This window comes from Melanostigma gelatinosum, assembly GCF_949748355.1.
Source record: "Melanostigma gelatinosum genome assembly, chromosome: 19".
In the NCBI taxonomy this organism is placed as follows: domain Eukaryota; kingdom Metazoa; phylum Chordata; class Actinopteri; order Perciformes; family Zoarcidae; genus Melanostigma; species Melanostigma gelatinosum.
In genome coordinates, this window is record NC_136652.1 from 9,229,083 (window position 1) to 9,301,171 (window position 72,089).

The window sequence follows — 72,089 nt, forward strand, 5'->3', positions numbered from 1 at the left end:
AAAAGCTCTGCACCTTAACTGTTACCTGCACTACACAGATAGACCTATTAGCCTAAAGTCAACATTAAATACATAAGATATATAATAGATATTTACAATGTGTTTTGTTTAAAACAATTTTTTTTAATTTATTTGTCTGCATATACCAAGCCGTACTTGCAATATTTTTGACTTTTTGAAAATAAATTGGTAAACTTCTCATTATCCTTCCAATTAAAGTAAATTGTTGATAGCCTGTATATAATAACATTACTCTAATTTATGATATTTACATGTTCTTGGAAGACTCATTTGTCAACAACATGTCGTTGTTTGGATGGAGTCTTGACTTCACGATGAAGCATTTTCAAAAGTCCTGAGGCTCAATACATAACTTTATTGGCAAAGGGAACAAGACCTGCACAACTGATTTTAGTTATTTGTTTGGGTTATAAGTTTGAGGAGAGAAAAAATTGTTCACAAACAAGTGAACAGTCCGGAGAGACACCTTTTCGGCCTATTAATTCAGTTCAGTTCACATAAGATCATTATTGTCCAACAAGAGGAAATTGTTTTTACAGCAAGGCAACCAAAACATCCACCGCTAGGTTCATTACATTAGTTGGGAAGCGGGGGATTTTTTCCCATTGATTCATTTACTTTTTAAATCTAATACTAAAATATAGATTATTATCATTTTATTGAGCTTTACTGTGATTTCATGATTAGCTATTTAGTTCTGACCTGTTTTAGATGGCAATACTAGTGTCTTCCACACCCCGTCCATCATTTTTCTTATCACCCAGCATGGATCAATGCACCACTAACAATTGTTAAATTGTTCGCCCTCCGGTGATTTTGTCCTCATGAGTTTATTTATTCATATATATAAATATTTTCACTGCAGCTCAATGACACTGAGACCTACAGGCTACACATTGTTGGGTGTGTATTAGCTAAATATTTTGTTTGGGATTCCTAAACAAGAAGAGCTTTTTATATATTCGTGTCTTTAACATATTTTTGAAGAAGTCATTGACACAGTTCACATTGAGTGCCTTTGTAAAGTTTAAAATCGACACTCGTCCTCTTGATGAAGGGAGGCTGCCTCAGTTCATTCGTTAAAACGTCGTGCTTCTCTTCCGTGTTTGCTGTTTTGTTTTCTTTGGCTTGTTTGTTTATAGTTCCAGCCAACCTGTCGTTGTTGTAACCACTGATGCTCAGCAGCTTCCTGTCTTTGTTGAGCGAGAATCGCTCGCGGACATGCGGGTGCTGAACTCTGCACCTGCGTCACGCGGCGTTCCACTCCACGGGTCACACTGAGCCCGCGGGACACTCTTCCCCTCTCTCTCTCTCCTCCTCTCAAGCTCGCTATTTTCTTTCTCTCCGTCTCTCTTTTTCTCATTAGCTTTCTTTCTCCGTCTCTCTCTACTTTTTATCTGTGTCTCTCTCGCGCTCTCCCGTCATTAGCACACCGGCGGTAGCTCCCCACCGCAGAAGCGGGCCCGCGAGGCACGATTCTATTCCCCCTGCGCGCACGCGGAAGCCTCTCTGAAACGAGGGCCTCGCTGGCCAGAAAATACAGCCAATTATCTCCCTGGAATAAGGCAGAATCCATCATGGTGTGTGTGTGTGTGTGTGTGTGTGTGTGTGTGTGTGTGTGTGTGTGTGTGTGTGTGTGTGTGTGTGTGTGTGTGTGTGTGTGTGTGTGTGTGTGTGTGTGTGTGTGTGCGTGTGTGTGTGTGTGTGTGTGAGAGTGTTTGCGTGCGTGCGTTCATTTCAGAGGCTTTGCAATATATAGACTCCAGACTACTGATATTTAAACCGCACAAAGCAAAATATGAAAACATTATTCTTGCTTTTATTCGTATTACTTTGAATTTTAATCTTGGACTATGCCATAAATTCGTTAACAATTGTGTTAGGCTATATCGTAAATATCCATGTCATCAATAACAAAACATAGGCCAATTTAAAGGACCATTTAGCCATTTTTTACCTTTATTGTGCATGCAGTCTTATAACTAAAGCATTTTGCTTTAAACATGGAAAATACTCCATGAACATCATGAGGGCTGTTTTACTCTTGTTCTTGCAAACATTATTAAGGCAAACAAGCCTTTTCAAATAACGTTAATGACTCTGAATTAGTTCTATTCAGTGTATCAATGTGACTCCAATTCTGTGTTTGCTGGTGGGGTTACATTCTCGAATCAAAGAATTTTGCAGCTTCCAGATAATTCCCTCCATTCTGGAAGATTGAGGGCTTATTATTAAGGGATTGTTATCTATTTAAGGCGTATGGTTATGCTGAGTTGCTTTTAATAATGAATATAGGAAATACTAATTCTTAATTTTGATTTTGTTATGGAATGGAATTTACTGTCTCCTGCAGTGAATAATTTGTCAAAATGAAAAGTGAAATTAAATTTGATGGTTTTCTTCAATGCTGCTGTTGGCCCATTTATTAGATCTTAATGTTTTTTTTATGGGTTTTTTTACACTGGTACCTAAACCAGTAAGACATTAATGTTGTGATGAACAGACAGCAGTTGTTAAAACTCTAACTCACATTTCATTTAAATTAGAATGGCAATGCCCGGCCTGTGAATTTGAACCGCTACATTGGATATCACAATCAATAAAACCATCAGTGTTCAGGTTTAACTCCAATTTCAGTCATTCAGACAGTTGCATTTCCCTTTTAATCCCCCAGATCAGCCAATGAATACCATGTTTTAGCCTGACCCCCGAACCGTAGTGGGACTCTGGTGGAGAAAAGGCGCAGGCTGCACACCTCACATAATAAAACACATGGTTTATTATCAATGTGATAGAAATGAAATCACTGGACAATTAGAAGCATGTCTACCCATCAGCACCATGACAACAGCTCTAGAAGAACAGAAACAAAACACTGGATGAGTCCTGCACCCCCGCCGGCTCACAAAAGGTCAAATCACAGATAAATAGGGCTGCTCCAAAATAGCTGGTGCACCTATTTACACAACCATCCATTTAAATTAATATAAATAAATATTTACACACATAAATTAACACCCTGCCTCCTTGTTAAGTCACCAGACAAACCTGTTTCACAGATAGAATGCTCATCACCAAATCTTCATACCCACAATGCTTTTTCTGCGTGAGGACAAACACAAGCACATACACACACATACACACACACACACACTCAGGCACACACACACACAATGTTGTTTGTTGGCTGCTCACAGCATCTCAGTCTCACAGGATGCAGGCAGGGGGAGCGTAATGGATGTAACACAGTAACCATCATGTCCTCAGGGGAATGAAAAGAACGTAACACAGATGAAACATCCCTCTGTGTTCTCTGACACTGGCCCACAGGTGTCTTCCTCTTCCTTTTTCTCCTCTCCACCAAGCATTCCTCCTCCTCCACCTCAGCCCTGTGTGTGGCAGGTCAGTGGCAGTGGTGTAAAGCTAGAAGTTAACGGTGTTGACGCCTCTGTCTGTGTGTCTGCCTCCCGTTTTGGCTCTCCGTCGTCGACGTCGACACCCCCCCCCAGCTTCATTTCCGCTGCTTCTCCTCTTTGTCGGCCTTGTTGCCGCCGTCCCCGTGCCGGTTGTTGGGAGGGTTGTTGAGAAACATCTTGTCGAGTCCTTTGAGCGCCTCGGTGAGGTAGTTCTGGAGGGTGGTGAGCGCGGCGCAGATGGCGGGCGAGCCGAAGCCGTGCGTGATGAAGGAGAAGTGGGAGAGGCAGCTCTGGATGCCGGGCTCCAGGATGGGGCTGGGCCTGGAGTTGCCCAGGGGAGTCCTATCCTGGGCCAGCATGTCTGTGAACTCCTTACACAGCTGTCTGCAGGGGGGGGAAGACACAAGACGTCAGGAGGGAACTCTGCCTCGTCTTAGGGTTTCCCCAAAATAGTAGTGGCAGTGTTCAGTATCTGTCATTTCAGTGTTTTCCAAACATGACAAACAAGCCGATACTGAATTTTGACTACAAGATAGCAAATTCCCTTAAAAACTAATAACGGCATACTTGTGATTGCAGAGTATCAGAGTACAATAAGTAACCAATATTCACTTAGTACTAAAATCACTATCAATACGAACCCAGTCAGCAAAACAGTATACAGCATAGCTCTGCCCAACTTAAACACTCAGGAAATGCACCCAAATCAACCACCGGCAGGCAACGCCTTTGAGATACCTCTGTGGTAAAACAAAGTAAGACAGTGAGTAATAGTTTTAGTTGCATTCGTAGCAGATGTTCCTGCAATAATACCTGAAACTGAATATAATCTATCCAAGAAAATCTGACAGCAGAGCAGGTACAGATCACACACTTCTTTCATGCTTTAACTGCACTGAGGAAAAAGAAGGACATTCACTTAACGCTGCATTTGGTATATCTCTCATATTTTGTTTTTTTTAGGACTTCATGTCCTGTGGAAAAACAAGTCGAAGAGCAGATTCAAAAAAACCAATTGTGGTGTCAATAGTGTTACAGTGTGTTAGGATTGGAAATTGTGTCGTGTTGGCGATACCAATTGTGCAAACCAAAAAGTGCTTCATGCGCACAGAGGTTGCAGTTTAGTGGGGGGGGGGGGGGGGGGACAAAACAACGACAGAAGGGATTCACCCAGAACTGTATTCTTGTATGCTGTGTAACTATGAAGATTTAAGAAACACAGTGTAGCAAACTTTCTTTCCCCCTTTCGTTGAATTCATGTGATTTCCAAAAATGTGTCAGAGGAAAAAACATGAACTTGATACAACGCCCAGGACTCCTGCTGACTGGGACACTTCACAATCAAGGACATTTACATATCCCTGCACAAGTCTTCACTTTAAATATACACTTGACACTTCAATAACAGACTTGCTTTGACGTGCTCTCAGTTTGTTTGTTTGTTGACTCTATTATAAAGTTTCATGTTTTTATTCGTTAATCATGTCTTATACTATTGCGCTGTGTTTATCGTTACGGGCCAATCACCAAGCCAAATTCCTGGTGTGTGCAAACTTGGCAATTAAACGATTGGGGAAATAGTAAATAATTGTGAAATCAGCTGCTATGCTGTTACCTGGACAGTGGCAGCACCGAGAGAGCAGAAGTTCCCTCATTAAAAGCACAGAGTTTTACTTCCCTATAAAACATGTCTTCTGCAGGAAGTTTATACCTTTCTTTTTGTGAAAATCTAATACAAAGCTTTTTCTTTTATTCTGAAGGCCTGACATTACACATGTTTTATTGTTGACACTTTGGACAAGTGTTTCTCTTCCTGACTCCACTGGACACCCTCTCAACCTGAAACACTGACTCAATATAACATCATACCATTCATGTTGGACACATTTCTTCAAGAATGACAAAAAATACCGTTCCACAATACTTTAAATGCTACCAGAAATACTAAAAGCCAACAATTAGCACATAACATTGTATGAAAACACTAGCCAGTGATTTCTGGAAACTGAAGTAAAACTGAACTCATTTCAGAGCAGGAATGTTGTTGGTTTGAGGCCTCCACCTTAAGAGCCCATCTCTAATATGTAATTTGAGACGAGAGGTCATCGAGTGGATCTTCATTCTTCACATGGAAAAATGAAACGTTAAAATGAAACCACGTCTTCACCTTGTTCTCCTTGTTAAATTTCAGCAAAATCCTGCTCTGGTTTTAGGCCCCACATTACATATTCAAGAGACCTCTCTCTCAAATTTGTACTTGCACACACACACACACACACACACACACACCCTGTGCGCGGCCTAAGGGCAGAGCTCCAGCAAATGAGTGACAGGCTGTGCAGGCCGAGCCCAGCTGGGGTCAGGGGAGTAGAGAGGAGAAGCCGCCACCGCGGGCTACACTCAAGGCTCTCGCTGTTGTTTTCTGACGACTTGAAACACTTCACTGCTAAATAATGAATTTCTAAGAGGCAGCACCGACACACAGTATTGGAACAGGTTTGAATCTGAGCATCAAACATCCACCACCGAACACACCGTACATACTGAGTACATTGGGATGCACACACACACACACACACAGGCCAGCAGACAGCACTGTTTATGCACGCTAGAAATACAAGCTTCCTGAAGGGATCTCTGTTAGTTTGCAGCTCTGCTTGCAACCTTTTCATCTAGAAAACTCATTCAGGGGAATAAATGGACACGGAACAGGACCGCACGTTAATTGGCAAATGGCTTTTTTTTCTCTTTCTTTTTGGTCGTCGTAAAAATAGTCCAAAGTAATTCTGTGATTTAATCCACATTCTCCTAGCCCTGGTTCCTTTCAAGAAAATCTATGTTGCTCGCTTGCTAAAAAGTAATCAGAAGATCCCGGATTCAATTCCACAGTTTAACGGCCATAAAAATGGATTAATATAAGTAACTTTACGAGGAGAACCGGTAAAATGGATCGCTTCTAAGAGCAGAAGCAGAGGTCAAGCACACACTAGCATCCTCAGAGCTGGTATTTAATAATGTCTGTGAGCTGATACAGGCCACATTAAAGTGTCCAGCTTCAAATAAGGTTCATGTATTCTTGAGCTAAAGGTTATTCAGGTGGTGAAAATGAATGCCTTGCCACTTTTGTTTAGTCACTATACGATTCGTGACTTTTAATGCGGATTCCTGCTCATTTCTTAATCGGTTGGATTGAATTTAACTGCCCTGGTTTTTTAGTGGGACAATTTTCCAATCAGCCATTTACATTACAGGTTATCCATATCGAGTCAGATGTGTTTCGTTAAGAACATCTCACGCTCCCTTTTTAAATGTCAATGCCATGTTCACTGTGGCAAAATGGACTGTGTGTGCTGGAGAGTACAGAGCAGAAGATATAGGAGAGGTTTGCCCCCCTCAAGGGTCTTAAAGAGGAGCCACAGAGGCCCCGGGAAAATGGGAGGATTTAATTTCACAATAATTTCATTTATCAGAAATGTAACGATACTTACAGAAGACGAATGTCCTGTGTTTCACCCTGTGTGTGTGTGTGTGTGTGTGTGTGTGTGTGTGTGTGTGTGTGTGTGTGTGTGTGTGTGTGTGTGTGTGTGTGTGTGTGTGTGTGTGTGTGTGTGTGTGTGTGTGTGTGTGGAAGTTATGTAATTCAATTCAACAGCGACAAAATGTTTCCACATGGCACCCTGGAACTGTAACCCTTGTCTCAACAGGAAGATACTGAGCCATGAATGTATGACTGCTGTGCATCTTTGGTACATTTAAATAAGGAGAACATCTGCTGCAGTAGGACAGTCTGAAGTGGAAATATCTTGAGCTGGACTGGATGTTTTTGTTCTTTTTGTTACCAAGCACTTTGCTCGTCTGTGCTGACAGACATACGGCATTGTATCAGGGCTCTGCCTTTTTATTCTCCATGATGCTGTGCTCTGGTTGAACCTGTCTAAAGCTCTATATTGCTCATTTCAATGATTAAACTCGGGCTACTCCTGGGGTATGATGTCATTACCACCGGTACCTCACTGCAGACGTGTATTATATATTCTATGACAGACAACATCCTATAAAGATTATAAGGGGGCAGAATCCAATCAAACGGTCCATCAAACTCACTTCGTCGCCAGCAGCATGTTTTTCCGCGTGTGCATCTCGTTGGGGTCCGCGTGCTGCCGGTTGAGGTACTCGCTCACGGCTTTGGTGGGGAACTCCGTCTCGCAGATGTAACCGAAATCCCGGGCCAGGTGGACCGCTTCACCTGGGGGACGGCGCAGGAGCGGTTAGAGTCGATGGAAATGTGGTGCAGGCAAACAATAACCCCGCTTCACAAAAACATTACGTGTTTATTTGTCTCTGTTTTTATAAAGAACTACTTAATGTGCTTTGATCCGCTTATTTTCTTTATATGCAAATAGCTGTTCCAACGGAAGCGTTAACCCTTTACGCACTATTTCCCCTCCGCTGTCGTCCTCTCAGGTAACGCAAAAACATAAGAAAGTGCTACATTTATCCCTGTTTTTAATTGTGAAAATTAGGTAGATAGGTGCTTATTAGCTCGTGTTCGTCATTACTATTTCTTTTTAATTATGACGCTTTTGAGGCAAGGGTGACCACAACACAACACTAACTTATAAATGTCTGACAAGTTAGCACGCTTGTTTTAAGTACCTTCAAGACCTTCTGAGTAGATGCGCAAATCCTGGGTGTGAATACCAATAATTGAACTATACATTTTAAAATTTAGAAATAAATAATTCTCCCTATATATATATTAGGCTACCTTGTTGTCTTAATTGAAATGACCAGATTATGAGTGACAAACAAGGCCTACATTGAAAATAGCCAAATTGCTGCCATACATCTAGGCCCAACCTGCAGCCTTTAATCAATGAATTAACCATTTAATTAAATCTAATAACCCCAGTCCTCCTCTCTCCACTCTTCAACATTGAGTATTTATTTTCCTGATATTATATCCCAGCAGTCACTTTATGAATATAGGGTGATTGTCATTTGTTGGTTGTGACCTTTGCAGTATAGCTGTGCTTATTGTTGCTGATGCTGAAATCATTGTCATATTGAGCAGAGAACATTTTGGGTTTCTAGAGCCACAACTTCCCCAATTAGTCTATATCCGGGTAAAGAGTATATTTCTGCAGTTTCTGTATTGATGGAGTTAAACATAAAAACAGCACATCAATCACCTTCAACAAGAGATGTTAGTAATGTGACATTGGCAGCTTTGCGTCTTCCAGCAGGTAAATTGAGTCCAATCTTCTCCAGCTTTTCTCTCAGACATTTCCCACCGTTTTTGGACTTTGCTCTGTAGAAAAAAGAAAACTAATTGATGTACATTGCATGTTAAAAAAGGGTATATTTTGAATGAAAAAAATACATTATACTCGAAATATCCTCTCACAGAGCGTTATATTAACAACTTGCCAACATTCGCTTCAGAGTTTGAACTTCAGGCGTCAACCTCTGCTCTCCACAGATTGTAATGTTAAGTGTCTATATGAGGTAAATGGCACAGATACAAAGGGCCTTTTTCACACAGCTCAGGATTTAATTAATAGATCCCAGGCCAGAAGCTTTTTCATACATCCAGAGAGTTATTCCTGCATGCGTCAGCATGCACCGACGCGGAAGTCCTACCTTCTCAACACGCCCCCCAACAAGGAGGCGTTGAGGCACTCGGGTGGGGACAGCCTCCTCTGCACCTCCCCTACGGTCACTTTGTACTTGGAGGTGGAGCTGAGCAGCGACAGGCGGCCCGGTACCGAGCAGAACACCTCGTTTATGTTCACGATGATTCCGCCCATCAGTCCGTCCTTGCCGAGCATCAGAGAGCCCATGTTCTTGTGTGGCATGGGAACTGAAAGAGGGAAGGTCAGAGATGCGATGTGAGTGCTTCTCTTACATAACACGCTTTGTTTTATTATATATATATCTATAAATATATATATATATATATATATATATATATATATATATATATATATATATATATATATATATATATATATATATATATATATAAATACAAGTACCAGCATCCACTTATGTTTTAAATCTCTTCTGTCAAACTTTACTTCAACGTATAACACCACGCGCGCTCTGAGGGCGGCCCTGGCCTAATGAAGCGCCCACGCGCAGAGCGTTTGCTGTTATTTAATGTCGCGCGACATTCTCATTACAATATTATCGATTGTTGATTGGCTCGCGCTCTCGCAATCGCATTAACCACCTCCCCGTCTTTTCTCCACGGCCGGTTTAACTCCCACCACCAGCACTGGATGTTGCTTCATCCCGCGTGTTAATGCTCGCGCTAATGGCGTAAGAAAAAAGAAAAGAAAAGAAAAAAGCCAGCTAGTCCCATGCATGCATGCGTAGGGGCCAGTGTGAGTTTTTTTTTTGATGGCTCCACGGGGGATAATACCGCAGATTAGCTCTAAACGAGCTCACGAGATCTCCGTGAGCGGTGCCATTTATTACATCAGCGGCTTAAATGCCCCGCGGGGAGCTCAGTCACTCAACATCCCGTAACTAAATCACCGCACATCATCAGGGCGGGAGCATGGCAGCCTGTCAGCGACACACTGCCTGCTGTAGTCAATATACGGGGATCGTTAACCCGGCCTCGAACTCCTCATCCCGGACACCCGAAAACAATGTGCGCCTGCTTGGACCGGGGAGCGACCTTCAACAGAACCAAACCATGGAGATGTGTCGCGTATATGGTTCTAGTTTAGATCCAAGTCCTGCCTTTTTTTTATACATAAATAATAATATAATCATATCATAATTTATAAAAAGACAGTATATAACAAGGAGTAAAGAAACAAGATATGAGGATATGTGTGTGTGTGTGTGTGTGTGTGTGTGTGTGTGTGTGTGTGTGTGTGTGTGTGTGTGTGTGTGTGTGTGAGAGAGAGACAGAGAGAGAGAGAGAGAGTGTTACCTTTCTTAATTACTGATTGATCCAGGATGTTCGTTCCGTTGGTGTCATCAATTGTCTGTTAAAACCAAGATAAATAATAATCATTGTAGTCTGCTTTAAACAAGCAGATCCACACAGTGATAATAACCCATTAAGACCATGTGAAACTTTAGTTAATTTTTTTACAAAATTCCGCAGGATTCATTTCAGGTCTGAGTTGTGACTCATAGGCTCGAAGAATACTCTCACAAATGCAAAGCCTCATTCATCAATCTCAATAAATGCCTCATTGAATAGACCCTGCTGCTGCGCACGCTCGTAAAAAACAGAGAAATGATTTAAATGGGGTTAATAAATGCATGACACAAATAAGGAAAGCCAGAAATGAGAATCTAATGTGGAGGTTAAATGGCTAACAATTCGTGATGCCCTGAGGGGAAACGAGGGAAGATGAAATCCCACACAGCTGACTATAAAGTCTATTTCACCAGGTCTTTTTTGTGCATGGCAGCAAAAACCAAAACAAAAATGACAGCCTTCGAATTCTATGAATTCAATCACAACAATTAAATTAGCATGTTTATGATATTATTAATAATAATAATAATAATAATAATAATAATAATAATAATAATAATAATAGCAGTAATAATCATTTAAAAATAATAATAACAAATTGAGTAAACCATAATTATTCATAAATTACATTTTTTGAGGAAGGTACAAAAACACAAAGGCTATTTTATTATCAAAGTTGAACAAATATTGCAACATATTCTCCATGATTTGCTGTTTTAATTAACCATTATGTCAGTGAAGGGAGGTGAACTTGAATTCGTAGAAGCAACATTTGAGCTCCATGCAGCAATTATGGATAAGTGAATTGTTCCACATATCAGCATCCTCTCATCAAAGAAGATGTCTGAGCTCTCTGAAGACAGTGTGTTTAGCTTTGGGCCATTTGCGTTCAGGCTACAGCTGCTGTGAGAGTCCAGCCCTGAGGGAGCTGCTGTGAGTTCACTGACCTTAACTCTAAAAGGCAACGAGACAATGAAGAAGACGACTGTCAGATATTACCAATCCGTTTCTTACACTGCAATTTTTCTCATTCTATTTGTCATTTTTCCTTTTATTTTAATTTCGTTGTGGTTTTTCCAAAACTTACATGCTAAATGTTTTATATACCTGGAGTAAACATGTTCGTTTTAGTCAAACATAAAAGTGCTTTACTGTACATTGTTACATTTATAATTACAATGAATTAATCGCCTTTTATATCTGCTATTGAGATTAAACACAATACATTTGAATATAATTGCAGTGCCATATTCCCCCCATTTTGTCCAACACACTTGCAGTTTACCTTTCTCGGATAAAGTGATCTCAATATTTAAAATAAATACATTTTACAAAACAACAACATAACTGGAGCTGGAAAATGTGCTACATCCACTTAAATCTCAGCTGTGATCTTTGACTCACCTGAATATCCTCCATACCGTGCAGCCCCAGCAGTCCGTCGCCCATACCGGACTCCAGTCCCGGGTGAGCGGAGTGCAGCAGCACGTCTGGCCGCCGCACACCGTAGTCCCGCCGTGGGTCCAGCCCGGACAGCTGAGGCAGCGAGACACGCGGTTGCGCCAGCAGAGCCGAGCTGTCCATACGCTCCCCGGCGTCCTGCCGCTGCCGCGCCCCCCATGCGCTCTGCTGGCTCTGGTGCAGGGAGTTCAGGGAGTACGGATCGCTGACGTGGGAGTACGGGTCCTGGCTCTGGTAGTGAGCGAGCGGCTGGTATGGTGGCGGAAAGTACGGAGGCTGGAAGTCCGAGGATGGCGCATGAGACAGCGGCGGGGCGCTGGAGTAGGGTCCCGCATGCGATACCGAGCCCAGCTGGGACAAGCGCGAGCTGTGGCTCGAGACACCGTCATGCCGGTCCTTGAAGAGGGTGCAGAGAAGAATAGAACAAATCAACTCCTTGCTATTGGAATCACATTTTAACGAAATACAAACACACAGAGGCCTGTATAGCACCACGGTGCATTTATTAGTGCATTGCCCCTGGTGATGTAGCCAAAGTAGCCTCACTGTTTTTTTAGTTCAGGAGGTCCAATGCCTTAGAGGAGCGTGGAAGAAGAAAAAGGTTATAGCCTGATTTAAAATGACCCAGAACGAAAACCTCCTAGCAATGTCTACGGCTTCACCATTTGCGCAAACAAATTGTGATATACATTGTGAGGAAAGGAAACTCACCGCAGTGGAGTAGGAGTGAACTAACATTTGTAAACCCTCTGTTGGTATCAGCAGTAGGGTGAAGATAGTGTTGGCCCGAGATAGCCAAAACTAATTCCAGGTAAAAGCAGCGCGTTCGTATCTGCAGGCGCGGCCTGGTCTACAGCTTCCGCCCGGAGCTGCCGCCGCTCTGAGTGTGAGCACCGATAGCGTCCGCCTCTACCCCCGGTATACGGTGTAATTGTTATTCATGACTGAGACTTACAGGAATATTAATGTGCGCCAGGCAGGGGACTGGCGGCACATGGAGCGTGAAGCCTCTCGCGTAACCGTGAGTGACGTTGAAATTCCGTGGAGAGCCGAAACGACGCGCGAACAGCAGGAGATAGAGAGAGGACTCTCTCTCTCTCTCTCTCTCTCTCTCTCTCTCTCTCTCTCTCTCTCTCTCTCTCTCTCTCTCTCTCTCTCTCTCTCTCTCTCTCTCTCTCAAGAACAAGGTGACCAGACCTGCGAGGAATTCCCCATGACCAAAAAAAGCTCACTTTGGGGCATTATTGGAGACACTTTTGCGCAAACCGTTTCTGCGCAAACATACTTTAACGTTATAAAAACAACATAAGTCAATGTGATGGATAGCAATATGAACATGGGGTCCTGTAAAGCTCATCGGGTCACTATTTTCCCACCAGGGTCAAGGGCACACTCAGCCTCGTGCCAATGCAAGACAATGTGGAGAAGGCTTCCACCTAAGTCAACCGCAGTTTACTTTTACGCACGGACACCATGATTGAACACATCCTATTCCGGTGTCACCAAAATATATTTAAGCTAAACTTCAGCCTTGCAATAACACTCGCACACTGAAGATTACACACTGACTAAATGGTGGCTCATGAAGTGTTGCAGCTGCCTTTTATTGGCCTGCTGAAAAACCCACCCGAGACACCGCGGGGAGCAAAGGGGGTTCGCGTGAACGGTGTCACGAGTCAAAAGAAGCGATTCAACTTCATATCGTAGACTATAGCGGTCCATCTTCGCCTCTCTTGGATGACTTGTTTAACAACATTATTGCCTCCCCCTCCCTCGCGCCGTGGGATAAAAGCCATGTGCGGCACGAGACGAGGGTTTCCCACCGGGCTGAGCCGAGGGGCCTCGCGAGCTGCCTTTTCTTCATTGGCTTTGTGCTCGAGCCCCCATTCAGCGCGAGCCGGAGCAGTGTTTCACCCCCGCGCGCGGCGGCATTTCTCCCCTTCCCCTCGCTCGTTTTTGTACAAATGATTGTTCTGGGATGACAGCCAAACGATTTACATACTTCTGACACATCATCACCCTCCTCCTCTGACCCAGCGATTCTCACTTATTTTCTTCTTCTTTTGCTGTATTTTCAAATATTTGTAATTCGACTATTTTTGGATTCATAATTTGCAACATCACTGGTCATTTTCTAAATATCATTATAGATATATGTATGGAGCTAAAATATACATTTTTTAATTGTTTTATGTTACTTTTGAACATACATTTGCACAAAAGACGTAATGCCATATTCAAGATATATCCCATATGTGTACATTCTGGAAAAGGTGAAATAAAAAATCGTCTCTATCCACTGTCATTTTTTCCTCCCCGTTTTACCATATGATCTAAAACGCGACAGCCGAAAACACAACACAAATATATGACAAACACTTTGAAACATTCGAGCGTAAACGAGTGAAATATCTTGTGATGTACAGCGAAATGTCCTCCAATTCATATTCAGTCACCACATCACAGAATAACAGGCCTCCTGCAGAACACCACTTAACTCAACACTTCATTGCTCCCCAAAAGCGGCATCTCTAATAAGTCCGGAAGACCACAAACACATGGACGGCAACGTTACCTCATAAATATCTTCATACTTGACATTCTCAACTAGTTTCCACAGCATGGTCGCTTCTCCGGTGTCGGTAAACCGAATGCAGCCAAGTGAGGAAGGGATGTCTCAACTCTCCCTCTCTCTCCCTCCGTCTCTCTCTCCCTCTCTCTCTCTCTCTCTCCCTTCCTCTCTTCCTCCCCCCGCCCTCTGTAAAGTCAGTCAGTCTTTGTGAATGGGGAACCCCTGTGAAGACTCCACTACTGTTAAGAAGAGCTATAGGGCGGGCTGACAGCAGCAAATAGATACAAAGAACACATGTTTTATGTATCGTGTGTCTCGGAAATTTCCAAAATAAAAGCACAACCAGTTAGCAAAACCCTTTCGTGGAGGCCGTTGTACACTATGGTAAAACATATAGAGAAGGGTGACTTCAATTCACTGTGATTCCAGGTGACCAATTAAAGCAAAGACATATATCAATGACATCTCTCTCCTATCTTCCACTTCTTAATGTCAGACATTGATAAAGGCTGGTGGACTCTGTAAACCCCAAAGACAACAAAACATATTCCTGTCAATGTTGTATCATATAAACAGGCTGTATATAATGTTATCCATGAACCAAACAATAAAAGTATTGGGCCACCACAAGCCTTCAGAAAACAGCTTCAAGCCTCCTCGGCATAGATTGAATTCTGTTTATTTCTGCCAGAGGGATGAACAGCGTTCAGTGACTCCCTTGTGCCTTCTGTGGAAGTCTGTGCTTTGTTTTTTTCCTGCTCATCTATTTATGTTTTTCCTTTTGATTTGTCATCTGTGTGTGTATTTGCTTGCATTGTTATGATAAGGAATGAGCTTAGATTGTTCACTTGTCTTGCATGACACTACTACTACATTACAGCAGGACTTTGGTAAAGGGTGCCAAGTTAGGAATTCTTGACCAAAACAGTAGTTGGAGTAATATTACAGAATGGTGGGATTTCAGCACATGGACATATGTGAGTGTGATCACAGTATACCAACCAACACTGCTCTGTTCTTACTGTTCATGTTATACAGGCCAGCTGTGCTATATGGATGAACAACCACAACCCAATGCTTGAATGTGAGGGTTCAGCATCAAAACATATCGCTGGTTTGTCATCACATCACATTGCATCATATTGTGGCCGATTCATTGACAGCATATTGTATTAAGGTAATATTAATATGCTGTGATATTTATGAACATATTGGAAATCCAAATAATTTAAACACCTGTTTATTCCAATAAATCATAAAAATTGAATTCAATTATTTTAAAATATATGTTCTCAGAGATGCTGAAAGAAATGTGCAAAATAGGGATGTTGTCAATTTTGTTGTCGTCCAGTTATTTAACATGAGATCACTTATCACACATTCATCATATAGAGTTTGTTTCATGAGATAGACTTTAATTCTTCAGAATCAGAATCAGCTTTATTGGCCAAGTATGGACATAGAAGGAATTTAACCTGAATTCAATTTTTGCATCTCACTCAACACAGAAATAAAAAGAACGGCCTGGGACAAGGAAAACCAAGCTGGACATATTTGAGTCATACATATATGTTTCCCCCTAATAATTCAGCCCCAGTGTGTTTCAATGCTTAAGAATCTTTCTGTGATTTACCTACTTTCTTAATGAAGTGTACCATCAGATTGACAAGGGTTGTTGGTTCCATAAAGACTGGATTCCTTTGACCTGCTGCACTTGTACCCTCTCCTCAGTCTCTCACAACAGGGAATAAACAGCACACAGTGTCACAGTTAAATTGACTTCAAAAACAAACACATTCTGTCCTATTTAACTCTGGTTCTCCCATACAACCACCCCCCAATTCTTCCCTGTGAGACTTTATCCAAGTATGTGTAAACTGCTCCCTCTAGTGTCATAAGAGCAGACATGCATACGTCCATCACAACTGCCAGCATTCTGTGAAATGATTGTCATCTTGTCCCATTGTTCCTCAAAAGGCCTCAGCAAAGTTGATTAAAAGGGTAAAACCCTCTTATTTTAATTAAGTCGTTTTAAATGAAAGAAAAGGCACTGTAAAGTCAATGTTATTCACGATATTTACAGTAAAAAGAATAGACCTTTTAAGGAGGGAATTCACATTTGTGTGTGTGTGTCAGCGCACTTGAGTCAAACTGGACTAGACCAGAAAATGACTGTCAGGAATTACATATTTGGTTTTGTAGTTCTTGAGAATGAGCTGCGCCAGCTTCAGCTCAGGTGACAAAATGAGTTTTGAAAGTCTGAACAGAGTCTCATACACGTTTCCGTGCTCTTATACTGTCTGCACACTTGTTTCATCTGACATGGCTGCCCTGGTTCAGCTCCTTTGACAACAAAAACAAAAAGTGCCGCAGAGGATACCAGACATGAATGTTTAAGAAGCACGGCTGTTCCCATGTTCTCTGGAATGACCCGCTGCCAAAAGATCCACCCATCCTTTTTCTCTCTCTGTCACACACACACACACACACACACACACACACACACACACACACACACACACACACACACACACACACACACACACACACACATGCATACAAAGACACACACGCACACACATGGCAGGGCATATGACTGTCAGTGATGACAGATGTCCTGACAGTCTGGAAGTCTGGAGGCGTGGTTGTGGTTGTTGTCCTGCAGGGCTTTGACACACGATGTATCAGCATACATTACACACGTGTCACACTAATACCGCTCTATCTGCTCCCTGCCTTTTGTTTGCAGCCATCACTACAAAAGACACACATTCATTTTTCATTGTTTCCACTTTGACTGGCTTTTCAAAAATACAACCACCCTTTTCCGAGTGTTGTTGTATTTTTGATCTCACCTGTTCAGTTCTTTGCTGTTGCTCAGGGTCAAGTGCGATAAGACACTCTTTATGCCATAACGCCTACATTCACTTTCATGCTAATCCATTCGATTTACCCAGTGCGACACAATATAGGCTTTTGTTGTCCAGGAAAAAACGAGTGTGCAAGGTAAGATGAATGAATACAAGGCTGGAAAACAATAGAGTGTGATGGGAAAATGACTCACATACACACTAAATTAGATTTTTACAAATTATAAATAGATTTTTTAGTGCACATCTTCATGATCCTGCTCCTTGTGGGTCAAGGAAATTGGAATGGCTGGTCAGTTTATGTTGAAGTTTGCTACGTTACTGTTTTAACTGGGAAGCAATGGAGGGTTTAGTGTGATTTATTCCGTATTTAAATCACTTATTTTGCCAATGGGTTATGCAATTGGATTGTAGAAATTTAGATTGTAAGAATAGTTACTTTAATGTCTTATTTTTCTGATCGTTTTATATTGTTTGAAGTAATACATTCAGCATTTGGTTCTGGTTTTTATGTGTTTGTGATGTATTTTAAGCTCATGTGGTTTTATGCAAATCTTCATTTATTAATGCACCTTTTGTTACACATTTGTTAACGTCTTAGGATGTTAATTCCGCCTATAAGTTCATCAGGATCCTATTTCTAACCCTAAATCCAGTCTAAACGGTGTCACGCTGTGCTAGAGTTATGCAGCTGCAGTTCTGGCTGGTGGCCACTAGGTCGCACTAGAACACCACGAAAAAAGAGAGAGATGAAAGCCAAGAACGTGGAGACACGAGCTCAGCATTGATTTGATAGTTTGGAATAGTTTCACCAAAAATCTTTTATTGAGAGTAATGGGTGATGGGATGACTCAAAGAAAATCCAGCAGAAAATATTTGTAAAAATGATCAAATAAAAAAAATGTTGAAATTTAAAATAGGCCTTTTTTCACAGCAGACAATTTGACACGTCACAGCAGGAAGACCACAGGTGTAAATAATAAAATAAACGATGGCTGACTTCCGTTTCAGGGTCCTGCTGTTGTGCGTGCTGGCTCTTTAACCAAACTCACTTGAATAGAACAGAACCATCGTTAATGTAATTAGTAACACCTGTGCTTTTCCTTTTCCTCCTCGTCAAAAATGCTTGCTGTGAAAAGGGCTGGCTAGTAGACATTTACAGACTTCCTCCAATACGACAGAGGGAAACACAATCGACAGGTTTTTAATCAGTGTGTCAACGTCGGCTGTTTTAAGAGGAAGAGGAGATACAATGACTCAGTCTTAGCTGAGCATTCAACAACAAAATAGCAGCGTTGCGTCTTTGAAGCCTATAAGATAAGACTTGTATTCACACCAATACCTCAACCAAACTCCATCAGCATTAAATATCACTGTGGCTTCCACATCCAATTCCTTCTCAGGATCCAACAGATGGAAGCAGCAGAGGTTGCTAATCACTAAAGGGAGAATAGGGTGTTCCTGTAGCAGCTGTAGTAGTCGTAGTATAGCTCATGTGGATGTGTGGGTTGACGGGGAGTGATGGGGACAGTCGGGACGGCAGCTGAGCAGAAGAAGGCCTTGAATGTTCCTGGGACTGAACGGGGATCAGGACAGAGGAGGAAGAGGTGTTAGCAGAGAAGCAGGGGAGAAGCAGGGTTACAGCTTCAGAGGAGAGAGACTGGAGAGACGGGGCTTAGAAGTTGGCAGAGTTTGGTATATTCGTGACCGTGGGGCTCAGTCAGCAGGAGTTATAGTCCCTCTGAGACCTCAGACTGTTCAATCCACTTCTACACAAATGGCAGAATTCGTTGCGTGCATCTCTGGGTTGAAGATGTGCATTTTCTAGCTTTAGTGTGTTCTGGATGTTAAAACTTACTTCCATGTGAAGAGAACATCAGCACTGCACTATAATGATGCACACATTTAATTAGACCCATCACAAATATTGCACACTGAAGGCTGAATAGGAGAACGTTGCACTCTTAACGCAGTGATAACAGAGCGCCGCATTGTAATGCATCGACCGCCCCGTCACATTATGCTGATGTCAAACTTCTGATTCATTCTTGTCCGTTTGTCAATTTACAGAAACTCAAGCAGAGGCGATGCATCGATTTCATTTTCCGGCTCGTTTCGATCAAGCTGCTTATTATTTTGATGCCGGGGTCAACGGAGACGTCTTTCACAGGGATTACATGTTTAATATCCAGTAATGACAAACAAAAGTGTGATTAAGTTACTTCTCTGAGTGGTGTGTTTGCATATGTGCAGCCCTGTGTGTGTGTGTGTGTGTGTGTGTGTGTGTTGTGTACACAGTATGTATGTTCATGCTTATTTGTTGTTGCTGGTTCCCTCCAGTGAGATGCAGCAACCATCAAAGAGCCAATTTAGAGAGCTGCTTTTGCTTCACACACATCACTCTGTTACATCTTCACTCACAGCCATACAGTTTGATTATATATGAGGCTGAATCTTCCACATCAGCCACCGATTGAAGTTCGGATCTGCCTATACGTGTGTATTATTCTGTAGCCTAGCAACTGCCAGACAAAAAGCCCAGAACTGAACTCAACATTTCCTTTCGTAGACCCCCCAAAAAAGTTTTACATCGTATTGGACTTCCTGTCGTTACAGACTGTAGACATTTCGATCAACCTCCTGGCTCCATTTTCTTCAATGTGGCTTCATGAAGTGTTTCCAGACCTGCAGCGAGGTCAGGTGCAATAGGTGTTGGATATTAAGATGAAGTTTGATTTGAAGAGATGATTTTGGATGAAAATGCTCTGAGGAGTAAAACGATGAGAGGCCGCTCCTCTGCTCCTTGTAGAAGAACCTGAATGTGATAAAGAAACACCAAGTTGGAAAGGAAAGTGGTTTTAACTGTTGCAGATTAGCTTTGATCCCTTATGTTTTGTTATTACATTGGCTAGAAGCATTGTTCAGAGTGAATTAAAAGATGCACTGCAAGTAGTTGTACTCTTGTGCAATAATGCATTGCTATAGAAACAAAAAACTAAACCCCTGTTATTTACCATTTTGCCATCATGCATTCTTTTTGCCATTTTGAAATGCATTATCAATGGTGCAGCTTTGTCCCAGCGTCGTAAAACATTGACTGCGTGTGTGTGTGTGTGTGTGTGTGTGTGTGTGTGTGTGTGTGTGTGTGTGTGTGTGTGTGAGATAACACCATCTGTCATAAACCGGCCCAGACAATAACAGCATAGAGTGGGAATGCACTGGCATTCTGCACCCATGTCACCTCCTCCCTTTATATCCTCGTCTCTACAGCTATTACTTCTCCACCTGGGGCTCCGACTTGCATTGATTCAGGCTGACAAACCGGCGCAGGCATCACTGTAAATGCATCCTGTCTGATTATGTATTGTGGTGTTACGCAGTGAACGTGACCTCCTTTTAAATGACTCGAATAATAAAGAGTCAACAGAACCCACAGAGCCCGGATGGAGACGCCAGCAGGCAGCTGCTGCTCTCTCTGTTTTATCATTACATTTTTTTTTTCACAAGCAGAAAACCTGACAGAAGTCGCTCAAACTGGAAGAAAACACACAGATGCCGGCACACACAAAGGAGGCTTTTGAACTATTGTGCAGGTAGAGCCTTTTCCCACAACATTAGAGAGGAACTCTGACTTTTTTATAATTTGAAGGCCGTGAACTCATATGGATGATTCACACTCGCTAGCTTTGATACTGCCTCTTTTGAGTCTCTGCTTGCTCTTTTTGCCACCTTCTATGTTTACACATGGTGTGTGTGTGTGTGTGTGTGTAGCACATCATGAAACTAGAGTAAATAGTAGAACACGTAGCAACTGTCTTTATTGAACACCAGCATTGTTAGAAGGTAGGGATTTAACATATATATAGTTGAAAGCCTACAAGAAAAGTAATTTAAATATTTATATATATCTTTACAAATGTTCATGGGCGACTCAGAGAACTTGTGTCGGCTAAACTTGCGATCTGGGGAGTGTACAAAGATAGACATGCACAGGGATGAGTTAACGACGGCAACCGCAAAGTCACCTTTTACAAAATGGCTGAGGTGGACCCCTCTCTCTCTCTCTCTCTCTCTCTCTCTCTCTCTCTCTCTCTCTCTCTCTCTCTCTCTCTCTCTCTCTCTCTCTCTCTCTCTCTCTCTCTTCCACACACAGTCACACACACTCACACATTCACAGACCACAGCCTATAGCCCAGGCAGTGGTGTCAGTCTCACATCCAGAAACAGTGTCATTTTCTCTGTTGCCCACATGGTAAACACACTGGTTGCTATGGCACTGATTGTACGGTGTAAATATTAAAATACGTCTGCTTGGGGGAAGGGGGGTTCAAGTGCTCTCTCAGGAACAGGTGTGTGTGTGTGTGTGTGTGTGTGTGTGTGTGTGTGTGTGTGTGTACAAGGGCTTGGGTCAGGGTGTTTGTAATTTGATCTATTGAAGATGTTTAGAAAGTGAGATCATTGAAATTTAGTCGACTGAGAGTTTTAACAAAACTAGAACTTTGCGTGGCAATGACAGAGATTACTCTTAATAATTTCTTCCTTCAGAGGACAAAAAAAAGTGTTTCATATTCGTGTTTGTTGCAGAAAATTCATACCTGAATTAGCTGGATTGAAATCAAATCGCCCAAAGCCCTTGAAATGTGTGTGTGATGTGTGTGTGATGTGTGTTATGTTGTATCGGCAGATACCACCCCTGGAAAACTGTGATGTCAGCGTGTCCATGTTTACTTCCTGTTTTCAGAATCAACAAATAAACAAATAAAAGTCTTGGATGAGTCACATCCGTCTCCATGGTGAGGCTTCTCCTTGTCATGACAGATAAACACACACACACACACACACACACACACACACACACACACCTAAACAGGATGTGTTCACTCAAACGTCAGGACGTCTTGTTTGGGACGTTTCAGGTTAGAGTTACATTTCAACATAAGATAAATAAATAACAATAAATATGAATTGTCCCAAAGAAGAGTAATGCATGGGAGTTAACAAATCCTTGCTGAGAGTCTACACACACACACACACACACACACACTCTCTCTCCTAAATGCAGCGCTCCAAGGCACGGGGACCGGGTGGGTGTGGGCTACTCAGTCTTTTCTGTTTTCCCGTCTTTGCTCTGGGGCTCGGATGTTTTCCGGAGCTGCGTCTTTTCTGAGCTGCTGTTGATCTGTTGGTCGGTGGGTCCGCCCGTTTTCCCGCTCGAGTTTTTGTCCAGGTAGTTGAGCATCTCACTCAGCACCGTCTGGAAGGTGCTGAGAGCTGCGCAGACCGCCGGCGTGCCGAATCCGTGAGTGATCAGACTGTTAGGGAGGGGAGGCAGAAGCCACCATCAGAACAATGACAAACCTTTGTTTCATTCAAAAGAAGAAATAAATCAGAGGTACAGTTTGGGTTTGTAAGGTTTACTGAAGTTGAGCAGATTTCTTTGTCTCTCCTCAACTTGTTCACTTTCCTCTCCCTGCATTAAGAGCTTCTAATCCCCCTAAAAGAGTGTCTACAGCAGAGTTTAAATGTCCTCTTACCCTCTAAATGCTGTTTCCACCCTGCTTCTATTACAATGGACAGGGAAACACTGAATGCTACAGCTGTTTTAGCAATTTCTACTCTGACTATAGTCAGGTTTAAACATCGATGCATTGATTGGTTGATTGACATAAAAACGACTGACAGCTATTTCGATAATCGATTTTTCATTATTATTTTAGACAAAAATGCTGAATATTTCCTCGTTGTACCTTCTAAGCTGTGAGTATTTGCTGCTTTTCTTTGTTTGATGTGATAGTAAACTGAATATTTTAGGTGTTCATAGGACAAAACAAGACATTTAAAGACTTTTTCGATGGACATTTTTCCATATAATAACCCAGAAATAATCCTTACTTGCTGCCCTAATACAGATTATATTGTACATGGCTTCAACACATACAGTAGCTGTGTTTGTCCCCAATGTAAAAGCACCACAAGATTGAATAGCAATAGAGGGTATATGAGGTTAGAAAAAAGATAAATAGCCATGCAATTGTTTTTAAGAATTGGGTTTCCATTGTGGTACTGGTTTGTCCGCCTTGTCAGATCCTTTCTTCCAGAGCTAAATGTCAGGTCGCTCTTCAATCTGTCATAGCTGTATTTCTACAACCGTCTTGTTTTTCTGCCCAGCGCCCTACACTGCATCTCCCTTTGGAGGTTTGATAAAACTGTGTATATTCTGCGACGGATGACCCCATAGATGTGACATTTCTGCTAACAAGCCGCCGTTCCCCTCCTCCTCTGTAATTTGTGCCAAACGACAAACTGCACAGCTGCATGTTTTGAAAATGGCAAAGCGGTCAGAGCCAAAACGGAGGGAAGCCGGGCTCCGTTAACAACTGTTTGCACTCAGTATTGACTCCATTATTTAAAAAAGAAGAAGAAAAAAAGTCCATTACTTCTGTGGGAAAGCATGTGTTACCTGAAGTGTGTGAGGTGTCTCTGGATGTCCATGTCAAGGATCGGGGTCGGTCTGGAGGAGCCCAGAGGAGAGCGGTCTTGGCTCAATAAGTCCTGGAACTCCTTACAGATTTGCCTGATGGACAGATGGAGGGAGGGAATGAGGGTTGACCATCTGTCTCCAACACAACCGTTACAATTTGTCTTTTTTAGGTTTTTCCCCCCTCCTTGCACCCATCCTCATCATTTTCATCAAATCCCACCCAGCAAACAATTGAAGAAACACCACATGCAGGAGCGAGACAAGTTCCATGTCAAGCAAAAAACACCGAAAATTCTGCAAGCGTGGAGTCAAAGTTGGTTTTTCAGCATCGGTCTAGGCTGTCTTTTGGGATCAAACTTGAGAAGAAAGAGTGGGAGCCTCAGCACATCCAGTCCTCAGTGTGCAGTAGTGCTAGTAATAATGTACTGTAAATGCTGCTCATACTGTTATACAAACACAAGTACTATTGTGATTACAATATCTTTAAATTCAAATACAGATACTCTGTGCATGAACAGGGTAGTTGGGATCAGGAGGGAACACCCTCTCCCTGCTGTGCATGGCGGTTATTTTTTCATATACTGTCCTTCTTGTTCACCAAACCTTCTCTAAACCTTGATTACATTTTCTCTATTGTCTGACTCTCACATAGCCAATGAAACCACTAGATTTCTTGTGGTTTAACATGTTGGTTCAAGCACTTTTTTATAAATGTTTTCCCTCAAGATAGGCGGTTAGTAGTAGCGTGACTATAAAGTGGCTGTAAATGAGAAAATAAGGTGCTAAGTGAAAGAAAAATTGGTTCTAAAATGATCCATTTTTCTTGACCTGTGTTGTTTTATTTGTGTGTGTGAACGCATTCTCACTTTGTAGCCAGGACCATTTTCTTGCGTGGGCTGGTTTCTTTCGGCTCGCTGTGCTGCCTCGCCAAATGTTCCCCCACTGCCTTGCTGGGGAACTCTGTCTCGCAGGTGTAGCCGAAGTCCCTCGCCAGGTGGAGCGCCTCACCTGAGCACGCAACCAGGGGAAAGACCTGATGAAACGAGCGCTACGAGGATGGAATGCCTACAACTGGAATATATCTGAAGGTATATGACCTTCTCGGACAACAGTCCCTTACCTTCCACCAGGGAGGTGAGCAGTGTGACGTTGGCAGCTTTCCTCCGTCCTGCCGGCAGGTTGAGGCCTAGGCGGTCTAACTTCTCCCGAAGACACCGGCCTCCGTTCTTAGACTTCGCTCTGCGGAAAAGTTAAACAGCTTCTTAAGTCACGTCTTCCACATCATCACACTATGTCATTGTATAAGACACGAAATGTCATCATCTTCATCATTCATCGCCCGATCTTTAATATTGAACCAAAATACAAATAAAACCATCTGGCCTCCTTCTTCTACAAAACAACGTGTGCTTAATTGAGTCTTGAAAGTACGAATGGAAGAATATAGATTTGCTTTGATTTGCCAAAGGCGTGAAATTAAGCATAGAATCAAAGAGTATACAATTAAAACATGTCAACTCGTAATATATTAAATATGCTTTCTTGACGCATAGATATGGTTGCATGTCCCCTCGAGTTTCGTCTGTCATTGTTTGAGCATTTCTCTCTTTCCGTTTTGGACAGCAGAGGAACAATGGTCCCTGTCATTCCTTCTTCTTTTCATGTGAGATTTTAAAACCATCCGTGGTTACTTTCTATTCTTATTCCAATTACGCTCCCAAAAGATCCTTTTGGGATATTTTGATTGAAATTACTGAGGGTTTTCATTCTGGAAAAAAAGTGCCTTCACACTTTCACTTGAGATGAACTTCTGAACACTGATTGTGATTTTGTTGTCATCTGTGAGAATAATATCCGTATGTGATTTGTTCTACTCCAGATGAGGATCAACACCTCTATTTGCACGTGTTTTTAATATTATTTTTTACTTTGTTGATGCCTCATCTTGTAGGACTGGCCATATTCTCTCTCCTCTTCCTCCCTTCCCTTTCGCTCCGCCTCATCAATAATACAGCGCTGGCATCTCTTGCTTTCCTCTGGTTCCTCTGATCCTGGCATTCTTTGGCCCGGGTCTTGCCTCCCTCTGGCTCCCTGGGCATGGCGGCGCGTGCAGCCCCGGCCCTCGTTCGCCTACAATAGTCTTTGTGGGCGCTGCTGTATATCCTCTGTTTCATCTGAGGGCTACAAAGAATCAGGCAGCGCTCTCCAATGTTCACCAGCCAGATTTACGCTTTAAAAAAAACGTGTTCTCAAGCTCAAAAATCCATCTCTGTCACACTCTATACTTCAATTTTAATTTGTTACAGGATATATAGGGGGTGGACAAAATAAAGGAAACGTTTTTTGATGATCTAATACAATCCAAAAGAACAGCCCCGCAGTCCGAGTTGCTGATTTATGAGGCTATAGATTTTGTGTTGTTGAATTGTTTTACCTCCCTTTCACCACTGCACTGAAACAACCCAGCTGCTGCAAGATGAACTACATATTTTTGCAGTTTTGTGTCCTATATAAATACTTTTTTCCATCAAACAATCAAGACATAAGGATCGTGAATCAGTGGATGTATTAGGAGAAACTTTAGGTCTGAGAAGACTGCTAATGGAGTTACTATAAACATTTTCTTCAACGCTGTCAGCAACTAAAGTTCTCTGCAACAACAAGACGCGTTGGTTCTATAACGAGCCAACATGTACCATGTCAGCAGTAACAACTCAACCAAAAGAGTAAGTCAACAAATCAGTGCACCCTCTTGAATCGTCTACATTTAGATCCATTGGAGAACCCTTGTCCTGCACCGCCATGCACCCTGTGTGTGTTTGTACTGACCTGCGCAGTATGCCGCCCAGTAGGGAGGCGTTGAGGCACTCTGGTGGGGACAGTCTTCTTTTCACCTCGGCGATGGTGACTTTGTACTTGGAGGTGGAGCTGAGCAGCGACAGTCGGCCCGGTACCGAGCAGAACAGATCTGTGGGATTCACCACGCATGTCCCCCCTGCACACAAACACAGCACACTTGTTACAACAGCTGGCCCAAAAAAAATGGTTGTTGTTGTGCGCTGATTACTGGTTACGGTTGTGTGCTCACTCATCAAACTTGATATTTTTATATTAAGCGCCTTAGATTTGTCACACTCAGTTCTGTTTACACAAATTAAAGATGAAGTGTGATCTGATTTCTGTCGCTAAAAACACACAGATCCCCAAAATGTCACCTTTTCTTGAACTAAGAATAACAGCCCCCACCCCCCCCACCCTTTTTATTTTTTACCAAATAATTTTTAAACAAAGTGTGTCATAGAACAGTAAATAACCAGTTCCCGGTCTGCTTTGGTGGTTGGCATGGAGCTGTGCTGTGAGCATAACTGGCTGTGTGTCATTTGAACAAACAAACACTGTGTTTCAAGTCATATAGGAGTGAATGCATAATTGGCAAAGTATTTCTCTAATGATGCTGTGTGTCAACAGACGAACCAACATGACGCTGAAATAATGCAGCGCAACCACGGAACCACCGAGACAAAGAAGTGTGGAGAAATCCAGCAGATTTCAAACATTTTGCTACTTTAAGTTGGATGAACGCTTATTATAGATTAATGGAGAATTGTACTTTGTATCTATTGTACTTCTGTGTACTTCTGCAGGGTCTAATGATGGCTCACAACATCATTTAACAGGAATGCTGACCCACCGTTTGGCACAATTTACAGTGTATTGATAATTGTTTGTTTTGACAGCACACTGATGATAATACAACAAACATTTGTGTTATTTTGGGAAAGCCCCTATGTGGCCACAAGCTTGCATATTTAAGGGGGTTAGGTGGTTAGGAACAACCTTCTCTGCTTAATAATGATTTAAAAGTACATCAGAATAAAGATAATATGTGAACAACCAAGATCTACTTCTTCTGGATGTTCAGTTCCACTGATTTGAACATGCACACAGGACATTAACCCAAACTTCTCTCAGCGCACTACCTGCCTCAACACGTATATAACAGCGGTTATAATCTGAAGATTTACAGTTGAACATTTATTTTCCAATTTGATGAGATACTGATCAGTAACGTGTCAACAAAACAAGGATATTCAGTAAAGATAAAACATATTAACAACACTAATAATACTGATAATAATCAGCCTTGTGACATCCAGACAAGAAGCAAAACACAGTGCGAAGCCAAAAGCACTGACGAATATTATGGGGCCTCCTTTAATCTGAGGGATATCTCATTTTGTAATGAATTCTGCAAGTGATGAGAGGATGTATATTATTTTTTTTCACTTCAAAAGCCTTTTCCTTTATTATTGGTGTGGGTGCTTTCAGGTCTGTACCGAATGTGTCCAATAAAAATCTATTTAGACCTTGAAAAGCCTTGACTCATAGAAAATACATGTACATTATATTCCGACAGGGAACTAATGCATACAAGTATAAATGGTACTATTCACAGTGAATGGAAATGTTAGTATTGTTAAAAAGTCTGTACAGGAAAAATGTTCAACATACTGTAACTTACTACTTTCCACGTGTCTTACAACACCAAAATCCTTTAGAAAACTTAAAAATGTGTTTATATTTACTACTTTTCTTTTGTCCTTCACACATATTAAGGATGCAGCCTATTTTGATATCTTACACATCATCAAAGATCTTAGAAATCCACCCAGCTTTGTGACGATACATTTTTCAGATAATCCAATGGATCAGTGATGGAGTATGTATTTTAAGATGTCGGATAATTATTTCAAAGAGCAAATAATCATTTAGTTTATATGAAACAAATTTAATGTTCTTTTTTCCCTGGAAGTCTGGTACATCATTCTTCACGGTGCAGCTGACATAATATATCTTGAAATATTATTTTTTTAATCAAAACTTAATCCAGAAAAGATTGTGTCGTAAATACACTCAGTCCATAAAAATACATAGGATCAAGTATCTCCAATCACCACTGGTGAGATCAATGTGTTTTGCTTTGCACTTCAGCTTTGCACGATAGTTAAACATGACATTTTTCAGGATGTACATATATTTATATTCCAGCTCAATATTTGACTGTAAGACAAGTCTGCTGTAATCTTTCATGAGAATTTCCATAATCACCTTCCACCAAGCTGATCTCATTGTGTACCCCTGGATGTGTGCGTTGTGAGGGCTCGTTCACATCATTAATTGCGTCTGAATCAGTGTTGCTGCATCCTCCTGGAATACATCGACTGCTCTGAGCAGGCCTGTTATTATGAAACTTTCACTATAAGGTCCCAAGCAGCTGAAACGCAAGGTTTCTGTCTGATGTACTGTAGGCTATATTCTATTATTCATCTGGCTCATTGTCAAATCCAACAGCAGGGCGTGTCGCTTTGTTATTAGGTCGTGCTGGATATGATGGAATGAAGAAAAAGGATGCCATTTAGGCCGGGCAGAACAACGCTGCAGGCGAAGGTTGCCCCGCACACGCCAATCTTTTTGGGGGCAATGTGGACAATTTGGCCACCGACTATACGCCTTAAATATATGAGCAACTGTAGCCTCTATATTTGCTCTAAGAATCCATTATTCACAACAGCAGACATGTGTTAGTTCCCTATCATTTCCATCCATCTGGCCGCAGGAAGGAAGCTTAAAAACGTGTCAGCCAGCTTCAGCACCGCGCACAGCGGATTTCCACCTTTCATTTCAGCACCTGGACAGCGACCTCGTGCCCACGGCGCAACTGTGACATCATAATGGTGTGGTAGCAAAAGCCTGTTGTAGTCCGGGCTACTCCGGCGGGCAGCACTTTGTGCGAGGCAGGATGGGACTTGTATTTCACTCAGACTGTCAAAAAATGGACGATTGCAGGTCGAGGGAATCCATTGATGCTATATTGGTTAAGGAACTCCTGTGTGTGTGCGTGTGCGTGTGTGCGCGCGCGCGTGTGTGTATGTGTGTGTGTGTGTGTGCGTGTGTGTGAAGTCCGGCTCGTCTGCGTCTGTATGTGACACAAACACTGCAGACCTGTCTGTCAGACTCACGCGCTCTGACAGGGGCGCGCGTCTCTGAAAGCCGCGGGTTCACATCATATTAATTCCCCTAAAAATGTTTTGATTCAAAGTAGTTTGTATTTTATGTTGCCAAGGGCAATCGAAAAAGAGCTATTGCCGGTAGTGCAGTCAGTGGAGCGCGCGGGCCCAGAGGCGATAACGGTATTTAAGCAACGGAGAGTAGCCTCGGGCTGCGGCGCGAGCGGCGGGCGGGATCACACGCGGAATCAAGCGCCTTTTACGAGTTTGCCACGAAAATTAAAGAAAAAGAGACACGGGCCAAATGTCATTCTCCTCATATTTTAACAACAATGTTTACAGCTCAAATAAAAGCCCGCCAATGTCTTGACAGAATAGAGAAGGGGGCGCGTGCACGGGGCTACAGTGGCGGGTGCGCGCGTCTGACAGATCAGCTTGATCTTGAGAGGCTTGCTGTTATAAGAGCTCCACTGGAAAGGGGGATCGCAGGGTAATTAAAAACACAGACGACTCCTCCTAAGTAGGATCCGCGTTTCTTGAGTGATTTTCTTTTGAAAAAGGTTATGTGAATATTCATGCCGCCAAAGCCCCAGTCAGAAAGAACAACATTAATATGATCTCGGCTGAATCCGGGGCCCCGCTCGGCATTAGCATATCAAAGCGTCCGCCCGAGGCGAGAGAAACTATCGATACGGGAGCGGGAGGTAAAGCAAAGATTATTGGTTGTGATGGTTGCAGCGGCTGAGCTCAGGGCCAAATACGGCGCACCATTAACCGAAAGTGATAGCGAAGGGATTCCCGCGTCAATCCGAGAGAAAAGCCCCAACACATCGGCAGAGCTGATGAACAATTAAACCCGAGACACAGCCATCCTGTCTGTATGGAAAAAAATGAATAAAAGAAAAAAAACCCAGACTCGTGAGGAAAGTGGCTGATCATATGTTGATGTCCGAGAGCCCACTTCCACATTTGACACCTGAAGTGAAACTGAGCCGCCTTCACCTTAAAGGCGATGCTACTGTCTCTGATTAAACAAAAAACAAGTCACTGCACCAGCGAGATTGAATTATTCCTATCTGGGATACACATAACAGTTCATAGATAAACACAACACCAACAAACGCGTAATACTGAGCAGCTTAATGGACATTATATCCTCCATTGTTCCAAGTCGTTTTCCAAAATATATTAACGATATTTTATGTTTTGTCAAACTGAATTGGATTAATTTATTGACAATATATACATTACAGACCTATACTTTAATTTGCAGATGATTCGTTTGTTTAATTAAGCCCCACAGCCTTTAGTGTTTTTTTTGTCTGCAAAATTACGCATTTATAGAGGCGATACGAAAAAATAAAAGTTGTAACATAAATATTCCTTGAATCAGTGTTTGCTATATAATTGTATTACAGGCGAGAGATAATATCTGGATAGCAATGTTGGGGAATTATGATGAATTTGTGATGTTAAAATAAGCATGAATATAGTATAATAGTGTTTATTTAATGAAACAAAAAGCAAGCCGCCAGTCTTCACTGTTAAAATGTAGCCCACAGGTTTGACTTCAAACACCAAGTGTCTGTTGTAACTATAATATATCAAATTCACATCTGAACGGTTATACACTATCAAACCAGTGCCATGCTAATTTATGACTTTATTGACATTTTTATTTCCTAGAAAGAACAACTGGCAAAGACAGAGGGACTGGTAAAAAAAACAACAACCCCGGTAGGTGTTGAGTGACAGTCCATTTCATACTGGAAATGGGAAGCACCGTCTCTGCCCGTGTACAGTGTGTTAGTGTTTAAATAGGCGACGAGACGGGGCCCCGCTCCTATTGTAACATGTTGACAGCAGACAAGAGAGCAGCGTTCCGCCCTGTTTGTCTGTCTGCTCGCTGAGCGTTCACGGCCCTCCGGTGCAACAGAGAGAGAGAGAGAGAGAGAGAGAGAGAGAGAGAGAGAGAGAGAGAGAGAGAGAGAGAGAGAGAGAGCGAGAGAATGAACGGGGGCCCTTACCTCTCCGGATGACGCCCCCTTGGCCGTTCAGCACGAGCCCACACTGCGCTTCCACGGAGCCCTGTGGAGACACGCGCTCATTAGCACGAGCAGGCATGGTGAAATCACTTCACCCAGATTTTACACATGCTGCAGCACAGTTTACCCGCGCTGTCAGGAACACCTGGAATAAATGACGCTTCTTTTCTTTTCTGGGAGCTTTACTTTATGGACATCCATTTACCATCACACAGAAAACATTCTCTTAGAATACGTCTTAGAAATGAAACTAAGACCATAATAATGCAATGCAAAACAAACCCTCTATATGTAAACATACATTGTATGACACTGTTGCTGATCTGGAGCACTCCATGTTACTAAATGTGTTTTTAGGCACCATGCATGTGTCCTGTAAATCCTATAGATTAGTGGACCCTTACCATTTCATTTGTGTCCACTGACTGATTAATTGACCCAATGTGCTTTATCTTAAATGATTGAATAAGCAACATTTTTGTGGAGCAGAATACATTTTTATTTGATTTAGTACAACCGTATTATATGACCCCTGAGATGTACTTGGCGGACCCTTTGGGGGTCTTCACATATAGGACCAAAGGCCACCGTAAGGTTTTGCAATAATAAGTTAAACACCATACATTTAGCTTCTGACCAGCAGTCTGAACAACATTCTAGTGGTGGAAGCCTTTTTGCTAGAAAGTGTATACGTCACTCAGCAGTCTTTGAGTACAAATTGAGGGCACATTAAAATAAAGGATGCAGCTCACGGCTCACCCAGAAACGAGCTTAATTTGAAAGGCTCCAGGCTATAAACGCGAGGACAGCACAGCTCGTCCAGACTGACAAATGAGCACAAGTGTCCAGAGTTTGTTGAAAGCCACCAACCTGTTGGGGAATCACTCTGCACAACACACACAAACACACACACACCCACACACAAACACGCAGCCTATATGGCCTATATGCATGGAACCTGTTACCGCCGCCATTTTGGTCCATATCAGACTCGCGTGCTATCTACAATGTCATCACGAAAAGGAGAACACGCGCTTTTTATTCAGAAAAACTCTTAATCCCCCGTGCGAGCCTCGAGGCCTGGCCCACGCAGAAACCCCGATTAAAATAAACTGGGAGAAAGGAGCGTGTTGTAGTTCTTTCTTAACCAGCTCCTGCTCTGTTTCTTTTCTTCTATTCCGAAGCTAAAGTGATTATAAAATCAATATACAAAACGCAGAGGTCTTGCATGAATTAGCTTAGTGACGGGGGAAAGGTGTGGCAGCTGCTTTTGTTCAGCATGAAAATCTCTTTAACGCGCTCAAAGATGCGACCGGGCTGCACGAGACCATAGGCGCATCTGTTCCGTTCATACATCCGCCGCGTGCAAGCTCAGGTTCACGGGCCGTTTCTTTCTTTTTCTCAATAGAGGGTCAAACCTGTGCTCTTTTCAAGTGCCAGCAGCTTAAGATAAATATCGTATTTGCCTTAACAATGATCCACGATGAGCCTTTGGGTTTGAAAAATTATATAAAATAAAATAGAATAAAATAGAATCAAAAATAATAAGGCAACATCACATACTATAATTTAGTAGTTTTAGACTATACTGTAATGCAACAATACATAAATTTAATATTGTTGTAATTATCACCGAATTCAAATGAATAGACTCAAACAATCGTATAAAATATTACATGATGACAGAAATAGCAATATAATTAATAAAAACCATGCAAACACAAATTTAATTTCAGAAATAAGCTTCTGTAATATTTAGGTACAGTTCATGTAATATATATATTTTTTCTATTGAATGCATCATCAACCTCAGGCTTTCGGCTGCTGCCACACCCTTTAAACTAAGCAAAACAAATGAATTAAAAGAAAAGTAAAGTAAAATAATTACTGTCATGCAATATAATAACTATAGGCTATTGTTTATCGGCATTACATTAGTATAGTTGTTATTATTATTGATGTTATTTAAACATATAGTGTAAACATTAGGATACTTTCAGCGTATGTAGCGTAGTGACTTCTAACATTGTCGATAAAAGCGACGCTTTTATCGAGCTGAACTTCGAGTGGGTTGGTAAACACTTAACGCGACTGAAATGATGTGTCGCGGTGTTAAATTGTGTTTAACTAGAGACGTGTGTGAAGCAGCTCAGATGTCGCTGCATAAGCAACAAAGTTGATTGACGTTAAGTCGGTAATTGGATAAACGACGGTGCTTTATGGTGCTCGAGCTGGGCATTGTGCCCTGAACCCCCGATCCGTTAATCCGCCCTTTACCGGAGAATAGAGCAACCAGCGGCTTTTCTTTGCCTCAACAGACAGCCGGACACACACACACTCACTCACTCACACACACACTCTCACACAGAAGAACCGTGCGAATCCGTTTTCATCTCGACCATTTCTTTACATCGAAAAGAATTATGTAAAATATGGGTCACGTGTGTTTCTGGGAAAATAAAGGGCGGATTTCACAATAGGATTGTATAGACTGCCAGTCAATTAACCTTTAGAAACAAGGCCTTGCCTTTCAGAGGCACGGCGCCGGGTGGACTTGACATTTACTCAAGCCTGTTGTACAGTCACGTTTGGTGTGGCAACAAAATCACCTCGAGACCGATATCAATATTATTTACTCCTAATAGGACAGCCGGGGTGGCTGGGGATGACCTACAGGCCAAATGTGATGCAGCCTCGTCGGTGTCATAGACAGCAGACAGATGAAGCAGACAGGCAGACAGACAGCTGGCGCTGTCTTTCTGTTCAATATTTTGGAAATGCTGTGTTGCTGGTACAATAGGGGGAAGAAGGGGGGGGGGGGGGGGGGGGGGGGGTTCAATAGTAGGCCGGTGGGGCAGGGATACTGATCCTGGCAGCTAGAGTCTGCATTATGATCATATCTGAATAAACCAGAAACATGAAGCCATAAGTGAAGGTAAAATAAAGGTACAATAAGGTGTTGCATCTGAGGCCCTGAGGTGATGGGACACTGGGAATAAGCGTGGGGGGGAAAAGAGTGATGGAGGCTGCCATTACCTGCAGGTCGTCCGACCCGGACGAAGGGAGACCCAGGCCGGCGGCGGGCATCAGCCTCTGGTCCCCGTGGTGCATGCCGACGCCGTAGGCCTGGGAGCCGTGTGACGTCATCAGCGACAGGTCATGGCGCCGGTAGGCGTCGAGGCAGCCCAGCTCGCGCCGCTGCTGCTCGTCCAGGCAGGAGGACTTGAGGGCCGAGCGCGCATTGTGCAGGTTGATGAAGTCGGCGGGCTCTCCGTGGTGGATCTGCTGGTAGTACTGACCCGAGTGCAGCGAGTTCAGCCCGTAGGCCTCCGGGGCCACGGCTGGGTGGGAGTGCTGGAACTCGTAGTGGAAGGACTGGTGGTGGAGAGGCGTGTACTGGTGGTTGGCCGAGAAGTAGGGCGAGGCGAACTCCGTCCCCGCCGGCGCCGGGTAGCTGAGCGGGGAGGAGGAGGAGTAGGCGACCGAGGAGTTGGCCACGGACTCCAGGCACCCGAGCTGCATGAGACGGTAGCTGTTTGATCCGTCGTGACGTATCTACAAGATAATAAAGAGACGGGGAAATATATGAGCCGTGTCATTTAGCATCAGCCGGGTTGTCCTCTCTCTGCCTCCCAAACACACTCAAAAAACACAACTCACACTCTCAAAGCGGGTTTTTTTTGTTCCCACTTTAAACCACCTGAAGGAGATGTCATTTCCACACGCCCGGGAGGGGAACGAACGCACGGCAACAGGAGCCCTCGGTGTTTTTTTTCACCCTCCCTCCCTTTGGCATGCCTGTCACTCTCCTCGCAGCGTTTTAAAAAGCGTGCTGTTTTATATTATTGTTATTACCGAGCTGCTGGCAAATGTACTGTCCCAGCGCTGTCGCTCATTCTGGATGGGAGGTAAGTAGAGTGAGACACAGCGGAGTGTTCCGCCCTAAAATGTTCTAATCACACTGTTGCCGGCTCACACACGAGCCTCGTTTGCTTCCACACACTAATAAAAAAGCCCCGTTTTTTTTACCGGCAGCTGCAGTGAGATGCCCGACTCTTTCCTCCCTGCATGCATATTATTTTTTATTATCCGTGCGATACAGTATATTCCAGTTCGAGACTTCTTGAGAGCAGATGCTGTCTCGAAATGCCCCCATAACTCAGTTTAAACCAAAGCAATATTTATCCCGCTTCTATTGTAATTTCATAAATTAAAGGATATGTTGAAATAAATAAGCCATACCTCTGCGTCGTGGACAAGTCCGGGGAAGGTCGTTGACATTGTGCTTTCTCCAAAGTAACCCGGTTTTCTTTCCTCCGCTCACTGGCCCGATCGAACAATAATACAAAAATGCCTTAAAATCCTCAAAAAGCGAGAGAAATGGAAAAGTCCCCCCTTGCGCGCTCTCGGAAACGGCAGAAAGCTGGCGGAAAGCGAGCGTCTCCCCTCTGCACGGACGGGGCTGGCTCACGGATTTTGTACTTGCAGGGTATTTCTCGGCTGATGTCGTAGGTCCCTTGGTAATATAGAAGTTTTGAAAATTAAGCATCAGCACTGAGGAATGGGAGGACAATAGACGGAGCGGAGCATCCCAGGAGACAAGGAATAAATATTGTATCTTCGCCTTAATAAGGAACCAAGTGCTTCTTTCAACATTTTCTACGCTTTTTGTGGACATTTTCCTTTTTGACCTGTTTCTATTTTCACATGGTCTTCTGCTCGGTTTCGTCGTGTTATTTATTTTTCTCATTTATTCACACCGGCTATGTCGCTTTTTTTTACAAAAAAATGTACGGATTTTCAACGGAAATGTAAGTTTGCTTTGAAATATTATAAAGCTAATTCTGACAAATATCAGCCGAATAAAACTGGATTTTCGTTTGTTTCTAAAGCAATCTTTTGATTCCTTTAGTCAGCTTCGATACAGATTTTCATTTGGAAACGGGATGTTTTTGATGCTTTATGCATGCCTCCGATGAATTTTCATGATCACTGTTTTAGTGCATTTTTAATATTGTGGTTTATACGGATTAAAAAATGAAACATTCACACATACACATTTTTCAGGAGAGATTCAGTCGATGTAACCACAACGGACTCAATAAGATATTTTCTTTCAGTGAATGTATTAATTAAAATAGCGTTAATTAAAAAACAACACGTCAGTTATTTATTATTATGACTTTGAATGATTATTAAGTGAGTGCATATGTGCTCATGTAAATCGACAACGCTGCTCATTTTTTTCATTGTTTTTGTTATTTTTACTAATGCATAAAAACAGCTTTGATGATTTGTTTTTTCTTTTTATGGGGGAGGGGGTTACTATGCGTGTTGCCTTTGTGAAGAACCGACAGAAGCACGAGACCTTGTCTTCTTTCAAATCAGCATTGCAAGTGCGTGCTTGAATGGAAGAATGGACTGCGCTACTGCTTTTATTATTGCTATTATTTGTATTGCTATTATTAGTGTTGTTGTTCTTGTTGTCATTATTGTTATTATTATATCTGGACACGGCAGATCAGAACTGGGACTATTATTTCGGTCAGTCGGTCATCCTCGTGACCAGTCTCTCTCTCTCTCTCTCTCTCTCCCTCTCTCTCTCTTCCTCTCTTTCTCGCTCTCTCCCTCTCTCTCTGCCTTTCTCCTCGTGCTGTAACTCACCTGACCACGCGCCCTCGGGGTGGTCCTGCCCAGCTGAACGGAGCCGTTGTGGTGTTGTACAGGAAGACGATGGAGGTTTTTTTTGTATGTTAGGCTATTAATTTAAAAGCCTGAATATGCTTTAGAAACAATAAAATAATACAATCAGGTGAAACATCCTCTTCAACACAAACAGGTCAATTATTTTGCTGACGTCTTATAGGATAATAACACAGCATCAAATAGTAACAGGTGTACAGAGCCACGCAGTGAGTAAGGTACAGAGCATATATGATCAGAATGAATATTCAGACAGCAGCCTATTGCTGCCTTGCCCTTAGGCCACCCGGGGAAGCAACAGAGATACAAAACATAAAAAAGCAGAAGCCCAAAGGTTGTGGTCACAGCCTGAAGAGGAGCAAAGGGAAATAAAGGAGAGGGGAGGAGAGGAAACTGAAGGAGGAGAGAGAAGAGTCTTTCAGATTTCCTGCCATTCAAAACAAACCCAACAGAGAGAGAGGGATGGGGGGGGGAGAGGGAGAGCGAGGGAGAGAGGGAGAGAGAGGGAGAGAGAGAGGGAGATAAGCCCTAATCAGTCTTGTTTTGGATGTAGTTTCCCTGCTCAGCTGTAACTGTAACCAACGCGACTCCCTGATATTATTAAAGACTGTGACCGTGCTGACGCCGGGACGCCGGGATTGACTCTGCAATTTAATTAAGCAACTATTTCCCCTCCCATCTGTTACTGCATCTCTCTCTCTCTCTGTCCTAATCAGTTTCAATAATGCCAAATAATAACGACACACTAGTCAACAACCCATTTTAATGTCATTCTTTTTTTGTCATATATTAGAAAAGGTGGCTGTTTTTGCTCTTTTGACAGTTCTTATTGATTTCTTCCTCATATGGCTGGAAAATACATTTTCCACCTCACATAAGGCTAATAAATCCTCCCAAACAAGCTAAACTATTCCCAAAGATCTCCTCTTTCTTCTTGATCCCGACTATTTAGCCCAGTGCAGTCGCATCAGACAAACACAAAAGGCCCGGGCGGAGACACAGGAGGAGCAGGGGCCGCCCTAAATAGCCTCCCTTGAAAAGTTTTCAAGGCCTTTTATATTTTAATTAACCGTTACCGATTGTTTTGCCTCGGGGCTCGACGTGAAACCTCTGCACGACGAGACCGGTGAAGGCCGGTTGTCGCACGCCAGGTATTACAAAATGAAAGTGAGAGAGCGAGAGCGAGAGAGAGAGAGGGGGAGAGAGGGGGAGAGAGAGAGAGAGAGAGAGAGAGAGAGAGAGAGAGAGAGAGAGAGAGGGGGAGAGAGAGAGAGAGAGAGCGAGAGAGAGAGAGAGAGAGAGAGAGAGAGAGAGAGGGGGAGAGAGGTGAGTGGAAGAAGGAGGAGGAGGGATGAATGAGGCCACCGGGCAAAGAGAGATGGAGAGAGCAAGAGAGAGCTTTGGTGTCAATTAAGATACCTTAAGCGATTCGAAATGTGACCATATGATCAGGATTTTGTGATATAATGTTCTTATTTTGGGCAGAAATTATCATGAAAAAACGTACCAGAAACTCGAGGGCAGAAACTCGAGCTAAAATGACACCAGGAGGGGTTTGGCAGGAAATCACGCTGACTCTTTCCTCTCACATCAGGTTGAATCAAAAGACATTACACCTGAGAATGTAGTTCTGCAGGTTTGAGAGAGAGCAAGACAAAAATGAAAACGTGAAACCCGGCAGTCTAATTTGTCTATAAAAGCCGTTCAAGTGAGTTTCCTACAACCAGACGGTTGACCCCAAAGTCTGCACAGTCCATTGACCGGTGTCCTAACAGATCACTGAGCGCACGAGTCACTTTTCGTTCATAATGGCAGCAGGAGGTTTTGGTGGTGAGCTCTCCTGCTTGATATATATATATATATATATATATATATATATATATATATATATATATATATATATATATATATATATATATATATATATATATATGTATGCAGCCACCATTGCTGCCAACCCGAGGCACCAGTTGCACGGTAGACGGTCCTAATAGGGCTTAATGCTGACGAGTGGCCCCGCTTTTACCGGGGGCTTGGAGCGCCACACCAGATGCGCACTGATCTTCGGACAGGAGCCAGTCCATCTGCCGCCTGACGAGGCAGGGAAAGGCCCGAAACCCCGCACGGTATACAGCCCAGAGGCGAGAATTTAGATCAGCCCCAAGGTTCCCTGGATGGACCGCTGCTCCTGCAGAGGGGAGGGGGCCATGGTGCCATATTTCTTGAGCGTGGAGAGGCAGACGATTGGGATTTGAGCTATTGTGGGCATGTGGCACTTTGGCTAACTCATGTATGGTATTTGCGACATTTTATTATTGTAATTCGGGAGATATTTGACCAAAGAAAGAAACACAATCACGACAGGGAGAATAAAGACCCTCTAAAATGAAAACTCGTTCCATTTGTTCCTAGAAAATGATGCTTTTTCCAGAAACAAAATAGGCTGTTCATCAGCTTTTGTCACTTTGTATTGCACATATCAAATGAAAGGATTTAGTTTCAGCTCAATGTTAAATAAATAATCCCCAATCCAACATATTATGTTTAAAATTAAGTTTCCCTTAAAACACAAAGTTCATAACATAAAAAAAAACATTTCCCATGTGATACTAAGCGAGATGTCACCCCTCTCTTGGAATCACTATCAGTCCTGATTGGTTTAAATAGTCCTGATTGGTTTAAATGGTTTGTTAGAGGCCACAATTTATTTATAACAGATCACGATATAGCCTGCAGTTATTTATCTTATTGCAGAGTAAACAGTAATCCCCTGACTGCTTTAAGGCAATTCTTTAGGTACATTGTGTCCGATTGTAACACAGCAGATAGTGGGTGCTGCACCCATGCTGATAATGCATATCATGAGCCTATAGGACTACACAGGATTAGTTCCCTTTCACGGTTTGCCTCGTAAACATGCTCTATATGCAAATATGCAATTTTATATTTCATTAATTACATGTATAGTCTGAGGTAAGAGCAGTTAGAAGAAAAGCATGAACTCACAACACGGTCTGCTTCCAGTCTGCACATGTGTTGGTCTTGTTTATGAGTCTGTTTTGGTTTTAATCAGCCCCGGTCAGACACCGGCCTCATATGGCCATGAGCGTCCGTTAACTCGGTCCTGTAGCCTATCTGTGTGTGTGTGTGTGTGTGTGTGTGTGTGTGTGTGTGTGTGTGTGTGTGTGTGTGTGTGTGTGTGTGTGTGTGTGTGTGTGTGTGTGTGTGTGTGTGTGTGTGTGTGTGTTTAGGCCTGCACCTTTCCAGCCAAAATACCGACTGGCATAATGAAGAGCAACCATAACAAACGGCCCAGAAGATGTTTGTCCTCCATCAACAGCGAAAAAGCAATTAAGAAAATGGTGTCTGACCTACATACAGGATGCGCCTCGGAAGGAAGCACAGGTTAATATGCTAATATGGATCCGCTAATTGTGGGGATTTACTTGTCGGTTTGCGGCGGGGAGGGGCCGGGGCGTCACTGCCTCGTTTAAGCCGTCAAGATTTTCAGCAAATTAATTTCTCCCCATGCAGCGCGTGAGGTGAGGAGAGCAGAGGAGGCAGGAAACAGGTGGTCGCTGCCAAATGGACAGTAAGGGAGAGACAGAGCAGTATGTCCAGATAGTCCAGATTTACAGACAACACCCCCCCCCCCTCACCCCACATACAATCTGGATTATATTCTACTACTTTTATCATATTTCCTGACATTTATTTTCCGATAGGAATATTAATACAAATATATAAAATGCATCCAAGTCAAATGCACTCATATTAATTATTATCGCCCCGGGGTGACGCCCCCCCCCCCCCCCCCCCCCACCACACACACAGCCTATACAGAGCCGCAGGACGTTTAGGCTACTTCAAGGACCCGTCATATCTCCAGGAAACAATCTTTTTTTTTGAGAGAGAGAGAGAAATAAAATGCAAGAATAACACGGATGCTGAGGCAGCCACCGGGTATCATTGCCGGTTTGTGTTGTCAATTAGCGGGTAACTTCTTGTTCTTTTGTTGCAGTAATTACTCCTGAAGTCAATTCAGAAGTTCAACTGCAGACACGTGTCAGCTGCTGCGAAAACCGTAAAGAAAAGGCCAATCTGCTGCCAACGGACAGTCACTCAGCAACATCTTGGATGTATCTATAATCCGTAGGCCTGTACACGGCAATAAGAATTATTAAAAAAACAAAGCCCTGCGCTTTTTTGGACCATGCCCCTTTTCGTCTGTTATTGTTTTCTTTGAAATTTTAAATTCATTTTATATTTGGGTTCAAACTTTTAAATTTTCCACTATATATATGTTATATATATATATTCTTTCAAAAAGAATTGAAGTGTAAACTATAAACAACAAAAACTACAAGTTAAGTAAATGGCAGTTACAACGCAGTCTGTTGAGGTTTTACTTCTCAATTCAAAGCAGTTAATGCTTTCCTACGGTGAGTGATTAACAAATATTTGAAATAGACAATTAAAGCCATCACTCGGCCATAACTGATGCTGTAAAATTGATCTCTAAAACTTAACTTCAGCAGCTGTTGGATCAGCCTGCGTTGGATCGATGTTCATTAACTTCTCTTTTCAAGAGTTTCTGAAGTGCTCCTGGAGATCACACGAAAGCTAAACAAGTCTTTGGACGATTTCCCATCCAGTTTATTTGTAGGCTAATGCACAGATGGGAGGAAAGAGCAACATGTACTTTCATATTTGCATCATCTCCTTTTCCTCCTCCTCTTCCTCCCCGTGTTTTTTTCTTCAATCCAACAGCTACGTGAGATGCAACAGACAGTGGGAAAAAAAACCTTTTATAACTTATAAATTAATTGGTTATCTCACTTCTCTTTCGGCTGTTGGTTCAGATCTGCAGTCGGTGGGATTTCATATTTTATGTAAATACATGCCAGTGTTTAAAATGATAGAATAAAAGTAAATTGCATGTGTGATTGCTTAATTAAGGCTCCAGGCTTTTTCTGTGTGGTGAGTTCATTGCCAACAGTCAAGTGGGTCTTTGACCTTTGGCCTTTATTCTCACTGCAGCCAGTTTCAATTGATGTCAAAAAACAGTTTGGTAAAAAATTACAAAACGATCACAGCTAGTTGTATTTTTTAGTGATTGCAGCATCTTTCTTGTTGTGGAACCAATGTTGTTTCATTTTCATTTGAGATTCTCTGGACTCCCACGTTTGGCTGGCTTTTATTGGCATACAAAATGCCACATCAACAAAATCAAGCACTGCCCACAAGTCTGCCTTTATTGAGGCAACTTGCAAGTGGATATATTAACTCAGCCCTTCTCTCTTCTTCACTTCCTGATCAAGAACTTTGCGAAATAATCAAACTGTACCCTGTTGGCTGGCAACCCCTTAAAACAACAGGATGTTTTCATGCTGCACTTCCTCACTTATTGTCTCTGGTTGTGTTTTGTTATTTGAATGATTTTTAGAGGCCCGAAGAAGTAATTCACAAGACAAAAGCAAAGAGGAAAGCATGAGAAACATGATCCTGTGAAGCATAATCATGTTTTCTTTGCTTCCTTTTCCTCTTAATTAATCATCTTCCGACCACTCAGTCTTTTGTAGTGTGCACATCCAACCCTCGCTGGGTGGATCAGTACAAAAAACAGCACCAAAGGCAAAGGAGAGGCTGCCTGCACAATCATCCGTCTCCCAAGTTTTATGAATGCATTGTTCACATGGACATTTCAGTGTGCAGACTCCTTTTCCTTTGCTATCTGGTCTCATATCAGCGCAGCGGCCTCCTTCCTGTTCAATCCTCAGTGATTTTCATCCTTTTTTTTCACTCTATTGCAGGTTTTGGTGCCGCACAACTCGACATGTGTAAACAACTGAACGCGTGTTGACCAGTCAACATGTGTTGCTGTTGGTTTGTCTTAACCGTGTACTGTACTGAAAACAAGCTGCTTCTGGGCAACCGGGCCAGAAAATATCAGCTATGAATGAGACAACCTTTCAGTTGTATGTCTTTGCTTCTCTAGCACAGGACCAAGCTCCTCCTCTGTGTGGTTAAACTGTCAAAAACAAGTTGTTTTACTTTTGCTGTTTGCGATCATAAAAAAAAGTGTTTTCCCCATTTTGCTGTTCTTGTCCCGACCAGCAGAGTGCGCCGCTTTGGCAGTGCAGCCTGAGGGGAGATTAACCTGCAAGTCTCTGAGAAAAGGGAGGACACACACACGCACACACGCACACACACACACACACACACACACACACGCACACACACACACACAAGAAGTATACACATGCAAGGGGGGCGACGCAGGTTCAATGACTTTGATCGTGTAATTCCTGTGTAATCTCTGTAATGTTTTAAAGCAGAGCTGTTTAAATGTATGTTGTAGGTGTGCGATTGTGTGTGTGTGTGTGTGTGTGTGTGTGACTGTGTGTGTGTAATGCTCATTGGATTAACAAGATGAAGCAGAGGCCGAGACCACAATTAAAAGAAAATCTTTAAGAATCAAACGATCTTACAGATTTTTCCACTCCAGTAGAGACCAGCAGATGCAGGCTGGAGTTGGTGAGGCTGTGCAATATGTTCATGCCACACAGACATTCTCAGTTTTAGCTCGTTTAAAGAGTTCATTCAAAGTGTCTTATCCGTCAGCTGGCTGTGAGTGTTATTAGGCAGTTAGACCGATGTTCTCCTCAGGACACTCTGCAGTCTTCACAGTCAAACGGAGGACATTTACATCTGCTACGACGGCCTCCGTGGCAGCGTGGCAGCATACTTTGACCTTTTTATTATCGTAAAGTTCCATGGGATGTAAGTCACTGATGTTCCTTCTATTTGTTGCATGACAACAATATAAACACATGTGATTATATGGAAGCGATGCAAAATAAATCATGATCATGAGAACTTTCAGTTTTGTGTCTTGTCTTTCTATCTGGGGGGGGGGGGCATCTACATACAAAACCATGAAGTCCTAATTTACCCAACTCTTTATGTATGTATTAAACATCTATTTGACTGTGACTGTTAGGCTTTGCTGCAACATTTCATTGTTACACTGCGATGGGAAACACAAGCCATTGTCTGTTGGTGAACAATGGTCTGTTGATATTACAAACTAATCTCATTAGAGTTCAAGTGAGGTCACCAGACCGAAGATCTTGGCGTCCAGCCAACACATTTGGTTTCTGTTCAGTTGTTTTCTGTTGTGGCCTTCAGATGATGCAGAGCACACCGCTCAGCATCACACAGAACCAAATGAACTTCAAGTCAATTTATTTGTTGGCATTTTGTAGACTTGAACAGTGGCTGTAAAAGTAGTTTTGTCATTTATGGAGCACATCAGCAGCTGTGTTCAACTTATCTTTTGGGAATAATTCTTTATAAACTGGTGCCAGAGATAATTTACAACATGCAAAATGTAAAGTGAAAGCAGAGTGACCTGGAAAGGAGCACACTCTTGTGTTCCTGGCTTGTTTTGGTTATGCTTGAACATAATCTTGATATTCCAGCTGCAAGACCAGTTTTGTACAGCCTTGTCTGATGACGTTGAAACAATTTTTGTCGTTTAATTTATATTGTAAACAATGCAAAAGGTTAGATTCATTTAAATTATGAAATTTGAATGGTGAAAAAGGTGAAAAAGTAGATTTACATGTGTCTCATGTAGATTCCAGCTAATTACACCACAGTAATCGTATAAAGGCTGCCACACACACTTACCAAACTACCTCTGGCAGCATAACACACGTAGCTGTCCATGAATATGGAAGGAATTGAACCATAGACATATGCAAGATATTGTTCGAACTATTAGACTGCACGGGCGCGATGTTCTTTTAAACTGCGTGAGAGGGGCAACATCTTCGGGCAGTGCTCGATAAACGATGGTCTGAACACTCCCAGGTGTTCTTTAAAGGTGCCACAGTGGACCACCACAAAAATAAGAGATATATCTCAAGCGGGGAACATATGGAAGTTAGAGTATTTCAAGCTTTCTCTCTACTGTCATGTCCTAATTGGGTAGAACGATTGACAATAAACAGAACATGCAACACCAACACATGTATGTCAAAAAAGCTAGCAGATAATTAAACGAACAGAACTTCTGAAGCGTTTGTAAAAAAGCCGCTCTTTTTGTATAACTTGACCAAGGAATTCCATTTTGTCCCTCACAGGCCACCATTAGACGTATGGATTTCCCTCACCCCCCTCTGTCAACCTCAACTGTCTCACAGTGTTGTGTTTTTAGCCTTTAATGCTTTTGGTTATCCTCAAACGCAACAGAGGCAGATCTGAAACAGGAAAAGTGCGGATGAAACAATACCCAAATCGAGCAGCGAGGACTGAGAGAGACGCTGGAAAAGTTGAAAGCAGAGTTGGTCAATTATAACAGACTCCTCCGGCTTTGAGCCTTTGGTCGACCATAAGCTCATTCGCTGTTTTCTTAAGTCATCCGCTGCCAGAGAAATCCTGTTTACTGTGTAACAACCAGCGTGGTTGTCAACCGCAGTGTACACGCTTGCACCTGAGATCACAGACCTGCTGCTTTACGGCAAGACAAACACCCACATTACACACTCACACACACCGCAACACACAGGAAACACACCGCAACAACACTGATATGAGCACATAAGGAGGGAGTTGAACCGGTGTGTGTGCGTGTGTGTGTGTGTGTGTGTGTGTTTGTGTGTGACTGCTCCGGTATAATTACCAGGGAAGTCTCCTGATGTGGAACCTTTGCTGTTCTCACAATGAACCCATTTACTGCTGCAAACCATCAAACACCTGCCAAACACACACACACACACACACACACACACACACACACACACACACACACACACACACACTCACACTCAGAGGCTGATGGTTTACATATACCAGCGTGCACACACATACACACACACAGGCCTTGAGAAATGCATACACACACACACACGTCCACACACACACACACAAACCATTTCAAACGAATGCAGGGAAATAAACAGAGACGAGAGCACACAACCCCTTCACCCCTCTGGGAATTTTACTATTCTGCACTTCTCTGCTTCTCTCATCCATCTCTTTCTCTCTCTCTCTCTCTCTCTCTCTCTCTCTCACACACACACACACACACACACACTCTCCCTCTTTTCCTCTCTTCGTCTCTTCCTCTGCTCCTTTGTCTCCCTGATTATGCAGTCGATCCCAGGGTGCGCTACTCACTGAGATCATCCACCTGTCAATCTGAAGCACACACACACACACACACACACACACACGCACACTTTTTTTTTGCACACACCATTCCACCAGTGATATTGATACAGAGGAAATATTAACGACTTCACTCACCTGCAATACACCGTTGTATCTTGCACTTCCAACAGCGGGCCATGCAATTCATCAAGACACAGTTCTGGAAACTTCCACTCAAATGAAAAAAAAGTGTGGTGAAATAACACTGAATGCTTTGTCCCTGAACACACACACACACACACACACAGATGTGTAGAAAAGCGTGACATCAAGTGGTGAAAATGCAAGATGGCGTGCAATTTTAGCTTCTTTAACACATGCCATGTTGTTTTTCAGTGCTTTGGCAAATGTTTATCTCTTAACTATATTTTTGGATTGTGTGAACCGATCACTTGTCATGTGTTCAGGAATACGTATTCCAGTCAAGTCTTCACTTGCAGGAACATACTGAAGATGGATAGGCAAAACAAGGTAGAAACATGCACAAGGTATACATATATTATTTCTTCTTAGTCATTGCTTTTGAATGCTTGTTGGAATATCACGTGCATATTTGAAGTGTATTTTATATTGTAGCATGTCTTCGCTTAACGTGTAAGTGCTGCATCCTGCCCCATTCATGAACTCCTGTGCACCCTCACACCGGGAGCATCATGTTTAATTATCAAAGAAGGCAGAACAGCGGGTTCCAGTTTAAAGCTGGTGAATCTTTGTTCTTCCAACTTTTGGTATTGTTAATAAATCCAACAATGAGTTTCAACCACGTGTCTGTCTCTCAATATTTTCAATTCTGTGACAAGTCAGTCTCAAGCCCACTGGTTATTATTGAAGATTCAAATGTTAAAAATGTAATGTATGCATCAAAAACAGCTAAATCATTTTCGAATGGCCCGGTAACCAGCAACTCAAAGTGCAGCCAGCTAGCTCTAATGGTGTCATTGGATTAGCGAAGTCATCCAAGATCAACACACAATTAAAGTACCTCATAGCAGCTTTAAAATCTGCAATTATTAGTAAGGAATGAAGCCGTTGGCAGTCTGAGAAAGGAGGTATTGAAGAGTACTACCTTTAGCTGAGGAAAATACGAACACTTTATTAAAAGGAAGAGAATGACATCGATTGGCTAAAAATGGGAAATCCAGTTTCTCTCCACGTGCGATAGAGCACACATGTCCTCCACTTTCGGATTTGTAACAGGTAGTCAGCCAGATGGACGGATGGATGGAAGGATGGAGAGATTGATATGTAAGATCTCGTCTCTACAGCTCATTTCCTTTCTCTGTCTCACTCCATCACTCTCTCTGAGATCCTGAGGCCTTAGCCTCATGTGCTCTGATGGTAGAGGTTACCATGGCAACGCTGTGCTCTTGTGGCCCTCAATGTAGGCACACGCACACACACACACACACACACTCACACACGCACACTCTTTACTCTCTCCCTCGGTCTCTCTCCATCTCTTCACGCATACATATTCGGAGCTACAGGTGCCCCCAAAAGTATATCATCCTTCCTGGTTTTGATTGACACACTCGTGGGGCAGCGGATCACAATTAGTGATGGTGCTAATTTCCCACAATGCCCTGCAGCCACTGGGCACCCACTGCGCCCGCAGCCAACTCATCAATATTCATGAGCCATCTGATGAATATGCAGATAGAGAGAAACGCGGCGGTGTCCAGGTGAACAACCGCAGCTCGCCAATCAGAGGCCGCCGTGTGTTCTCGACTTCCACGGGTGGGAGACGTTGCAGGAAATGGCAACTCAGGGCATCAAAGGCAACTCATCATAATTATGATTCTAATGAATGCATTAAATCTTGATCATAAACAATGAGATCTAAATTGAGATTTACCATGATTTCACAAATAAAACTAAATCCTAGGTTTAATTCACTGATTTCTATAATCCTGATATTGAACTTCCTCTTTGTACTCTTTGTCGTTCTAAATATAAACCAAATTCTAATGTTTTAACCTCATATAAAACAAATGTTATCCTAAACTTAACCCGTTATTCTAATAAATTATAACATGTATTATACAATACTTCTAATCTCAAACTCTTGAGCTGGAAAGCTCACTTGTACTGTAATCCAAACCTTAATTGGATTATAAATTCTTATTAATTTCATGGACTATAAACCTGCTACATTGGATTTCAATGTTAATCCTGATTCGTACCTCATGGTTTTATGAGCCTTCCTTTGTTATAGATCGTATATGTTGATTTTAACTACATGCAATAAGGAATACAAATCATAATCGTGTCATGATGACATGTGTAGATAAACATAACCAGATGCTGGTGGGGCTTATATATGAGCCAACATTATCTCACAGATATTAATATCGCCACATACAGTATATATCCACTGATAAGTAACAAGACATTGCAGTTCAGAAATACCAAATCATTTGATATTTCAGACATTTAAAAAGGGCATCGGCTGATATATACCCTTATGAAATGATATTAGTTTGACAATCTGTAAGCAGGATATCTGAAAAAACAGCTTTCAATACAAGTTGCTTGACAGATTTCACCCAAGGCACAATAGAGTCAATTTCAGTGATGAAGTTGATCTCGAATTTCAACAATGTTTTGCTAAAGTACAACACTAACAGAGCTTTTAAGTCCTAAGGGGTTGTTTACAGAGTCAAGGAATCAAACTCACTCTAACGAACTGAGGTGACAAGAATGACATCTGTGGGCGGCGTGATATATTTTCTTGTTCACACAAAGTTGGTATCAGCCTCTTGTTAAACCAACCGGCCTTAATTGTTGGAGGTTGAGTTCAAGAATATTTACGAGTAAATGTAGTCTACTAACCCTGCAACAGCATCTGCCCTGTTATTGCTCTATCGTATGAAAGTGTTTTTGGTGTTCATACATATAATCACACACACACACACACACACACACACACACACACACACACACACACACACACACACACACACACACACACACACACACACACACATGAAGCCACACTGGGAGCTGCTCTGCTGCAGATCTGGGAGAAAGAAACCCAAAGCGGACAGATCAGAGCGGACAGATAATCAACTCTGAGTTCTGAGGAAAAAGCTTTTCGCTCCTTCCTTCCACTTCCTTTACTCTCTCATCTCAATACCATCCTTCACCACCACCCCCCCCCCCCTCCCTCCTCCATCCCCCATCTGTGTGGAGCTCAGTGCGGCGGCTGGTGATGCTGGCACAAACAGACCCAGTCCAGGGTTCCAATGGACAAACCGACAGCCGGCGTCGCTCAGGACCCCGCCGCACTGCTCTGAGATGGGGCTCACGTCGAGGCAGCGCTCCGGTGCAGAGTTCAGCTAAACCAGAAGGTTTATTAGGTGTGTGTGCATGTGTGTGTGTGTGTGTGTGTGTAGGTGTTATTGAGAAGCATGGCTTTCCCCAGAGAGATCCTCCATTAATTGTGAAGTGAAGGAGCCTGAGGGCGACACCAGGGACCTCCATTAAACACAGACAGGCAACTGACAACCTCTCTCTCTCTCTCTCTCTCTCTCTCTCTCTCTCTCTCTCTCCCCACTTTCTTTTTCCATCACCCCCCATCCCCCCCCCCTCGTTTATCCTCTAAAATTCAAATTCACATTCAAATTTAAACAAGGTTCATTGCCATGAAAGGAGCAAAGCTAATGTTGACAAAGCAATAACAGCACACAAAAGAAAATAGCTTGGTTGATTCTGGGAGGCTGGAAGGAAGGAATGTATCACCTAAATGTGGCATGCATGCATAAGATATCTGCTTTTTCTTTTTTGCAAATTTCAAGCAGTGATTACCTTTGTTAAACGAGCTTTTGTTGTGCAGGAATCTAACTCTGTTATTTTGTCTGATTCTATCAGATGAGGTCGACTCAGGTTTCTAATTTTCCTCTGCCACACACACCTCAGACATGTACACCTCAAGAGTGAGGCCCCAATTATACTTTCAAAACATCTCTCTCTGCTTTAACTGGCTTTTCATTGCTCATATTTGTCTCGTTCCACACTGCGGCTAGCAAGTCTGCAGTCAGTGGAGATAAACTTTGTCTCCTCAGAAGCAAGTTGAAACTTACTAATGGTGTTGGTTCTGTCCTCGGAGCCTGCCCGTACTATGGGTGCTTTTTGTAGCTGGGCTGTGAGTCCCTTATGAACTTATTTCCAGAGCAGTGTAATTATTGCAGGTACAACGCCTCAGGATGAGAACCTGATTCCCAACAGGATCTGTCTGGACTCCTGAATAAGCCCATATTGAGATCTTCTCCAAACTGCCAGTCAGCAGCTAGATCTTCACCAGAGGAAGCTTTCCCTTGTCCCCGCAGCCTCTAAAGGTACGATGGCCACTCTGAATATAAAGATACTTTTGAAATGGCCAGCAATTATCTGTCATTCCTCTCATTTTTTATCATCTTTCAGGTGTTTTATTTCTTTCTTCCACCTGTGTGTGGGAGTGCGCCCTCGTGTGTTTGTCTGAGCAGTGAGGGTCACCGGCCACTAGAGGGAGCACCAGTAGTATGGAAAAGGCTCACATAATGTCAGTCCCAGCTCACTCCCTCCATGTCTTTGACCATCACACACACACACACACACACACACACACACACACATGCACATAAAGTACAGTATATGTACATACTGCTGTAGGCAAATACCAATGAACCTAATGGAGTCCACCTTAACTCTCATTATCAATGAACCTGCCGGGGAAGCACTGATGTGCATTTTATTCACATGCACAAACATGCACGTGCACCCACTCATACACACGCACACACACACACACACACACGTACACATATGCTATAGCAGATGTTGAGGATTAGTGGGTGTGTATGGGTGTGTGTGTGTGTGCGTAGCCTCAGGCAATGTTCAACAATGCATTATTCCTGAGTGCACCAGTTAAGAGGGGCACTCCGTCTCCATGGCAACCACCCCGGCTCTGATGTAAACATGGGGGTAGTTGAACGTCAGCCCCAATAAAGTGTAAGACTTGCCCCTTAGATTACAGACAGCGAAAGACAAAGTGTAAGGATGTCACCGTTTCTGTTCAAGAAGTGTGAGCGCCGTCTGTTTGGGTAAAGTGAAGGTCAATTGATCACATCATGAATACATATTTTCTCCTCATTTTCATCCAAACTCAAGCACCGTGAACATCAGCTCAAAATGAAGCTGAAGAGCAATTTTGGGTAAATGAAGGGCACATAAACCGCTTCTGAAAGATGAACATATTCTTTTAATCTAAGCGTGGTTAACTGAAAGTTTGCTCATAGCATCCTGAAAATCTTGATCTTTAATCTTAGATGTAATTAGAAAAAAATAAATAAAAAATCAACAAAGCCACCTACTCCGTGGCTAACATCTGAGGAAACCCTGCTTTGTTATACAATGCAGACTGCTGCCAACTTTTGGTAGCCCGCAGAGAAGAATGGTGGATTTGTGGAGAGATTAGTATAATCACTGGAGTCCCACAGGGACTAAATATAGGTCGACCAGAAGCAGAGAACCTAAGCTAAGAGAGGAGAAGGTACCGGTGGCCACGGGCAATATTTTGAGGCAATGTTGCAGGGCAACTGTGACCAACAGTGTGTTTTTTCATGATACGTCTTTTCCTTGAGCCCACTGATCAGCTGTGATCGGACTAAATCTGCCGTTTTTGTCATCCACAGTCTGTTAACGCTGTCCACATTCATGAAACACATATCGTTCATATCACTGTAAAATGCTGATTGTTGCAGGTTCATCATCATGCGATGGCTCGCTTACACTTTCTATGACGCCCATATCTATAAACCATTATTATCATTGTTATACTGCATTATAATCTGCATATGGTACTTTATAATAAAATACAGTTATAAGCACTCATAAATGATCATACTGCTTTATAGCAATAATCATAACACATTATAAAGCATTTTTTAATGCTATGGTCAAGTATCATCATACTGTTCAGTAAATTTCCCCGCTGCGGGACTAATAAAGGATTATCTTATCTTACTTCATAACTGCTGGTCACTCACTGACATCTTTTAAGTATCATAGTGTGTTATAATTCCCAGAGTACATTATAATTACTGGTATCATTTATTTTAGCCTGGTTAGAAGTGGTCATTGTTTGCTTTAAGTAAATAAAACAAATATTCTACAACTGTGTTGTTCTTGCATAGATTTAATGATATTTTTTCACTTTACTTGAAGCAAGAAATGACAACTTAGAGTATCTTATAATCACATTGTAATGCATTATAAGAGTGATCATATTGCATTACAACAATGGGAATCATAATATGATCCTTGCCAAAATCATTATGGTTAATTCTATAACATAGAATATTCATGAGTGCTTAGATCTTTAATTATATAGCGCAATAGGCAGATTATAACACATTATTAATATGTTTATAATGAATTATTGACATGGGCTTCATGATACTGAGCCATCAGTTGTGCTAATGATTCTAAGCTGGAGGGAAACCGTCACCTCATCACTTGTGCATTGGCTTCTCCCAGATTCATTTGAACGCAACAGAATGTGTAATCCTAAAGTGCAGATGAGTCTTTCTGCAGGATAGTAGTAGCATTAATTCCCGTCTGGAAAAAGGGGAGATAAATATTGAATGGTATTGTGTCATATATTCATATTACACGATCACATTCAGTAAAATCATACAACACGATATCATTTTGGCACATTTGTATTGCACTGTACCACTTTGTATCATTTGTCGTACCATCAGTTCTCCTGCACTTGTACAGTGTTGTGAAGTGTTGAATCATACTTTGAATTATGTTGCTTGTACCAAGACTTTACTCTTTTTTGCTGTTTTACTTGTGAATTATTGAATCACTTTGCTTCCTCTTCACATTTTGCCTTTATATCAATAAAAAACAACTGGTCACAACGGGCATGCGATCGACGACGTCAGAATCAGCCATTGCTTCATTTTAAAGGGTCACATGCCAGATCAGGTCACATGCATTATTCTTTATTGGTCAAATAATATCATATTTGAGCCTGTAGTTACTCAGTAACAATCAGCAATGAGTAATTAAAGGTCCAGTGTGCTGCATTTTGGAGAATCTATTGGCAGAAATGTGATATTATATTCATAACCATGTTGTTATCAGTGTATAATCACAGGAAACTAAGAATTGTTGTATTTTTGTTCGCTCAGAATCATCCCTTTATTCATTATAGCCGGACATTATAGCAAAGCAAAGCAGATCATAACAAAGCTTTGTTTGTGTCCATAGATGATGACACTAACAAATAAAACAACAGAATGCATCAAGCTAATATAACAGGAGAACAGTTTTATTTTCACTCGTTCAACAACAGCTTACGATAATAGAAAAAAAGAATAGATATCATCTTGTTCCCCTCGGAAACAAACAGACGAGTGTTGAGTCAAACCAACTACACCCAGCGTGTCATGGCCACCACCTCATCCAGGCAGAGCCATGATTGTCTGGAAGCCACACAAGCAGAAAGGTAGGGGCGACGGGGGTCATAATGCTCTTGAGTGTGTTTATAAGTGTGTGTGTGTGGATCCCAAACTCTCCCTCCATTGGAATGGGTTCTAGTGTGTGTGTGTGTGTGTGTGTGTGTGTGTGTGTGTGTGTGTGTGTGTGTGTGTGTGTGTGTATCTGACAGCTCAGATGAGGACTGGCTGCAGGCAGCTGCTTTGCTCGAGGCCACATTCAGTTCCGTCGCACTGCATTAGTCCCCAACCAACCTGTCACCCCTAGCAAGAGAGTGATAGCACGCAGCACACACACACACTTACGCTACTAAACACATTTACACACTTTCATCAATCACCGGTTTCCCATGTGTGCAAAAAGCACATAACAAAAGCAGAAAACACGCCGACCCATGCAAAGTAAACATAAAGCAAAGATTATTCCCCACTTCATTTAGCGCTGATTGTACATGGTGGCTAGCCGCGGCTTCCTGAGTTTGGGGGGGTTAATCAGAGAGACTAAAGTGCAGTGTGTGAGTGTGTGTATTTGTGTGTGTGTGTCTGCAGTCCGTCAGTGCTGATATGCTAGTGAGGGGGACTAACCGGAGTTGAGTGGAGTCTTTTGTAGCGCAGGCGAGGCCCTCAGGCACAGCCCCAGACCTAGATCCCCCCACCACCACCAGCAGCCACACATCGCACACACACACACACACACACACACACACACACACACACACACACACGGATAAGCACACCCGCACACACACACACACACACACCGCATGCATATGCCCTCGGCCGTCGTGCTGTAGATCTGATGTGACAACTACAGTGGGGCAGACTTTCCCACCATCACCCTGCCTTTCGACGGGAAGTGACCGCGAATGTGTGTGTGTGTGCAATGGCGGTGGGGTGGGGTTAGCTGAGGGGTGCCATAATGAGGCTTGGTTTGGTGGGACAGATGTTGGGATTCGGAGGGCATCGCTTGAGACAAGGAAGTGATGGTTCATTAGTAGAGAATCTCTCTCTCTCTCTCTCTCTCTCTCTCTCTTTCAGCCTGTCTGCTTCCTCGTGTTTTTCTGTCTCTATCACTGCCTTTCTCTCCCTCTCTCTCTCTCCCTCTCCCTCTCCCTCTCTCTCTCTCTCTCCCTCCCTCCCTCTCTCTCTCTCTCTCTCTCTCTCTCTCTCTCTCTCTCTCTCTCTCTCTCTCTCTCTCTCTCTCTCTCTCTCTCTCTCTCTCTCCCTCCCTCTCTCTCTCTCTGGTATGGTTTCCTGTGCCCGGAGCCACTGACAGAGGCAATTCTTCCCCACTCTGCTGCAATGGTGCATCTCTGATTAACTTTTAATGACTTCACTGTAACAGGCAGACACACACACACACACACACACACACACACACACACACACACACACACACACACACACACACACACACACACATGGAGGCCAACTCTGGCTGGAGATGCAGGCTGGCTATGAGATGAATCGACCGAGAAGTTTGCACTTTGGCTCAGCCGGGGCTAATAGCCCGTAATGGAAGCGATATATCGGAGCAATCAGATAGGACGGAGAGTTACAGCCTGTTTTCTTTTCTTTTTTTCTTCCTCTTGCTCTCAGTTGAGTGCAGGGTGGTTGGGCAACAGTGCTCAAGAAGTTACCTCATAACTGCTGTGATCATGGATGAGGATCCAATCTTTGAATCTGGATCTCATTTTGAACCCTTGTGTTATTGCTCCTTCATGGTAGTGCTGATCTCAATGTGTGTTACATTCTTGGCGGAGCTGTAGACTGTAAACATGAGATATTAACTTGAGTCAGACATGAAGGGCCACAACATCAATTTTACATGTCAAAGTCAATTCACTAGTCTCAAGGAGTTGTGTAACTGCATCTTCGGTTGGGAAACTACACATTATGAAGAGGAAGCCTGCGTTATAAACTTGTGGTGTGGAGTTTGAAAGATATGGGTGTTTACCCGTGAAAGATGCGGTCTAGTTGCATCACAGCAAACAAACACAAATATCGTTCTCTAGATAGTTTAAACAAAGACTGAGCATTACAACCTTCGTGACAGTAGGGTTTACTGCAGGACTGTTGTATCAGACTGCGTGAGTTCAAATGACAACTGAATGTATGTTACGCTGAGTAATACTTCAGTCATTGTACGGACTTAATTTAGTGATAAAAGAAGCTAAAACTGATTGATGGAACTGGGCCGAAGCTCAGTGTTGACTGATGAGGAAAGTTTGTCAAAAAAAACGAAAAACAGGTACATACTCTTAAAACCATCATCATTCTGCGTGTCTACTTATATCTGCTCTGTTTTTCTTGTACTTTATCAGTCAGTCACATGCAGAGAATCCACATCTGTGAAAAACATTTTCATTTGCTTTGTTTCCTCCTCGGGGCGGAACATAAAAATGATCGTAAATCCCACATAAAAGAATAAACGAACACAAATAAAACCAATGCACGGACGGCCATTCAAATGGAATGTCTTTATGAAGTGTGGCGTGCCTGTCTCCGTTGCCGCTGCGTGTATACCTGCTGAATAGGCAGGCGAGTGTTGTCAGGGATATTGATGAGTTCAGCCATTTTGTTTTTTCTCCGGGCAAAACTCTCTCTTTCATGTTTCTGATCAGAAAGAAGGAAAACAGTTATGAATTAAACATGCGGGCGAAATACCTCTGCCAAATCCATACCTTACTGCGTTTCCAACAATGTTTTTTGAAGTCGGCTTTTTCTTATCATACTCCTCCTTGCCTCATCGGGATACTCTTTAGGCTGCTCTGTCTACTTTAATTCATTCCACATTTACTTTCTACAACTCGCCGAGCCGCTATCAATGTGTAAATGTATTAGGCTTCTTTCATGTAACAGGTTGTTTTCACTTCAGCCCTGCTGTGGGAACTGCCTCATGGAAACAATATTTGCATTTCTGGTCCTCAGGTACATTTTCAGAAATAGAGTTGGCAAAACTTAATCTCACCACGGGGTCTCAGGTTTAGGAGCTCTTCTGGAGCTTTCCATTGAATCCACGTTGGCTTAGAGTTGAGTTTCAGAGTTTGCTCTTGACTTCTTGAATCTCACCTCAAGGTCCAATCGCAGCAGCCGTTCTGGAGCTTTTGATCATATGACACAGTGTTCCTCAGAAGATGGAGGTCAGAGTTGGAGGTGATGGAGTTTAGAAGTTACTCGTGAAGGTTTTATAATCATTTTTGCTGGATGATGTTTGTCATTCTTTTCTCTACCAGTTTGATCAATATTGACATTTTAATTGGAAGTGATCAGCTGGATTTAAAAAGAATACATATAAAATATATATATATATATAAATATCTCCAGAAGCCAAGGAAAACTTTCCACAGTGATTTAAAGCAGAGAATTAATGCAAGACACAAATCAAAAGTCAACTCAGGCAGCACTATTGACTGATGTGAGGAAGATATTTAGGTCCTGAGTTACTAATGGATGCAGATTCAAGCTGTGAAAAACTACAGGTGCATTTTTACATTTCTAAGAACTTCACAAGTTTGCTGAGCTCGAAAATTGCCATTGCCATCGTCGGACAGGACACTGGTATTGGACCATCCTAGATTATGTCCAATGCCAGCAGTTACAAAAAGAACACAGTATCTGTGCATGGCAAGTTGGCAACTATGGTTGAGATTGGTTAAAGATCACGGTGATGTCAGTGTACAATAAATAGTGTTACAGAGGAACCGCAAAGATTCTAATGCAAAGAAACGTTACTTTTGGATTGTGACACGACACGACTTCCAGTCCTCTGCATGAAAAGTTGAGATAGAATGGAATGGATGAACATTGACGATTGATTAATTATTGATTTTACTGGGAAAAAAATGGATGCACCTCTCTCAGTAGATATCTATCAAGTATTCAGCCAAGCCATAGCATAAACAGTATCTTATATCTGAAAATGTATCAAAGCAAGTTTGGGGTCTTGTAGCAGAGTAGTGTGGGTGTCAGGTAGGAAAGGTCCCTGATCAGAACTGAGCTTCGGGCCTCAGGGAAGTCAGGGCCCGCTCTGATGTTTGCTCTGGATGCAAATAGTGCGCGATACAGAATAATCCAATATGAACACATTTTGTGGAGTTGAGCAGACACAATGATATCCCATCTCAGCATTTGACTGCACTGTATGGATCTCCCTCTTATCAAACGGAACAGTGTGTTCAATAGTCTCCAGTGTGGAGTGGCATATTGCACACACTGCTTTTCTTTGAATTGTCAGATAAGTCAATCCCTCTTCTTCCTTTCTCCCTCCATCACCTCTCCGCTAATCAGGATGATCACCTGTCACATCCAAACACACACACACACACACACACACACACACACACACACACACACACACACACACGCACACACACTGCTTCCTCCAAGGCCACCGTTGTCATTGGTTATGCAAAGTGTGTTTGTTTCTGTGTGTGTGTGTGTGTGTGTGTGTGTGTGTGAGGTCAGACTGATATCTCAGGTTCCTGAAAACCTGCAGTGAAACAAGCCTCACCCCGTCGCTAACGCATCACATTATTTAATGTTTATTGTCACATGATGGTTTGACAGCTGCCTCAGAATATCTTTTCTTCAATTTTTGAAAGAGAGTTTCAGCATAAAAAAATACAACAAAAGCATAAAAGACATTACAAACAGGAAAAGTATCGGAAGAAAGAACGTTTTTGGCCTTCAAATGTTAAAAACTGTGGATTTCAGTGCTCTGTTGATAGACAAAATAAGACTCTTTGGTAATCATGGAAAGAAGATCAAAAGAAGTTTTTGTGATGTAAAAAAAAAAGGCCATCAACCTCTCAAAGCACATACTTAATTTCTGTGTATGTGTTGTGTCCGTCTTGTGTTGTGTCCGTGAGTTTCTGTGAGAGTGTGGTTGAGTGCTATGCTGTGTTGCATCTCCCCGTGGTGGAGATGGAAGGCGACATGGCGGGCTGCTCTCTGTCAGAGGAAGGCGAGTGTTAATATTTAACCGAGGGAGGCTCTATTTAGAGCCCGCCGCCTCTCCTTCTCCCTGGTGGACAGCACAACGGCGATGCCGCCCGGCGCCGTTATGGAGGAAAGCTGTAGGAGGCAGCCGCACGTCACTAAGTCTCCCTGACAGAATCAGTTTGCAGATGAGCTTTAAAATGCGTCGCACTGTTTTCCATGCCTCCATGTGTGTGTGTGCCTTGACAATCTCTAATTTAAGAGTTTCTCCTCAGAGAGACTTGCAGGGCATCCCAGCATGCTTTGCACCAGAACTCACAGGCCCATTGCAGGGCATTCGGGTACAGCAGTGCTCCCCAAAAGCCCACTGAGCTCTCACGTTTCCTTCATCCCCTCAGTTATTGTTTTAACCTGATGTAACCTCAAGTTTCGTCTTCTGGGTCTCAGCGACATCTTGAACTCTGCTTTCACATTTGTGCCGTTTTGAAAATCACCTTCACCAAGCAGTGTGTCCAGTGAGTACATTAACGTGAACACGAAGGCCTTTACACAGCAGAGGAGTTATGAATACACAAATTCTACGTGAAATACTCGCCTGCGAAACATGATATGTCTGTGGCTTTCATTGTGAAAGGTAAGAACGGAAGGAGTAGATCTGGTTCGGACCACAGAGCCTCCGTGTTTTTGTTACATGGACATAACTCATCCTGTTCCGCACAATGTGATTGGTTGATGCCTTTATTTAAAAGCTCAGAAAAAAAGCAGGCGTAATATTAGTGTGAAAGTATTCATGAAAAAAATGACAATTCGAAAAAACATATCGATGCACGTGATTGGATGATCCATCTGTCAATCAAACTCTTACCAAAGACAGTCAGAAAAAAAGCAAAAAACATGTTTCTCGGTGAGAAAAGCCTTGAATGCTGTTCTTTTCTCTTCTTTCAATGAAGAAATACACTATAAACGATGCTATTGCAGCATTTATACTAACCTCTTCAGGAGCGTCCATTGTTGTTTAGAACAAACAGCGTCTCTACTTGTCATCTCGCACACACCCAAGGCACGCCCGTGGCTGCCACTAACTCCGCACAGGACGCTGATTGGCTCTGGCTTTTCGGACACAAACACTTGAATTGAATGACTTGAAGCCTGATGAGATGAATGTTCATGTGATATGTGATGCGGCAATTACAGGATCATTTCTCGCCCACAATCTGATTTCTTATACAATCTTAGACAATCACTTATTAAAAACACACTCATTTCAAAGAGATTGCAAGCGCAAATTGAATGCACGGAAATGTGGAGACTTCATGAACTGGCGACACGCGGTATATAATTCTTGAGTTGTAGCAGTCACTAAATATAAACACTCTGCTCACTGGCTTCTGGTTGTAATGTATCCACCTCATTGCTGCTGGATGGACATCTGTCTTTCCATTCGAGATTTCAATAAACATCTTTGGCTTTTGTACAAGTTTGGAGGCAAACCTTCCACAAGCACATTCAGAAAGCGTATCAATCTTCAACAAAACTTAAAGAATGGAAGCCAGTTAGACATTTAGGACATTTTCACCAATGTATTTTACATTTAAAGCTCTTCTTTGTTTCTCAGGATCAAATGGCAACTCTCCCACCGGCTGTGAATTAATGTCTGCGCCAGGAATCTCTGATCCATGTTTTTCCTCTTAGGGCCAGTTTGTTCTTTGGCTGTTGAAATGGTCTCCAGTAAACACAACTTTAAGAGAATGCATTTGATTTAGGGTCTGCTCAATACATGTACAATATTGAATATCCATGTGGATACATAACTTTCAGTTGCAAGTATTCATGTTCTCAAAGACATACGATGGATATTCTTAACAGGGCAGCCCGATGCTCGTCTTACTGTCACTTATTATTTCATATATTTAAGTGTAGAAATGAAATGACAGACCTGTAAATCTCTATGGACACTTTAAGATGAACCCTTTAAGTCCTGGATCAGTCCTGGATCCCTCCCTCTCCTGCCTTCCCCTTTAGTACTTGTAGGCATGTGGATGTGAGGTGTGATCTTGTGTCTCAGACTTCTCACCTGCCCAGTTGACTAAATTCTCAAAATAAATAAAACAGCTTGTAATTTTGGAACAATAAAGCGTGGAATGATAACAGGGTAAAGAACAACAACTGTACTTTAAACTGAAAGTGTACACCAAACTGCATTACCTCCATCTGTACAATAACAAAGTCCTCATGTAGTCATCGCTCTGTTGCTCTCACTTCCTCTTTGTCAGAATAACTGTTATCTGTCACCGATTGATTTCCATCAATCCTGTTGATTCCTTCTCTTCGTCAAGTACCTGTTGATGGAGCTTTGCACTTTCTGCAGATGGTTAATATAACAATACAATGAAGGGAAAGAATTGTCCTCTTTTAACCACTTAAAGGCTTTTAAATGTGAAACAGATAAAGAGATGTGTTCTACAGCAAACATGATCAAAATGTATGAAGTGTCCTGTCCTGGTGATTTTGGTATTCAAGATGCTCTCCTGTCACATTTCCACTGTCACTGTCAGAAATAAAGGCATGCACATCATATTAAACATAATAAAGGAGGAATGAGGAGTAAAAGACTCAAAGAAACCTCCATCTGCAGTTGAGGTAAATAAAGCCTCCAGCTACTATTTGTGAATTTATGGTACAGAATAAATATATGGCACCTCCAGATAGCATCTGAAAGAACCCGGCGGGTAACGGACCTTGAACCTTGATTTGCACCAATTGACCCTGCAACAAGCCGCAAATGTACATTTTGTTCATCTTACTTCTTTGACCACTAATATTCATCTTGTGATACTTTCAATCTGACTTGTGATGTGCTCTAAAGACTGAAGCAGAAGCTGCTGTCCCAATAATTAATTAAGAATAAACCCTGCTGAACTTCTGTAATACTCAAGGCTGGAGCTCCGGAAATTTAATTAGCAGATACCGATAAAGCATTTACATGTGTGTGTGTGTGTGTGTGCATGAGTGTGTGTGGGTGTGCGTGATCTGATGGGATCAATAGTGGTTTGGGAGGCCCAGTTGGCAGCTGCTGAGAGCAGGAAACAGGTGCAGACATGGCTGCTTGATGTACAAGGCGACTGAAATGAGATGAAACCAATTGACCCCCAGAAGAACCAATTAATTACACTTAATCTCCTGCAACAGTGAAACTCCGAGCAGCTCGACTGCGGCAGATCGGTGAGGAATGCCTGGATCCAGCACAGTCCCCGCTCATGTTTCCACATTTCTGTTCGAAATAAAGTGAAAGATGACAAAGGTAACCGAGGAAAACCAGAAGAGTTGAAATGTTTGCTGCACAGCAAATAGATGCATTTTCCAATGACGCACACAATGTTGCACAAACGAGAAGAGAAGAGAGTGCGAGTCGGAGATTGCCAGTGACTGGGAGGATTTCCCTTCCTGGGAGTATTGTGGAGCAGCAGCTGAGATGTTAGGCATGCTAATGCTACTGCTAATTATGCAACTGTGTGAAACTTGCCAGCAAAAAACACACACAGACACACACATCGGCGCCTCAGAGACAAACAAACCGGCCAATGCAAATACAACAGATAGTTTGTTAATCAGTAGGATATTGAAAAAAAAATATGTGGCTATAAACGATATATGGCTAAGATCTGATCCAAAATCACCACCATGGGGCCTTGCTGCATAAAGTCCTGCTTGTTAACGTCTGGACTGTGAGGCTCTAGAGTAAAATATCTTTTCTTTGTTTGATTCATGACGTTAAAACAGCCACAATTTCCAGTCGTCGTCTGAATTTGCGTAGCTCCGAAACTATAAGCGAGGCGAAGATACCCAGAGTTACCACGGTTTCACAGCTGGAAGCTCGTGTTACCAGTCTTGGAACAAAAGAGGAGAAGGTAGAGGAACAGGGAAAACATGGAAGTATATAAACGAGGCAGCTGGAAGGCAAAATCAGGTGAGTAATTGAGGGCAGGTGTGGCAGAAACACAGGAGGGCAGGAACTGAAAGGACTTTCAAAATAAAACAGGAAATAATTAAAGAGATAAAGCATTAAACAGATTAGCAGGATATTACACTCAGTAGTCATCAGTCTGACTGTTTGGTTTAATTAGTATTTATTCTTGAATTCAGCCCTTTTAGCTATTCCCCAAAAAATCGGAATGATTGTGACTTTGTTTCTTTGGCGGCTCAATAATAATATAAGTAATAACGATAATAATAATAAGAATTCATTAATAATAATAATAATATTAATAGTAATAATCATGGACAGATCCTGAGCAAGAGGCTGTTTAGGAAAGAAATAATTCATATTTTGAATGAATTTGACAGTATTGAAAATCATGAATAAAATGATGTTACGTAACATGAAAAAACAAGTAATATTTTCATTAAAAACCTTTCCAACCCTCGGGTGTGTCAATTATCAGTAGGTGCATTCAGCAGGGTGGAGGAGGATGTTTGAGGTGTATAGGTATCAGGTGGCCTCCTCTTCTGAAGAACCCGGCAAAAAATTTGAACGCTGCCCTAATTGAGTGCCCCTCCCTTGGCCAGCGTGGTCCTGGTGTCCCCCCTCTCGGGGCCCGGGGGGGCCGGTGTGGCCGTCTGGGGGGGCCTGACCCCAAAACCCTGCCTGAGGCACTGACTGCCACCAGCCTGAACCCTCCCTAACCCCAACTAGCTCACTCCCCTCCCCGGCTTTCTCTCTCTGATGCTGTGCTCCTCTCTGTCCAATTGGCTCACATCTACAGACTTCTTTTGTCTGTCCTGATTAGAATACTGATCCTGCACACACACACACACACACACACACACACACACACACACACACAAAGACACGTTCATACACACATTAATTTTTCACTAATTGCAGTATCGTTAGTCGATCTATTGCTAGCCAGATGGTTAACAAAGGAATTTGAAAATTAAACTGAGAAAGTGGGAATAAATTGATACTTATTGTGCTTATTCTGGTTCAAAAAATACAATCTGTAATGGAAAAAAGGTCTTTAATTTGGTATAAAGGTTTGGTTCAAATCGTGAAAATTACAGTGATGCTTGTGAAGACAGAATTACATGAGACAACTCCATTTTTGGACTGCATGAGACTTACACCAGCAGAAGGTTGGCTCATTCACGCTCACCTCATTTATCTCCCCTCGACTTCTGTCATTCATTCAACACATAAACCTGTACATGTGCATCCAACAAGACCTTATCATGCGCAGTCCAGTCACCAGGAAGAAATGTTGGCATTTTACATTTCTACGTTTTTGCATTCGGTCAGAGCAAGAGGCAAGGGCCTGTTGCTGAAAGTGAGAACGACTACTCAGGGTTGATTGGTCAAACAAACACAGGACTATTACCCAGGAGGCCGGTGTCCATGTCCCATGTTACGCTTGTAATATTAGCAGAAACATACAATTGCAACATTTTTTGTAAAAATCAGGATTGTTTTTTGACAAACTTTTCTGTCTGAATCTGTTGATTTTTGTTAATGTTGTTTGATTTAGGCAAACAGATTTTTAAAAATAATTAGCAACTCAGAAATTTGTACTAATACTGCCAAGATGTAAATGTCAACACTTTTTAGAAAGGTACTGACTGTAACTATGTTGGATATTGGAGGAAAGGAAATAGAGAAAAACAAGAAAATCAGTTAAAAATGTAAAATTATTTGTCTTATTTTATTGTAATTTTAAATATTTCACGACATTTTCTTTTTTATAAATTAAATGAATTCCCAGTCCATGCCAAACAGGCCTCTAAATGTGTATACCCCTAAAACAAGTATGTGGCTCACACCTTTAGAGGTGATTTTCATGCAAAATATATTTCAAACACATTCATGTAAGCCTGTGCTTTAGCAACAGGGTGAAAACATGATCGAAAACGATGCAATCAGAGCCTTCACTGACCAACCTGTTCAATGTGTGACTGTGGTAGCCGTAGTTATGGACAGCATTGCCTCTTCGAGATACAAAGAGAGATAAATCACGTATAACATTGTGCAATTGAGCCGGTCCCTTCAAACATCTCTCCTTCATCCACCGGCAGCTGTCCATCATTTTGACTGGCAGCTCCTAGGAGGGCTCTGACGGGCAGATGAGAGCAAGAAGCCGATCTCTGCCTCAGAGGCAACAGCGGCAGTCCTGTGTTCTACCTGCCCACCCCCCACCGCATCCTCCTGCTCTCCTGCCCGCCTCCCACCGCCTCCTGCAGCCTCTCCTCCCTCCTTTGCCTGCAGCCAATAAAAAGTGGACATCATCTCATGGAGGAAATGTATTGTTCACATGGACCAGAGTGCTTTCTGTCTCTGTTTGTCTGGCTGGCTCTTGTTAAAACATCAAGGAAAGACAAGAAAGTGCAACGTACGTAAACTTGTCACCAACAGCAACAGCTGCATTTAAGAGCATCACTCTGACATCTGTAGCCTGCAACTGTGAGAAACTTCACCAAACCATCTCGCACGGAGAGACTTCATGCCGCTCCCTTTTCTTTCCCACGGCTAGTTTTAAAGTTCCTCACCTGCATCATGCTGTCCAGAGGTGAGCTTCATCTCCAGGACCACCTTCATCCTCCTTTTATGGACCCTGACCCCGCTTCTGAGGCCCACCGCGCTCTCCAGGACCACCTTCAGCCTCTTTTTTGATAAAAAACACTCCTCGCTCTATGCTTTACCACACCTCGCTCCCCAGGCTGACCTCGTTCCCCAGGCCCAACCTCGCTCTCCAAGCCTACCTCGTACTCCGGGCCCACCTCGTTCTCCAGGCCCACCTCGTTCTCCATGCTCCCCGTGGCCACTTGACTTTCCAGCTGCCTCTGCAGGTCCACGCTTCACTCCACAGGCCCTCACTAGTCTCCAGGCTCCTCATGCCCACAGCCAGTCTCTTTGAAGTTGCCCTCCTGGCAGACAACATAGGGGTTGGTGGATGGCTTGGTGTGTGTGTGCGTGTGTGTGCACACACACACTTGTGCACACATGCACACATGCACAAACACCAAAAAGAAGAAAAAAAATCACAGCAGCTATAAGGCGAAGAAGCCTCATTGGTGTCTATGTATGCGTGCGTGTGTGTGTATGTGTGTGTGTGTGTGTGTGAACCATACTGGAATACACTCTCTTCTTGTTCACACACACAAACACAGAAAAAAGGAAAACATGAAAAGGACTGGGTGATGAGCAGCTGACAGCAGCTCGACTGGCTCTGCTCGGTCTGGCCACAGTGGGCGGGGCTTCTTCTGAAGACTGACACCTGTCACCACCAATAAGACTCCAGCCCGTCAGCTGTCAAACCACACTGGCTCGCAGCCTTTTGGAAGACTGCACTAACAAACAATGAACTGTGTTAAAAAAAGGTTTTCAATAGAACCTAGAATAGATGTACAAACAGAAGGCAAATGAGACAAACTTTAGCACGAACAAAATGATTTGAAAACCAAAATTAAAAAAGGAATTTAAGTAAAATTCAGAACTTTTGGGAAACGAAGACTAATCGATTCCTCATAATATCAGTGTGGGAAAAAAGTATGGACCACATGGGTTACATTTCATGAGTCAATGAGAAAATCCACAACAATCCCCAAAATTTGAATCTGGTAGAGCATAAAATACTGAAATGATCATATACATGCAAGTTCGGATTTATTATCCCCCAAACATATTGACTTGGTTGAGAGTGCAAATAATACAATAAAAAGAGACAATTCATAAAAACAGGAGAATACAGTTATTAAAAAGAATGACTGATGTTGATTGTTATTCTTTCAACAGTCTGCAATGAGTCAAATTTGTGAGGTCAAACTTGCAGCATAGACACACGTAGACATCGCTCATGTTTCCAGCCTTCATTGGGCTGGTGTAAGTTTTCCAGTCATGTGACCTAAAAGATCACCATAGATAGAGTTTCCAAAACATCGTGATCATCTTTTTACAAAATAAATTCTACTCTCAGCGGATACAGAAAATTACAAGAGAAACAAGTGACCTCAAGAAAAAAAACCATATAATACTGCAACCAACTTTTTAAAATAATATATAAAAAAATACAAAAGTACAAACACAGTCTGCTATCTTCAATGAGGGCACACTGTATTGATAACAAGTCTTCAGTGCGCAGATGGCAGCAATGAATAAGCTCTGGCTTCATTAGTCAACACTCGGACCAGGAAAAGGCAGATACAAATTTAGCAGTGGAAGCGTTGGGACAATGGCAACAAAATAAACTATTTGTTATTCATATTACACATCAAACCAGTCTTTAAAAGGCTTCTCTATAGTCGCTGGTTGTCACTTTTCCACCTAGATTCAGTAATGAATTAACTTAGTAGTTAAATTGTCTTGTTATCCAAGTATCTTGATGGTATCAGGGATTTTTGTTATCAACCTCTGCAAATGTTTCACGGGCACAGATGTAGGTCAGAAGGTCATTTCATGACTTACCTGAGCCGCCCACGTAATTCCTCCCACGCGGACGGTGCTGATGGTCTCTAACCTCCCAAGGAATGTTAGAAACTCTGTAAAGCAGTCCTGCAGTGGTGGGGTTTCTTTAAGCCAATCGTCTGTACTTCAATCAGGTGAAATTAGCATTGCAGGTGATCTCTGATGAACTGACCGTCATCAGTGGAGAACTGTGATGGCGGCGGGGTCGCTGGCCTCATTCGAGCACTGCGGAGGCGACCTCAGGTCTCAGTTCAACTTTGGTTGACGCTCAGTGGCGGTGACGTCTGATGTGCTCTCTATATGAATTAAAGCCAAAGTCGCAACAATTATGTGTCAGTATCCCTCCTGTGTCTTGTGAGAGACACATCAGCTCTTAAAAGGAACATTTTGCTCCAGTTATTGCTCTTCAAGGGGATTACGCTTTTTATAGAACTATAGGAATCCACTTACTTCTCCCTCAAGGGGTCCTACTTAAATGTCATTTTTGTCAAGCAGATTATGACAAACTTTAGACTTCTTATTAAATATCGCATGTCACAGCCCATCAACCTTGATGTCGAGAGCAACATTAGAAGCTCAATCGTGATCAAATGTGGTTTTGATTTGAAATGAGACAACAATGAGGCGGCGTCAGAGGAGGATTCGCATGCTTTAGCTTGCGGTTGTAGCTGGATGTACGGCCTATGGCTGGCAGGCTGCTGCTAGCGCTCTGCCAGGCAGATGAGAGCCGGGTTAATGTTGGGATTTGTTCCCTAAAGCTCTGACACAGAGGACATACTGATCAGCTCCGCCGTCAGCCTCAAGACCTGCTAATCGCTAATCAGCGCTTACACAGCCTCTGTATGACTCTGTCTCTCACACGCACGCACACACACACACACACAGGTTGAGTACTGACACAATTCACCTCCTCGCATCATGTGTGTATGTCTGTGTGCAAAGCTAAAACACATGTTTTTTATTTTCACTTTTCCTGACTACAATATTAACATCTGTCTGATGAAAGCAATTTAAATAAACTGCCTCAGATACAAACTTCATCTTCGTATCCTGTTGTTTTTCAGAAAAAAAAAGATTTCTCACTGAACAAGAACAGGGCAAAACCAACACAAATTATTTCCAGGACAATATACTGTTTAAGATATGAGACGACTGCAGCAGCTGAAGTTAACGGAGAATCCTAAAAATGAACAATAAACACAGCTGGATTAGGTAACTGATTACATTATTTATAACAAAGCTCAATCTGAAACTTGCAGTGTACTCGATCTATATACTCTGATGCTGAATGCTAAATTCATGCATTTTTAATAAAATACTGAAGAAAACCTTTAACACAAATCAAATCATAAAACGAGATGCAGAACACAGAACTGAGTTTTTGTTTTACTATTGTTCATTTTCAACTCTTAATTTTGACAGAATTTTTGCAATGGTGCAATCATTTTATTGGCTAGATAAAATAAAATACATAATTTCCTTAAAGTCAACAGCTATATCAGAGAAATTAAATTACAATCGTCCAAAAATACAGCTGCTAGAATTATTAGAACCACCACTTCTGTCCTCACTTCACCGGCTCCGGACTACAAACTACTCGTTACCTGCAGAACTCTTCTTGGTGCAGCACTGCCTGCACAACTCCTCAGACCTCAAATGCCCCCATCACTGAGATCACAGAATGAAAACCGCCATGTTCTACCTCTCTTACAATTGAATTACCTTGTTCTGCTTTTCATTCCTTATTTACCGTCTTTTTAAATGTAACATTGTTATTATCTTTTATCCCTGGAATTGTTCTCTTTTATTTTTGAAGTGTATTGAGAGACTTACTTGCTTTCTATCCAACAAATACACTTGAACTGACAACCATCATCTGTTTTTTGCAGTTGTTTCAATAATCAACTTTGTTCAGTCATGTAATAAATTCTAGCTATTTATTTTCACATGTAACTGGCACAAATGAAAACAATTTAAATTCAACATTTCTATTACATGTTTGGTCCTTTTATTGCCTGTAAACTTCCGTAACTTCTCCTACACGTGGTTTTGTAATCAAAGAGGACAACATCCTGCCTCGGTCTCTGTCTGTCCTCCTGGCAGTTCCCTGTGATTAATTCAACATCTCAATCACATCCAGTATCCACAGCTGATTTCACTCTCCCCTCAAAATCACTGTGATCAAAATCCCGACCACGTGCAGCTACTTCCTGTCCGTCCCACCCCTTCCACCCTCAGATTGGACCAGTCATGTGGAGGGATAATGTGGGTATTGTTCTGGGCTGGGCCGGCCTCTTCGCAGGAACATCGGATTCTGTTTGAAGTCGTGATCCGGCATGGCCGACTCACCTGCAAGATCAATACGCCGGGTTCAAAGCTGCCGGCTTCACAGAGAACACACTCTTATTAATTTATAGAAACTTCTAGAAACTTTGTCTGAAGGGAAAAAACCTCCAACTCTGTGTGGTGGAGAGACAGGGGGAATTATTAATATACCTGGAGAGAGAAAAAGAGACACAGAGAGAGAGAGAGAGAGGCCGACCAGCCATCTTCTAACACCTCAAATGAATATTTAAATGAGTTACTGTTTGATGTGGATTGATCATAAAAAAAAAGTGTGTGTGACTGTGTTATGTGTGTCGGGAGGAGAGAGATGGATAAGGAAGACGGTTAAAAGACTCATTAGATCAAGAACACGAGTGTGTGTTAGGCGTGTGAGTGTGCATGTGTGTTTAACTCATTAAGGGAGTCTATTTGAGTTTTCCTTTGTTGTCAGATTTGATGATTTGGGGGAAATTTCCAGCCTTGGATTCAAAGCATTCCTGTTCGGCGCTCCAAGCCCGCGGCGTCAGGGAATGAAACACTCTGCATTTATATTTAATGATATCAATTTATCAACAGGAACAATCTCAGGATGTTGGTTCAGATTTGATTCCATGTTCCCCTGTTTTTACCTGAGGGACACATGCACACGTTTGCTCATCGCCGTGCTATTACCATACTCCTTTCCTTTCTCTCACATCTGTACGCTGATAATAACCAACAACTTCCTGACGGTGCAGTTCAGTCTGTGCCTCGGTTACTTGCCGCGGAAACACTGAGACTGTGGTGCTGAGAACGTGGGGGATTTGCTAAAATGTTCGGGCGACTTATGAAGAAAATGACGAGTGGAACCCTACTGAACATGATGGCCTTTCAATTCTATGTACAGAAGTTCTCACATGAAATGAAAAAGTCATGACTCACAACTTTACATGAATCAAGGATCATAGCATGTAAACCAAATTATGCTGCAGTGAAATGTCTTTTCAGAGAGAAAGAAGGCATCACTTGATGCCTGAACTGATTCATGAGTATAGTGCTGGTCAGGTGCTCTGTGAGGATATTCACCCTACTCACATCTTCCTGCCCTGATGCAGCTGCGTCTGTAATTTATATTGGTAGAAAAAAACAACTGGAAGCCCTTAGAGAGAATCCATGAAATGATTATCTTCGCATTATTTATCAAATATATTTATTTTATCGATATTAAATTAAACCTTGGTTTGTTTTTATGTCTACTTGAGGTTGGAAAACGAATCCCCTAGGGGGACAAGTTGCAGGCGAAACAATAAAAAATAAGACAATAGATAAAAGAATGCTCAAAAACAAAACAGATATGGCGAAAAGTAAATTAAGAACAGGTGCAATTAACAATTGAGTCATTTACTATTTCATTTACAGCAGTCTTGTTCTATTCAAATTCTGACAGCGGCACAAGATTCATCAATTTAGGTATTAATCCTAGAGCAGAAAACATGAAGGCGTTTGCCCCATTACATTCAAACCACTCACAAGTCTGAGCAGTTTTTTTTGATTTGTTGTGTAGAAAAAGTGAGTTCAAAAAATGTATTCCAAACAGTCCATGTGCAGACCAAAAAACATTCGATTTTTTAGTGCGCAATGCAATGCACACCGGAAATGGGAGCTTCTCACAGCTGGATAACAACCCATGAATTAACTCTGCATGGTGATGAATCACCTGCAACAACAAAAGGAAGTATTACATATTTGTGTTTATTTGAAATCTGACTGAGTAAGTCTTGCATTATATGTTAGTATAAAATATGATATTTGGTGTTGATTTCTTGTACAGAAACTGCAAAAACTAACACTTCTAATAACATGAGGATACATACAGTACACGTTTATGGATTTTGGACACAAATGATTGCAACGTGAACAGAAATAGGGATGAAATAGTAACTTCCGATTCACATGTATTAACTTAAATTAATAAAAGGAGAAACAAAGGAAACTATTTTCTCAGAGTCTAAGCTTGGAAACTGTAAACAGAACCAAACCAGATCTAAAATAGAACAGATGATCAGAATCCAAACACAAAGTTTGGACAACATTGTATTC

General features: G+C 42.3%; 2 protein-coding genes across 2 annotated transcripts; both read right to left on the minus strand.

The window, feature by feature from the left end:
• Window positions 1-3,532: 3,532 nt before the first annotated feature.
• tfap2b (transcription factor AP-2 beta) lies at window positions 3,533-14,552 on the minus strand (the record flags this gene model as incomplete). Its single annotated transcript, XM_079290236.1, has 7 exons — window positions 14,480-14,552; window positions 11,848-12,300; window positions 10,387-10,441; window positions 9,081-9,300; window positions 8,630-8,748; window positions 7,542-7,683; window positions 3,533-3,821 (listed from the first exon to the last, which is right to left on the minus strand). The coding sequence occupies exons 1-7, from the start codon at window positions 14,525-14,527 to the stop codon at window positions 3,533-3,535; spliced, it is 1,326 nt and encodes a 441-aa protein (XP_079146362.1). The 5' UTR covers window positions 14,528-14,552.
• A 7,889-nt stretch (window positions 14,553-22,441) lies between these two features.
• On the minus strand, window positions 22,442-36,161 carry tfap2d (transcription factor AP-2 delta (activating enhancer binding protein 2 delta); the record flags this gene model as incomplete). Its single annotated transcript, XM_079290425.1, has 8 exons — window positions 22,442-22,658; window positions 23,807-23,920; window positions 24,694-24,835; window positions 24,948-25,066; window positions 26,657-26,822; window positions 31,863-31,923; window positions 34,917-35,435; window positions 36,123-36,161. The coding sequence occupies 8 exons, from the start codon at window positions 36,159-36,161 to the stop codon at window positions 22,442-22,444; spliced, it is 1,377 nt and encodes a 458-aa protein (XP_079146551.1).
• Between the last annotated feature and the right edge of the window lie 35,928 nt (window positions 36,162-72,089).